Source organism: Tachyglossus aculeatus (assembly GCF_015852505.1).
Source record: "Tachyglossus aculeatus isolate mTacAcu1 chromosome 12 unlocalized genomic scaffold, mTacAcu1.pri SUPER_6_unloc_3, whole genome shotgun sequence".
Taxonomy (NCBI): domain Eukaryota; kingdom Metazoa; phylum Chordata; class Mammalia; order Monotremata; family Tachyglossidae; genus Tachyglossus; species Tachyglossus aculeatus.
The window spans coordinates 3,286,653-3,358,741 of NW_024044830.1; the positions used below are offsets into that span (position 1 = coordinate 3,286,653).

Consider the following 72,089-nt stretch of genomic DNA (forward strand, 5'->3'; position numbering starts at 1 on the left):
ATTATCCTGTAGCTACACCCAGCATTTAGCCACATGTTAGCTAGGTGACCTTGGTTAAATCACTTTACTTCTCCTATGCCTCAGTCTCCTTACTTTTAAAATGGGTATTAAATCTTATGCTCTCCTTACTTAGACTGTGAACCCCATGTGGACAAGGACTATACCCAACCTGATTATTCCTCCATTCATGCATTAGATCGTATTTATTGAACGCTTACTATGTGAAGAACACTGTACTAAGCACTTGGAAAGTAGAATTCAGCCACAAAGAGAGATAATCTCTGAACACAGCGTACTCACAATCTAGAATATGGGAGACAGGCATTAAAACAGGTAAACAGACATCAGTAGCATCAATATAAATTAATCGAATTATAGATATATTCACATCATTAATATAAATGAATAGAATTATAATTAGGTACAAATATACACAAGTGCTTCAGCGGGGGAGAAGGGAGTAGAACAAAGGGAGGTGAGTCGGGGGGATGAAGAGGGGAGGGGGAGCAGAGGAAATAGGGGACTTAGTCTGGAATTAGCGTGTATCCACCACAGCACAAAGCTCAGTAGTTGGCGCAAAATAAGTGCATTACCAATACCGTAAAAAAAAGTCTTCACTGGCCTCTGGAAGGATTCAGGCCCCTCCTAGCTGGGTCTATAAAAGCATGTATAACCGCAGAGGTGGTGAAAAAGTGCTGGGAGAGGTAATTTAATAAATCATTCAATCTGTAGCATTTATTGAACTCCTAAGGGGTGCAGTGTCCTATGCTAAGATCTTAAAGAGGCTATTGTAGACTATCAGAACATAAACCCTCGCCTAAATCTAGAGGGGGTAAACAGACATTTCCTTTGACTCTTTCCTATCCCGCTGCTGCCCAGCACAGGTAAATCAACTGTGTCTGATGCTTCTGAGAGCATCTCTCAATCGCATAGCTATAAGCTTCATTGGCATACGCAAACTCTCCTGCCATGATAAGGCATTGATTCGTAGGAGAACTTCAATTTAGAAGAATTTATGGTGGTGTCGGGGTTTTTCCCAGAATCAGTCATGTTCCCTCATCCCCGACAATCACGTTCCTGCTGAAAACGTTTTTGACATACAGGAACAATTGACAGCCAAAGTGACTGTAGCATCGTACCGATGTTCGGTTGTAGCTTCGGAGCCTGATGGCGATTGCCATGGTAGCCAAGGTGGGGATGCTGGAGGGAGGAGAGTTGTGTCGGTGATGGGGCCACTGGTGGATCGACCACGGGCCTGGGAGTCGGAAGGATGTGGATTCTAATCCCTGCTCCCTCACAAGTCTATTGTGTGATCTTGGGCAAGTCACTTCACTTTTCTGTACCTCGGTTACCACATCTGTAAAATGGGGATAAGAGAGTGAGCCCCACGATGGGCAAGGACTGTGTCCAACCTGATTAATCAATCAATCAATCAATCGCATTTATTGAGCGTTTACTATGTGCAGAGCACTCTACTAAGCGCTTGGGAAGTACAAATTGGCAACACATAGAGACAGTCCCTACCCAACAGTGGGCTTACAGTCTAAAAGGGGGAGGCAGAGAACAAAACCAAACACACCAACAAAATAAAATAAATAGGATAGAAATGCAAAGTAAAATAAATAAATAAATAAATAAATAGAGTAATAAATATGTACAAACATATATACATATATACAGGTGCTGTGGGGAAGGGAAGGAGGTAAGATGGGGGGATGGAGAGGGGGACGAGGGGGAGAGGAAGGAAGGGGCTCAGTCTGGGAAGGCCTCCTGGAGGAGGTGAGCTCTCAGCAGGGCCTTGAAGGGAGGAAGAGAGCTAGCTTGGCGGAGGGGCAGAGGGAGGGCATTCCAGGCCCGGGGGATGACGTGGGCCGGGGGTCGATGGCGGGACAGGCGAGAACGAGGTACAGTGAGGAGATTAGCGGTGGAGGAGCGGAGGTTGCGGGCTGGGCAGTAGAAGGAGAGAAGGGAGCTGAGGTAGGAGGGGGTGAAGTGATGGACAGCCTTGAAGCCCAGGGTGAGGAGTTTCTGCCTGATGCGCAGATTGATTGGTAGCCATTGGAGGTTTTTGAGGAGGAGAGTAATATGCCCAGAGCGTTTCTGGACAAAGATAATCCGGGCAGCAGCATGAAGTATGGATTGAAGTGGAGAGAGACACGAGGATGGGAGATCAGAGAGAAGGCTGGTGCAGTAGTCCAGACGGGATAGGATGAGAGCTTGAATGAGCAGGGTAGCGGTTTGGATGGAGAGGAAAGGGCGGATCTTGGCAATGTTGCGGAGCTGAGACCGGCAGGTTTTGGTGACGGCTTGGATGTGAGGGGTGAATGAGAGAGCGGAGTCGAGGATGACACCAAGGTTGTGGGCTTGTGAGACGGGAAGGATTGTAGTGCCGTCAACAGAGATGGGAAAGTCAGGGAGAGGACAAGATTTGGGAGGGAAGACAAGGAGCTCAGTCTTCGACATGTTGAGCTTTAGGTGGTGGGCAGACATCCAGATGGAGATGTCCTGAAGGCAGGAGGAGATGCGAGCCTGGAGGGAGGGGGAGAGAGCAGGGGCAGAGATGTAGATCTGGGTGTCATCAGCGTAGAGATGATAGTTGAAGCCGTGGGAGCGAATGAGGTCACCAAGGGAGTGAGTGTAGATTGTAGATTAACTTGTATCTAATCCAGCGCTAAGAACAGTGCTTGGCACACAGTAAGAGCTTAACATGTACCAAAATCATTTATGATTTATTGTTGCTGCCATGTCATTCCCCTCCTACAAGCCTGCCCATTTTGGGGTACGGTCTTGACCTGAACTGCTCTCTCCTACTCTTGTAGACTGTGAGCCCGCTGTGGGCAGGGATTGTCTCTGTTGCTGAATTGTACTTTCCAAGCACTTAGTACAGTTCTCGGCACACTGTAGGCGCTCAATAAACACGATTGAGTGAATTAATGAACTCTAACCTGTTCCCCGAGTGCAAGAGTCTCCCCAGAATGGCCCCATCTCTGGCTTCATCCTTCTGGTTCCAACCTGCCTGCCTCTTTCCACCTCCGCTCACTCTCACCAGGGCAGATGGGGCTGGCGGGGGGCACTGACCTCCTTTAGACTCCTCTTGCTCCTCGGATTCCTGGTTTCAGTCAGCCATAAAGGGACGGCCATGGGGCACTCAGCCACTCTCCATTCTCCCATGGATGTTGACGTACTCTCCAGGTGGGCCCCATCCCAGTAGATAAGCAGTCGCTATTCCGAGGGGGATCCTTGGAGGACCGGCTTGGGCCGCTGTGGAGGGACCTCGTGGGCCAGGCGACGCGAGACCTCTTTGGAGATAAGAACCTGGCACTCACAAGTGCAACAACTGTCCTGGTCCGTGATGTACCCATGGCAACATGAGCATCTTCTTCTACATATGAATACGCGTATGCAGAGAGACAGAGAGACAGGGAGAGACTGATATGCTTTTGACTAGGAGAAGCAGCATGATTTAGTTGAAAGAACCTGGGCATGAGAATCCCAGCTCTCCCGAATCTTGCTGGGTCACCTTGTGTAAGTCCCTTCACTTTTTCTCATTTTCCTCAGCTGTAAAATGAAGATGCAGTATCAGTACTCCCTCCTTCATAAACAGTTCATATGGGACAAGGATTGTGTGCAGCCTAAATGATTTGTATCTATCCCAGGACTTAGAACAGTGCTTGACACGAAGTAAGTGCTTAACAAATACCATATCAGAAATAGAATAGATCCTTATACGTCACTGTGGGAGTATGATTAGTATAGTAACCAATGGAGAATCAGAGCCCTCAACACAGAGGTAGCGAGTGACAGATTGCCAAGCTAGTTAGTGTCCGGAGACTAGAAAGAAGCAGCTTGGCCTAATGGAAAGAACCCAGGCCTAGACGTCAAAGAACGTGGTTCTAAACCTGACTTCACTGCTCATCTGCTGTGTAACGTTGGACAAGTCACTTCATTTCCCAGTGCCTCAGTTACCCATTCTGAGGGACTGACAGTCCCATGTAGGATAGGGACTGTATCCAACGTGATTATCCTGTAGCTACCCCAGCACTTAGCCACATGTTAACTAGTTGACCTTGGACAAGTCATTTTACTTCTCCTATGCATCAATCTCCTTAGCTATAAAATGGGTATTTAATCTTTTTCCATCCTTATTTAGACAGTGAGCCCCATGTGGACAAGGGCTATTCCCAACCGTATTATTCCTTCCTTCATTCATTCAAACGTATTTATTGAAAGCTTATTATGTGCAGAGCACTGTCCTAAACACTTTGAATGTCCACTTCAGCAACAGAAACAGACAATCCCTTCCCACAACTAGCTCAGAGTCTAGAAGCAGGGCAGTAGGTATCAAAACAAGTAAACAGGCATCAATAGCATCAATATAAATAAATTGTTTTATAGATACATACACATCATTAATGTAAATAAATAGAATGATAAATATGTACAAATATACACATGTGCTGTAGCAGGGGGGCGGGTAGAGCAAAGGGAGTGAGTCGAGTGATGGGAAGGAGAGGAGGAACAGAGGAAAAGACGGGCTTAGTCTGGGATTAGCTTGTATCCACCCCATCATGCAGCTCAGTAGCTGGCACAAAGTAAGTGCGTAACCAATACATTTTTAAAAAGTCCTCATTGGTCTCTGGAAAGATTCAACCTCCTCCTAGCTGCGTCTGCAAAAACATGCTTAACCACAGAGGTAGTCCAAAAGTGCTGAAGAGGTAATTCAATGAATCATTCAATCTGTAGCATTTACTGTTCTCCTGTGAACAATCCTATGGTAAGATCGTGAAGAGAGTATGATAGACTATCAAGACATAAACCCACTCCTCAATCTAGAGGGGGGGAGACAGACACTAATGTTATAGACAGAAGGAAGAAGGAAAAGTAAGTGCTTAAGTACAAGGGCATGGAAAAAACCAATGAGTAGTATGAATTGATTGCTTATTATTTACAGAGTAGTGTACTAAGGGCTTGAGTAGGAAGTACAGTAAAACGGAATTAGCAGACACATTCCCTGATAATGACAAGCTTAAGAAATCTTTACGAAAGCAAAGGGAGTTAGTGGGTGTGATCTGGAGAGAAGAGAAATGAATGGGGAAACGTTCTGGATGATGATGATGATTATGGCATTTGTTAAGTGCCTACTATATGCCAAGCACTGTTCTAGGCACTGGGGTAGATACAAGATCATCAGGTTGTCCCACGTGGGACTCACAGTCTTAATCTTAGAGAATCACAGTTTTAGAGAAGCAGCGTGGCTCAGTGGAAAGAGCACGGGCTTTGGAGTCAGAGGTCTTGGGTTCAAATATCGACTCCGCCAATTCTCAGCTGTATGGCTTTGGGCAAGTCACTTAACTTCTCTGTGCCTCAGTTGCCTTATCTGTAAAATGGGGATTAAGATCGTGAACCCCCGGGGGACATCCTGATCACCTTGTCATAATGCTACTACTACTAATAATGGCATTTATTAAGTGCTTACTATGTGCAAAGCACTGTTCTAAGCGCTGAGGAGGCTACAGAGTGATGAGGTTGTCCCACGGAGGGACACAGTCTTAATCCCTATTTTACAGATGAGGTAACTGAGGCACAGAGAAGTTAAGTGACTTGCCCAAAGTCACACAGCTGGCAATTGGGGGAGGCGGGATTTGAACACTTGACCAATGACTCCAAAGCTCCTGCTCTTTCCACTGAGCCACGCCGCTTCTGATAGCATTTATCAAGCGCTTACTGTATGCAAAGCACCGTTCTAAGCGCTGGGGAGGTTACAAGGTGATCAGGTTGTCCCACGGGCGGCTCCCAGTCTTCATCCCCATTTGACAGATGAGGAACTGGGTGACGCTCAGAGAAGTGACGTGACTTGCCCAAAGTCACACAGCTGGCAATTGGCAGAACCGGAATTTGAACACCTGACCTCGGACTCCAAAGCCCGTGTTCTTTCCACTGAAGCACGCCCTTCTTGTAACCTGCCCAACGCTTAGAACAATGCTTTGCACATACTAAGTGCTTAATAAATGCCATCATTATTATTACTGTTTTTAATCCCCATTTTACAGACGAGGTAACTGAGGCAGAGTGAAGTTAACTGCTTGCCCAAGGTCATACAGCAGATAGGTGGCAGAGGCGGGATTAGAATTTACGTCCTCTGACTGCCAGGCCCGTGCTCTTTCCCTTAAGCCATGCCACTTCTCAGGGTGGGATGGCATGAGATTTCAGAAAGATTTTGAAGATGGGAAGATCAGAGGCTTGGTGGGGTTGTCAATCAATCATTCAATAAATCGCATTTATTGAGTGTTTACTGAGTTCAGAACACTGAAGTACGCACTTGGAAGAGTAAATATAACAGAGTTGGTAGTCCTGATCTCTGCCCATGATGACCTTACAGTCTCTAGTGGAGGCAGACATGAATATAAATAAATAAATGACAGATAAAGACGTAAGCGCTGTGGGACCGATAAAGGGTGAATAAAAAGAGCAAATTCAAGCGCAAGGGTGAGACAGAAGGGAATGGATTGAACGAGGAGAAAGTTCCTCACAGGACCAATGGCAAGAGCTGGATGGCTGATCAATCTCTGTGATCTCTGTGATCCGGGGTTCAGTTACCTCCTGGGCCTCAATTACCTCCTCTGTAAAATGGGGATTAAGACTGTAAGCGCCACGTGGGACAACATGATTACCTTATATTTATCCCATTGCTTGAAATAGTGCTTGACGCATAGTAAGCATTTAACAAATATCATTATTATTGTTATTATTATGATTATTGTTATCATTATTAATTTCACCATCTCCACTTGTCTGCTGTATGAGTGTGACCTTGGGCAGTTCACGTCACTTTTCTGTACCTCTGTTCTACGACTATACCCCAGCTCACACTCTTTAGTCCCTTGTAATAATAATAATAATTTTAGCATTTCTTAAGCACTTATTATGTACCAGGCACTGTATCAAGTGCTGGGGTGGATACAAGCAAATTGGGTTATACACAGTTCCTATCCCACATGGGGTTTATATTCTTAATCCTTATTTTACAGATGAGGTAACTGAGGCACAGAGAAGTGAAGTCACTTGCCCAAGGTCTCGCAGAAGACAAGCAGCAGAGCAAGGATTAGAAACCAGGTCCTTCTTACTTCCAAGATCGTGCTTTATCCATTAGGCAGTGCTGCCCTTCAAGCCAACCTGCTTAATCTCCTTTGCCTTCCTATTTTCCTCTGCTGGTGTCTTGCTCACAGTTTCTAATCCCGGCTCTACCATGTGTCTGCTGTGTGACCTTGGACAAGTCACTTAACTTCTCAGTGCACCAGTTCCCTCTGAAAAATGGGTATTTGATTCCTGCTCTCGCTCCTACTGTGAGCCATATGTGGGATCTGTTTATCTTTCATCCATCCCAGTGCTTATTACAATGCTTAGCACATAGTAAGGAGTTAACAAATACCACAATTATTATTACAAGCCCCCATTTTCCGCCCATACTAAGCCCCCCTTTTCCCCAGCTTCCCCTCCTCTCTGCATCATCCCATCTTTCTCCCTTTGCTTTTCTCCCCGGCCCAACAGCACTTATGCATATATGTACATACCTATAATTATATTTATTTATATTAATACCTGCTCACTTGTTTTGTCCTGTATATATCTATAATTCTACTTATTTCTATTAATGCCTGTTTACTAGGTTGTATGTCGGTCTTCCCTCTTCTAGACTATGAGCCCATTGTGGACAGGGATTGTCTCTATTGCTGAATTGTACTTTCCAGCCACTTACTACGGTACTCTGCACACAGTAAGCGCTCAATAAATATGATTGAATGAATGAATGTATTTCCTGTTCAGATCTTGTGCCACCTATGAACTTGAGTACTCACAAACCCTCTTAACATTTGTGTAGATACTGTGTATACCTTATTATTCACAGAGTAAAATATCCCCTTTTCTTTCTTCCTCTTGTGTGCAGTTTAGTCTTGTGGCTTTTTCCCCTGTTAAATTGTAAGTTTGTTGAAGGCAGGGCTTGTGTCTTCTAACTCTTTGTATTTTCCCAAGTGCTTAGAAAAGTGCTCTGAACGTAGTCAGAATCTACCAGATACCATTGATTGACTGAATGATCATGCCTAAGACTTCCATTGTTCTCTTCAAAGCATCTACTATAGTGCTCAGGCATAGATGATTCACAATAAGTGCTCCTGTACAGTAAATGGTAGGCAACGAAGGTGTCTATCACCTCTGTTATACTGTTCTCTCCCAAGCACTTAGTACAGTGCTCTGCACATAGGAAGCACTCAGTGAATATGATTAATTGATGGATGAATTGATTCCTTTGGGAAAATTTGGGTAACTTCCGCTTGGGTACAAGGATCAGGTCCCTGACCAATACTGGGATCATTCAAGTCAGAGGATGATGATTTCCTCCCCCAAATGAAAGTAATTCCCTCCAAGGATCCTCCCCAGGGCGGTCATCATGTCCCGGTTCCTCAGGCTGTAGATGAGGGGGTTGAGGGTGGGGAGCACCACGGTGTAGAACAAAGACACCAGAAGGTCCAGGGTCGGGGAGGCATCTGATGGTGGCTTGAGGTGATCGAAGGCAGACGTCATGAGAAATATGGTGACCACCAGAAAGTGAGGAAGGCAGATGTCGAAGGCTTTTGATCGACTATCAGCTGATGGGATCCTCAGCACAGTGGAGAAGATGGAGGCATACGATGATATGATGGAGACCAAGCACAAAAAACCCAAACAGGAACCAATAGCAACACTCACATTGAAGGCGACGCGGTTCTTGGATCAGTTGATCTTCAGCAGGGAGGGGATGTCGCAGAACTGGGGTTCGACGTGGGACCCGCAGAAGAACAGGGAGAAGGTCGAAGCTGAAAACAAGACTTCAAACAGATACCCGTTGAGCCAGGAAGCGGCCGCCATCTTCCCACAGGCCCCTTGGTTCATGACGACCTCATAGCGAAGGTGACATCGTATCGCAACGTAGCCGTTGTAGGACATCGCGGTGAGAATGAACATCTCTGAACCACCAAACAGAACCACCGAGAAGACATGGATAGCACGGCCCAGGAAGGAAATGGATCTGCAGTCAGTCAAGGAGTTGTGGATGGACTAAGGGCGGTGACTGACATGAGGCAGAGGTCGATGACAGACAGTTGCCTAAGGAAGACGTACATGGGGGTGTGGAGGCACCAGTCAAGGGCGGTGATGGCAATAATGAGAAGATTCCCCAACAGGGTCGCCATGTAGAGCAGGGGGAACAGTGCGGCCTGACCAGCTACAGCTCCCGTACCTCTGAGAATCCCAGCAGGAGGAATTCTGTCTTCACGGTGACATTGGTCATTTTCCGGGAATTGATGTTGCCTTCCTAAGGACATTTAGGAAAGATAGGGATGAGAATAATATTGCAGAGAAAAGTGAAGAGGAGAGGAGAAAATATTTGGGGTGGAGGGAATCTCGGGGTTTTTTATGATACTTTTTCATGCTCACTATGTGCCAGACACTGTACTGAGCACTAGAGTAGATAGAAGCTTATCAGGTTGTACATCTCCTCCAATCAACCTTCCTTGGCTCAGGACAGCACTGAAACCATTCCTGACTCCTAGAAGTCCATTCCACTTGCAAACATCTGCAAGGATTGTGGTCACATAATTCTACATAATTGGAGAAGCAGCACCACCTAGTGGAACAAGGGTCGTCCTGGAAGTCTAGGGACCTTGGTCTTAATCGCAGCTCTGACACGTACCTGTTGGGTGACCTAGGGGAAGTCACTTAACTTTTCTGTTCCTCTGCTTCCTCATCTGTAAAATGGGATTTAAAACGATGAGCCCCATGTGGGACAAAGACAGTGTCCAATCTGATTATATCATATATACTCCAGCACCGAGTATGGTGCTTGGCACATGGTAAGCACTAAACAAATACCACAATTATTATAATTAAGAAAGAACAGGAAAATTCCTGTTATATCTTGGGTTTACATTGTAATCTCCCTTCCCTGCCCATCACCTTTTCCCCGCTCCTCTCCGCAGTCACTAGGCCTGTCCTATGCTGGGAGTATTTCTTGGGTAATTCCCCGTGGGAGGATGGGCCCGGGGCTCTGCTGGGACAGCAGACCATCCGGTAATCTCGGAAGGCCGGGATCGTGGATGCCTGTAGTCCTGTCCCTCACAATCTAAATAACTGTCCAGTCCAACGTGGTCTCTGGGGTTCCTTCCTAGAACAACGTCAATGGGCTAATCATCATTCCATTTCCAGAACTAATAAAAACCCTCGAGTTATGAACCTCATTTCCTGCCAGGTATTAGGACTATCTGAATATCTCAGCTGAAGCAACATGGCTTAATGGAAAGAGTCCGCAGCTGGGTTGTAATTCCAGCTCCACCGCTGGTCTGCTGTGGGCAAGTCACTTCACTTCCCTGTTTCTCAGTTCTCTCCTCTTAAAAATGGGAATTCAATACATGTTCACCCTTTTACTGTGTGTCCCAAGTGGGATCTGATTATTTTGTATTTACACCAGCGCTTAATAAAGAGCTTGGCACATAGTAATCACTTGACAAATATCATTTCTTAAAATGGGAGGAGGGTAGAGGAGAGAAGCAGAGAATTGTTGGAGGAATGAAATCTAAGTGGGCCACACTGCTCATGGGCCTTGTTCTTATGAACAGCAGTAGGGCAGGGGATGGGCACTGTATGACCTCCCAGAACTTTATTGCAGACTCTAGTGGCGAGAAGGACCAGAAGCCATTTCAGAAAGATCTGGTACAGGACCCATTTTAGGATGCGACAAGGAGTGGCCATTTTGGGAATGGTATCAATCAATCATATTTATTAAGCACTTACTATATGCACGGCAATGTACTAAGCATTTTGGAGACTACAATATAACAGAGTTGGTGACATGTTCCCTGTCCACAGCGAGCTTACAGTGTAAAGAGAAAAACATACATTAATATCAATAAATAAAGGACAGATATGGACACAGGTGGTGTGGGGCAGAGGGTGAAGTGAATGAAGGGTGAACATCCAACTGCAAGGGTGACGCAGAAGGGAATGGGAGAAGAGGGCATAATCAGGGAAGGCCTCTTCGAGGAGATGCGCTTCAATATGGCTTTGAAGGTGGGGAGAGTAATTGTCTGTTGGACGCGAAGAGGGAAGATATTCCAGACCAGAGACAGAATGTAGACGAGGGGTCAGGTACAGTGAGTAGCATTATAAGAGCAGCGTGAGAGGGCTATGTTTTCTTAGGAAAACAAGGGCAAGGTAATTTGGAAAGGATATGTTGACTCTTGAGAAATGGGTCTTAGTTCAAACCCATCTACAGAGAGACCTTCATGTCCCTGTTTCTCAGGACCATCCTCTCACACCCAGCAGCCTCCCCAAGGCAGCCTGCATGTTCCTGTTCCTTACACTGTAGAACAGTGGGTTCAGGGCGGGGGGCTCGCCAGAGAAAAACGCGGATATCAGCAGGTCCAGGGTCGAGGGAGAGTCTGATACGGGCTTGAAGTAAGCAAAGGCTCCTGTCGAGAGAACAACGGTGACGACGACGAGGTGGGGCAGGCAGGTGGAGAAGGCTTTGGCCCGAATCTTGGTTGAGATGAACCTCAGCACGGCCGAGAAGATGCGGACGTAGGAGACGACGATGGAGATGAAGGAGACGAAACCAAAGCCGATACCCATAGCCACATTGTATGCGACAACGTGCATTTCTGAACAGGAGATTTTCAGTAAGTAGGTGACGTCGCAGTAGAACTGCTGGATCACGTTGGACTCACAGTATGCTAAGGTGAACATCCGGCTGAGTACATCGTCCCGAAAAGCCCTTCTTCGAGCCAGTAGATGGCGGCCATCTTTCCGACGGTCCCCCAGTCCAGGATGATGTAGTGGCACAGGGGGCTACAGTTGGCGGCGTAGCAGATGTAGTACATCGTCAGGAGGACAGACAGCTCTGAGGCAGCAAACAGAACCACCAAAAAGATCTGGGCCACACAACTTCTGAAATAGATGGATCTGTTGCTGATCAGAAAGTTGTGGATGGATTTGGGGGTGGTGACGGAGATGTAGGAGATGCAGCAAATGTAGAGGATTAAGAGGTTCCTGAAGAAGAAGTACATGGAGCTGTGGAGGGGCCGGCGTCTATGAGTTGATTCCCCAACAGGGCCGCCAGGTAGACCAGGAGGAACAGCACAGCATGGACCAGCTGCAGCTTCCGGGCTGACTGAGCTCCTTGTCTTCCCTCCCAAACCTTGCCCTCTCCCTGACTTTCCCATCTCTGTTGACGGCACTACCATCTTTCCCGTCTCACAAGCCCGCAACCTTGGTGTCATCCTCGACTCCGCTCTCTCATTCACCCCTCACATCCAAGCCGTCACCAAAACCTGCCGGTCTCAGCTCCGCAACATTGCCAAGATCCGCCCTTTCCTCTCCATCCAAACCGCTACCCTGCTCATTCAAGCTCTCATCCTATCCCGTCTGGACTACTGCACCAGCCTTCTCTCTGATCTCCCATCCTCGTGTCTCTCTCCACTTCAATCCATACTTCATGCTGCTGCCCGGATTATCTTTGTCCAGAAACGCTCTGGGCATATTACTCTCCTCCTCAAAAACCTCCAATGGCTACCGATCAATCTGCGCATCAGGCAGAAACTCCTCACCCTGGGCTTCAAGGCTGTCCATCACCTCGCCCCCTCCTACCTCACCTCCCTTCTCTCCTTCTACTGCCCAGCCCGCACCCTCCGCTCCTCCACCGCTAATCTCCTCACTGTACCTCGCTCTCGCCTGTCCCGCCATCGACCCCCGGCCCACATCATCCCCCGGGCCTGGAATGCCCTCCCTCTGCCCATCCGCCAAGCTAGCTCTCTTCCTCTCTTCAAGGCCCTGCTGAGAGCTCACCTCCTCCAGGAGGCCTTCCCAGACTGAGCCCCTTCTTTCCTCTCCCCCTCGTCCCCCTCTCCATCCCCCCATCTTACCTCCTTCCCTTCCCCACAGCACCTGTATATATGTATATATGTTTGTACATATTTATTACTCTATTTATTTATTTATTTATTTATTTATTTTACTTGTACATTTCTATCCTACTTATTTTATTTTGTTGGTATGTTTGGTTCTGTTCTCTGTCTCCCCCTTTTAGACTGTGAGCCCACTGTTGGGTAGGGACTGTCTCTATGTGATGCCAATTTGTACTTCCCAAGCGCTTAGTACAGTACTCTGCACATAGTAAGCGCTCAATAAATACGATTGATTGATTGATTGATTGATTCCGGGCCTCCGAGTATCCCATCCGGAGGAAGTCCCTCACTGCCGTGTCGTTGGCCATGTGGTCTGAGGACTGCCTGAGGGTACCAAGAAAGCAATTGATTATCACTCCTAGAAAAACATAAACAAGTGAAATTGTTAGTTTACCTCGTACCTCTCAGATTTCTCTTTCTCCTGCCTCTGGCCTGGAATGAAAAAAAGCACTCAAACCTATTTATTCTTCCCAGAACTTTTCCTGTTCTTAAATGTTTGTGAGGAGTGAGATATTGCAACTCCTCTTTTTTATCTATTCACACTATAATATCTACCTGGAATGCCCTTTCCCTCATGTCTGGCAGACCACCACTCTCAGAAGAGAAGTCACTTAGCTTCTTTTTTAAAAAACAAATGTACTCGTTAAGCGCTTACTATATGCCAAGCACTGTTCTAAGCACTGGGGTAGATGCAGTCATTCATTCAATCGTATTTATTGAATGCTTACTGTGTGCAGAGCGCTGTTCTAAGCGCTTGGGAAGTACAAGTCGGCAACGTCTAGAGACGGTCCCTACCCATCGGCAACATATAGAGACAGTCCCTACCCAAAAACTGGCTCATAGTCTAGAAGGGGGAGAAAGACAACACAACATGGAGATAGGTGTCAAAATCGTCAGAACAAGTAGAATTAAAGCTATGTGCACATCATTACCAAAATGAATAGGATAGTAAATATGTACTAGTAAAATTAGTAGAGTAATAAATCTGTACAAATATATATACAAGTGCTATAGGGAGGGGAAAGAGGTAGGGCGGGAGGATGGGAAGGAGGAGGGGAAAAAGGGATCTCAATCTAGGAAGGCCTCCTGAAGGAGGTGAGCTCTCAGTAGGGCTTTGAAGGGAGGTAGAGAGCTAGCTTGGCTGATGTGTGGAGGGAGGACATTCCAGTCCAGGGGAAGGACGTGGGCTGGGGGCCGACGGGGGGACAGGCGAGAACGAGCTACATTGAGGAGGTTCGCAGCAGAGGAGCGGAGGGTGCAGGCTGTAGAAGGAGAGAAGAGAGGTAAGGTATCAGGGGGCAAGGTGATGGACAGCCTTGAAGCCGAGAGTGAGAAGTTTTTGCTTGATTCGTAGGTTGACAGGCAGCCACTGGAGCCACTGGAGATGTTTGAGGAAGGGGGTTACATGCCCAGAGTGTTTATAAAGGTAATCAGGGCAGCAGAGTGAAGCTCACCTCCTCCAGGAGGCCTTCCCAGACTGAGCCCTCTCCTTCCTCTCTCTCTCCTCCCCCTCCCCATCCCCCCGCCTTACCTCCTTCCTCTCCCCACAGCACCTGTATATATGTATATATGTTTGTACATATTTATTACTCTATCTATTTATTTTACTTGTACATATTTATTCTATTTATTTTATTTTGTTAATATGTTTTGTTTTGTTGTCTGTCTCCTCCTTTTAGACTGTGATCCCGCTGTTGGGTAGGGACCTTCTCTATATGTTACCAACCTGTACTTCCCAAGCGCTTAGTACAGTGCTCTTCACACAGTAAGCGCTCAATAAATACGAGTCGAGGATGACACCAGTGTTCCGATCTTGTGAGACGGGAAGGATGGTAGTGCTGTCTACAGTTATGGGAAAGCCACGGAGAGGGCAAAGTTTAGGAGGGAAGATAAGGAGTTCAGTTTTGAACATATTGAGTTTTAGATGGTGGGCAGACATCCAGATGGAGGTCTCCTGAAGGCACGAGGAGATACGAGCCTGGAGGGAGGGAGAGGGAGCAGGGGCAACGATGTAGATTTGGGTGTCATCAGCGTAGATATGATAGTTGAAGTCGTGGGAACGAATGAATTCGCCAAGGGAGTGAGTGCAGATAGAGAACAGAAGGGGACCGAGAACCGACCCTTGAGGAACCCCTACAGTAACGGTATGGGAGGGGGAGGAGGAGCCCACAAAGGAGACTGAGAAAAATAAACCTTATACGCAGGAAGTGGCAGATCAGCTCCTTTCGGTACCCAGGCCTGTGCTACCCATTAGACCATGCATCTTCTCTTATCCCATCACTTTGTACTATACTTGAAACATAGTAAACACCTAAGTACCATAAAAAATTAAGGTTATAGTCTTTCCCTCTAGGAGGAGGGACGTAGGAGTTGATGATGGAGACGAAAGAGAAGAAACCAAAGCCGATATCCACAGCCACGCTGACATCAACGACAATGTGCGTTTCTAAACAGGAGATCTTCAGTAAGGAGCGGACATCGCACAAGAACTACTGAATCACGTTGGATTCACAGAAGCTAAATGTGAACATCCCGGCTGTGTACATCGCCCCGAACAGCCCCGCTCTGATCCAGAAGACGGCAGCCCTCTTTCACAGGCCTCTCTATTCAAGACTACATCATAACGCAGAGGGGGGCAGATGGCAGCATAGCGGTCGTATGACATCGCCGTGAGGAAGTACAGCTCTGAACCACCAAACAGAACCATCAGAAAGACCTAGACCATACATCTTTTGAAATAGATGGATCTGTTGATGATCAGGGAGGTAAGGATCGATTTTTGAACAGTGACAGAGATGTAGCAGATGTCGAAGACCGACAGGTTCCTGAGGAAGAAGTACATGGAGATGTGGAGGCGCCGGTCAAAGGCGGTGCCTGTGACGATGAGGAGATTCCCCGGCAGAGCCACCAGGTAGAACACGAGGAACAGCGCTGCATGGACCAGCTGCAGCTCTCAGACCTCCGCGAAACCCAACAAGAGGAATTCTGTCACAACTGTGTGATTGGCCATCATACAGTTGGAGTGGATACAAGCAAATTGGGTTGGACGCAGTCACTGTCTCACGTGGGACTTACAGTCTCGACCCCCATTTTACAGAGAAGGTAACTGAGGCATAGAGAAGTGAAGTGACCTGTCCAAGGTTACACAGCAGACAGGTGACACAGTTGGGATTAGAACCCATGACCCCAGGCCTATGCTCTATCCACTATTCTATGCTGCTTCTCTGGCATACTGTACTCTCTGAAGGGCTTAGTACACAGTAAGCATTCAATAAACACCATTGATGGTGATGATTGATGATTTGGGGCTTTAAGTGGAGAAGGCTGGTATGATTTCTTTTTACGATCCCTAGCCCCTAACCCCCCCCCCCCCCCGCGAAGAAAGGAACAGAGAAACCCCCCAAATGACCCCTCATAACCAATCTCCGGCAAGAAAAGTAATAATAATAATAATAATGATGGTATTTATTACGGTATGTGCAAAGCACTGTTCTAAGCGCTGGGGAGGTTACAAGGTGATCGGGTTGTCCCATGGGGGGCTCACAATATTAGTCCCCATTTTACAGATGAGGTAACTGAGGCCCAGAGAAGTTAAGTGACTTGCCCAAAGTCACACAGCTGACGATCGGTGGAGCCAGGATTTGAACCCATGACCTCTGGCTCCAAAGCCCGGGCTCTTTCCACTGAGCCACTCTGCTTCTCTAAAGTAGCCATTCAAGGTTGGTTGGGTTTTTTTGAGAGCCTGGTACACTTGTATTTTTTTTATGAGGAGAACTAGATACATGAAAAGGGACAGGAAGCACCAGAAAAAAAAATTGTGTGTAATTACTCATCTGCAGAACTTGTTGAGGAACAGCCACGTCTCCAAAGGCTCTCAGTCAGTGATGACTCTGAAAAGAAAGACTGAAAATAATTCAGCCGGAACTAATGCAGCCATGCCTTACGTGAGCCAGGTGGGTCATACTGTTTTCACGGCCCAAACCCGAGACAGCCCCCTCCCCACAAAGGCACTACACCTACAAGCATCTGCCTACGACCCGTGTCAGGCTCAATACCACAAACTCCGACAGAGCCCAAGACCCTACCCCAATAGAGTGGTGAAAGAGTCAACATAAGCCCCCTACCCTCATTCACCGTGCGCGGGAACCCAGAAAAAAGGGTAGCCACTGGGAAGATACTGAAGAGGAAGCGGCAGAAACAAGGCCCACCCTTATGGAGACTTATATATAGTAAGGAGGGGGCGGGACAACCGTCTGGCCATCTCTTGCTTGGGAGTGGCTGAGCGGTGCCTGGAAGATGGTTTTAAGCCCCGAGGTGTAAACGAGCAAATGAGTTTAGATACAGTCCCTGCCCCTCACGGAGTTCACAATCTCCATCGCCGTTTTATAGATAAGATCCTTGAGGACCACAGAACGGAAGTAACTTACCCAAGGTCAAACAGAAGACCGACAGTCAACATGATATTAAAACCCGGGTCCTTCTGACTTTCAGGCCTAGGTTCTATCGCCTACACCGTGCTGCTTCCTTAACGGACAGTTGTTCTCGGTACAGATATGAGAGGGAATTAGAGGTGTGGGGAAGCTAATTGCAGGAGTGAGCTTCAGGAGAGGAGAGGGCAAAAAAATCCTTACCATGATCGATATGGGATGCAGAAAGACGAAAAAGTAAGAAAGAGGAAACACAGTATTTAATTTACTCATGTGTGGGAGTGGGTTAGAAACGGCCAAGTCACCGCCAGGCCCCGAATCAGAGAGACGTCTGAAAATTAATGCAAAAAGTCAACCAGAATGAATTAGTGCTGCCATAGAGTGGAAGGGGAAAATAGATGTGTCATAGAGCGAGGTCAGCTCAACATAGTGCCGGCATATTTGTTTTTAACTGCTCTCCAGGCACCTGGACCAAAAAGACCCTAAAGGGGAATCTAATCTGAGGTTCTTGGCTTGAGACCGTCACCCATTTGGCAGTACCCATATTTTGATTCTTCATTCTGGTGCCTGGGCAATATGGATCACAAAATAATAATTACGGTATTTGTGAAGAGCTTACTAGGTGCCAGCCACGGTATTAAGCGCTGAAGTGGAACGAGCAGATTGGGTTGGACACAGGCCCTGTCCCACGTGGGGCTCACAGTCTCAATCCCCCATTTACCAATGAGGGACTGAGGCCTAAAGAAGTGAAGCTTCACAGGCCTATGCTCGATCCGCTACACCGTACTGCTTCCCGGAGGGAAGCTGGTCTCAGTACTGATATGCGAGGGAATGAGTGGTGTGGGGGAGCTAATTGCAGGAGTGAGCTTCAGGAGAGGAGAGGGCAGAAAAGTCCTTACCGTGATCAATATTAGATGAAGAAAGTAGAAAAAGAAAGCCCCTACCCCTAGAGAGCACTGAAAAAGTCAAAATAACTCCCCTACACTCACTCACCGTGACCCGGAAGAACATGCAGAACGAAGAAAATGTAAGAAAGAGGAAACACAGTGTTCAAGTGACTCATCTGTTGGGGTAAGTTAGAAACGACCAAGTCACTCCCGGACCCTGGGTCAACGAGTCATCTGAACATGAATGCAGAAAGTCCATCAGAATGAATTAGTGCAGCCATACGACGGAAGGGGAAATAGATGGATCAGATGGATCTCCCCACTTCAATCCATACTTCATGCTGCTGCCCGGATTGTCTTTGTCCAGAAACGCTCTGGCATGTTACTCCCCTCCTCAAAAATCTCCAGTGGCTACCAATCAATCTGCGCATCAGGCAGAAACTCCTCACCCTCGACTTCAAGGCTCTCCATCACCTCGCCCCCTCCTACCTCACCTCCCTTCTCTCCTTCTACAGCCCGCCCAGCACCCTCCGCTCCTCTGCCGCTAATCTCCTTACCGTGCCTCGTTCTCGCCTGTCCTACCATCGACCCCCGGCCCACGTCATCCCCCGGGCCTGGAATGCCCTCCCTCTGCCCATCCGCCAAGCTAGCTCTGTTCCTCCCTTCAAGGCCCTACTGAGAGCTCACCTCCTCCAGAAAGCCTTCCCAGATTGAGCCCCTTCCTTTCTCTCCCCCTCGTCCCCCTCTCCAACCCCCATCTTACCTCTTTCCCTTCCCCACAGCACCTGTATATATGTATATATGTTTGTACATATTTAGTACTCTATTTATTTATTTTACTTGTACATATCTATTCTATTTATTTTATTTTGTTGGTATGTTTGGTTTTGCTCTCTGTCTCTCCCTTTTAGACTGTGAGCCCACTGTTGGGTAGGGACTGTCTCTATATGTTGCCAACTTGAACTTCCCAGGCGCTTAGTACAGTGCTCTGCACACAGGTAAGCGCTCAATAAATACGATTGATTGAATGATTGATTGACTGACGCTACTGGATGCCCAGAGGAGGTATCGGAGAAGATGGCAGGATCACAATGTCAGCAGCCCGGTAGTGGTACCGACAGAAAGTGGCATGGTGGATAATGCCAGTGACCCAGAGGCGGTGTCAGTGAGGGTGGCACCGTGATGGTCCCGTGGCCCGGAGTTGGTGTCGAGAAGGATGACATGATGACGGTGCCAGAGACCCAAAGGAGGTGGCAGGGAGGAGTCACGAAGATGGGGCTGGCAGCCTGGAAGTGGTATCAAGAAGGGTGGCACTATCACGGTGTCGGCTGGTCAGAGGAGGAGTCAGGAGGGTGGTATGAGGACGTTGCCGGCTGCCCAGAGAAGGTGTAGGGGAGGGTGGCACGGTGATGGTGCCACCGGGCCGGTGGTGGTATTGGGCCGGCCAGCGTGGTCTCCCCCCACCAGTCTGCTTTGGGGAATCACTGGGCAATATCGTCGCTGGACCCGGGGGTAAGCTCTCTTTCCTGTCCTGTTTCATTCCAGCGAGATGTATCTGGGTAGGGTCGGTCGTGTCCGTGCGGGGTAGCGTGGCTCTGGGTGGTGCAGATGAGGCAGCCGCCGCTGCCGTGGGCCTCTTCTCCCGCTGCCCTCACCTTACCAGTGGCAGGACCCTCCATGTCACTGCTTCTCCATTTTTTGATGGTGACCTATCGTCCTCCCTCTTCTCAGGAGCCACCGAGGAATGGGGCCGCTTTCTGGACCGGGGAGGGACCAGTGGCACGGGCACTGGCACACACACTCGCATGGCCACAGGCTGGGGGCGCCCGACCAAATCTGAGGACCTGTAACACCAGAACCCCCTTACTAACCATGTTACGAAGGAGGCCCAGTGCCCCAGCTTGGTCATCCTCATCAGCTCCAGATGTCGCCTTCCAGGCCTCTTGACCATTTTTCTAGGCGGCCCATCTTCCCGTGTCTCCCCTCTGGTCACCAAGTCGTAGGGCCGCTTCTTGGGCCGGGAGGAGTGGGAGGCGCTGGAACTAGCGCTAAGATGTGCACTGCTACGACCTGGAGGCACCAGACCACCTCTGAGGCCTTATAGCAGTGGATGACTCGGAATACCCTGGCAATCAAAGAAGCCCTGCGGCATAACACTATCATCCTGGTTGGCTCCTGCCGCTGCTTTGTGGGCCTCTTAACCTTTTATAGATGGGGCCCATCCTCGTCCCCCTTCTCCACTTTCAACTGGCTTTGGGAACGGTAGGAGCGGGTGGCAATGCCTTAACCTGAGTGGATTGTGCCAGTGGAGGGTCCCGAAAGCAACGTTACCATCCAATTTGGGTGCAGAACTCCCCGAGCCACTGCAGGCCCCGCTCCACTCCTCGCTGGGCCACAGCTGGTATCACCTGCTATGGAGAGCTTGAAGCCCTGCAAAGAGAAACAAACGTCCATCCCCAGGTCAGCTTGGCACTGAGTCATCTGAACTCTCCCCATCCATTCCCAAACCTAGCTACAACTGGATTGGAAGCATATCAGCGAGGGTGTTCTGACTGTGTATGTGTGTGCGTGTGTTCGTAGCTCCAAAGCGCCCCGGATGGATTCGAGCTGAGCAGTGGTTGAGGGCCCAGGACTAGGTGGAAATGTTAGCAGACCCCCTTCCCCCAGTCGGCCCTCAGACTCCTCAGCGATAGGAACATTTCCTCCTTCATCAGGGGATAAGGGACCCACGGGAGCGTCACCTTCTGACAGGAAATTATAACCACCCAGGTGTGGACCAGCTATCTAGAGAAACAAATTCCAAAAGCCTCTAGAGAGACCCTACCTGCAAGGTGGCCAAGGGAGAAACTCGGAGATTCCTTTAGAACAAATCTTAACAGCGAATTTGCCATGGTCGCTGTCCTCTCAGATTCCTCACAGAGAAAGGAGAGGTAGCTCTGGGGGTTGCCCATTTTCTAGGGTTTTATACGGTGAGGTTGTCAGCGTTCTATGAGGTCAGGTGATGAAAGTGAGGTCGTGGGGTAAGGTGGAGGGCAGGGACCCTTGATCACAGGGTAGGCACAGGACCTGTCCATGGAGCCCAGCACATGATGATTGATCTCCACAACTACTACTACTAATGATGGCATTTGTTAAGCACTTACCATGTGCCAAGCACTGTTCAAAGCACTGGAGTACATACAAGGTAGTTGGTTGTCCCACCTGGAGCTCACAGTCTTAATTCCCATTTTACAGATGAGGTAATAAAGGCACAAAGAATTCAAGTGCCTTGCCCAAAGTCACACAGCTGATCAATGGCAGATCCGGGATTAGAACCCACGAATTCTGGCTCACAAGCACATGCTCCTTCCACTATGCCATGCTGCTTCAACTACAATTACTGTCACTCAATCAGTCACATTTATGCAACACTTAGATGTGCAGGGCCCCATTCTAAGAGCTTGGAAGAGTACAAAACAACATAGTAGGTACACATGTTCTCTGACAAACGATGTATCACAGTGTAGATTGGGGCCTATAATGACTGGCCGTGACCAACCAAAGAGGGGTGTGCGGTTCCACTCTCCAGCCCGGATATCTCGATAGCATTATACTCAACGTATGGATGGTTCTATGCAGGAGGCTGACTGCGCCTGATGGAGCTTAAAGCTGGAATTACTCTGTAAATGTAAACTGGGGTTTGTAATTGGGTATAGTTGATAGCCTAGAAGTTATATCAGTGCCTCATCATTTTAACAACATCAGGGCATGAAGCCCTACTGTCAAAGAAAGCACCCGGCTATTGGAGTAATAAGACAGAGAATGCTTACAAAACATCAATAATAGTAGTAGTAATAGTATTCATTTACTCATTCATTTAATCATATTTACTGAGCTCTTACCGTGTGCAAGGCACTGAACTAGGCACTTGGGAGAGTACAATGTAACAATCAAGATACACATTCCCTGCCCACAACAAGTTCATTAAGCACTTAATAAACTTAAGTGCTGGAAAGAGATACAGAGGTTGGAATTGGACATTGCCATAGGCATAGTAGAATCCATAAAAGACAACTCAAAAGAAGCATACAAGATGAGAACAAATGGACCAAACATAAACAGAATTCATTAAAGTACTGCGTCGAGAGGAGCAGGATTTCAGGTTACACGTAGCTAAGAGTAGAATGCCCATCGGTAGCCACAGCATCTGATACGGCAGCCCCCTCCCCACAACCCATGTCAGTCTTCCTGGGATTTTGCGGAGTCCTCATGGGGCATTTGCTTTCGTCTTTGCCCCCGGGAGGTGGAAAACAGGATGGAATGAAGGCTCTTCGATGCCACGGAAAATAGCCGGGGCTGGTACCCGATGAGGTATTCTGGTGTCCCAGTTTGAAATACAATAGTGGGAAACAGTGACTTCTGAAAAGGAAGAAAACAGATGGTATAATAATAATAGTTACAATATTTGTTAAGCACTTACTACATGCCAGGCACTCTACTAAGCTCTGGGATGCATACAAACAAATTGGGTTAGACACAACCCTATCCCAAGTGGGGCTCACAATTTCGATCCCCATTTTACAGATAAGGTTACTGAGGCACAGAGAAGTGATGTGACTTGCCCAAGATCACACAGCAGATAGGTGTCGAGCTGGGATAAGAACCCATGACCTTCTGACTCCCAGTTCTGCGCTTTGTCCACTATGCTATCCATAGCATGCCATAGGAAATCTGAAAACCCTAAAGACGGGAAAAAGTTTGCAGATTTTTCTGTTTTTCAGCATATAAGAAGGATCAACTGAAATAAGGGAACAAGTGTGATTCCATGGATCACCAATCATTGATCACTTGCTACCAAAAAAAAAAACTAATAAAGGAATACTTATTGGGGTGTAATGATGGAGTTGTCTAAATCTTCACCACCCACTAGATTTTTTGAACAATTACAACGAATAAACCACTGCACTAGACACTTGGAAAAATACAGTAGCAATACAAGTCATGGCCCCTGTCCTTGAGCAGATTACAATCTAATGACTAAAGCTTTCAGAGTGGAAGCCTGCAAGACAGGGATTTAGCGTAATGAACTCAGAAGTTTAGACGTAATTTTCCGTTAAGAGAAACCATCATGCATATTGGATTACAGTTTCAAAGATGACACCGGCTTTAGGTTCACCCATTGGAGCGAAAGAATGCAGTATTTTGCCTTATTTTCGACTAGGAATATACCTTTGAAACTGAAGAACTATGAAATACGACAATTATGGATATAATATATATGTACCTATAGAGAGTAATAAGTTTTACCTTTTCTCACTTGTTTCCCACTGTCTTCTCAAGCGGTTGGTTTAATTGTGCCAGAGGAATATCTGTACAACTTGGTGTAAGAGTCATTCTGGATGGAGAGACAAATTCATAAATGAATTTAACAAATATCATAAGATTTTAAAAAATACCTTCTTTCAAGGAGTTTCCCACCTAGCAGGGATTTGTTACAGGCAGAGAGTTTCAAAGCTTGGAGTTTCATAACATACTTCTAAGTCAATTGGGTTGTCAAAAGAATAGGGAAACTGAATATCATTTTCCTATCAGTGGATCTCCTGCATTTAGAATGTACAAGGTTTCTCTTCCAGGAGGAATTGTTGATAGGAATCTCGGTTATTTCTTGAATTTACAGTTCCAGAAAGGATTAGTGGATCCCGGGCTTCAGGAAATCATAGAGGCCAACCCCTACCACTGCATAGTACCATGCACCATAGTACCATGTGAGTGTGACAAAGCATCCTTTTTATTTTCCTTATGTCAAAATGGATGGAGGATCCCCAAAATGACGTAAATACGTTTTGTTAAACCTCTTTCTTTAAGGACGAAAATGAATTCCAGTGACACTGGTATCATTTTTCAGGATCCCTTCTATAGGTCGTTGATATACCGAAACTGCTTTGGATAACTTGAGAATGGGGATTCTTGGTGAAGCTGGTTCACGTTTTCAGTTTCAGGAGCTACTCTAAACACTGTTTCTGACCCTTGTGATGTATCAGGTCCGCACCAAGAGTGTGTTTTCATGATCAGGAGCTAGGATCAGGCTGATTATCTGCTGAGAGTAGGATCTCACTCTCTCAATGGAGAGAAAGGCCTATGGAGTTGCACGGTTATACGATGCTCCCAGGAAATTCTAGCTATGACCAACGATCAGTGACTTCATGTATATGCTGATTTGTCACATCTGAAATTGTTTCAGTTTCAAAGTCAAGTAGAGTGTTACAGCCTGCTCTGAGAATAATGACTGAGAAAAGTCTCTCTCTCTCTCTTTATGATACATATACACCCACCCCCAGATAGCAACTCCTGCCCCCCATCCCCCACCCCCATCACCACCACCACTAGATCTGCCATACTTCCCTCTAGAAGCAGGGGAAAAGATCCACAGATCAAATCCAGCCTAGGTAAGTAATTAAACCTCCCTATATATTTTAGGGAAGCAAAATGTGAACAATTGATCAGGAAACTCTGTCCCGGGAAATCTTCCCACGAAGGACGTATTTAATGCAAGGAGCAGCAAATTGAGAAATCCTCTATCCCTCACCACCCCAGTGGAAGTATTAGCACAAAGTTGCAGCATACATTGTCAGTTTTCTATGGTCAATGGCTAACACACTAGACAGCCCACATAGACAGATCCTTCTCAGAGGTGAGATAATGCTCATGCTTCTGCTGAGACCCACATCATTACAAATGGCACAACGTCTCCTACCTCTGTCCTAACTTCAACCAGTAATGACTTGGGTTGGTTGTAATGGATTTCTAACCTACTCCTAGAGACAGACTGTAAATCCCCTCCTCCTCCTTCTCCTCCTCACACTGCACCGAACATAGAGTGGACCAAGGACTCAGAGAATTCTTTGACAATACAGGCTGTGAAAAATGCAGAGGAAATGAAGGGAAAATACAAGAAACAAGGATTTGGGGTTGAAATCCTGACCTTATATGGGAACTGTGGGCCCCGTGCTGAAAGCAGACATTGATTTGAAGCTGTCTTCTAAATTTATCCAATCCTGGAATTTGACCACAAACTGTTCTATTAAACTATTTGAGAAACAAGTCTTGGTTTTTGTGAGGTTGTAGTGAACTTTCATCCAATAAAAATGTCAATCAACAGTATCAAGTTTTCCCAAAGAGAATTCGTTCCCAACTGACAGTTTGTCGATCAGAAATTATACTTCTTGTCATCCTGGGCTTGTCTGGTGAATGTACCTCGAGACTCTTGCTTTTAAATAAGAAGTTGAGGACAGGGCATCCTTGAACCGGTACAGGTTTCTCATTCGAATGAAGGGCAGAAGAAGATGGATTAAAGTAAGTGACTGTATTTTTTTTGACACTGGGCTTGATTCTCTTTCGAAACTGTGATGTTGTCAGTGATGCTGTTTGAATTTATCTTTGAGGTCATGAAAGAAAGGAGATCAGAAATACCACAAGGAAGACTCAGGCATTTTATTGTCTTTAAATGCTGAAGGAAGATGATAAGAAGTTGACTTTCATATATACGTGCCTCAACCTCTATCTTAGGTGCACAGGTTGTCGAACGCCTTTTCCTCTTTAGTACTGTGGGGGAGTCCTTTACGAAGCCTCAGCCGGGGCGTCCCCGGGTAAGCCAAGCACAGTCTGGGTTGTCCTAGCTCCCCGGCCAGTTTACAAGGGGCAGGGGTTAGATCAGGTGCACATGGCTTTAATGGGGGTGGGCATGGAAGTGGCTGCTGGGCGTTAGTATTCCCCTGACCAACCTAATCAGCAACTCAATATCACCGTCATGTTTGGAAAAGATGATCTGCCTGAACACTTAACATGGGGATTCTTCTGTATGGACCCTACACTACATAGAAATGTGTTTTCGTGGATATGGCAGGCGGGGAAGTTATCGGGGAATTGGGGTGAGATGTTTAGTCCATGTGAAGAGCAATCTTGGGCCATATCTGCATGGTGTGGCCTCTAGCTATAAGTCGTTGTTACCCATACATAAACAACGCAGAACACGTAACAATTACCAGATAACAGAGGAGAATGCAGGTCTTTCCAAAATGGAGTCGGTTGGGCTGGCTCTGGTCAGGCGACTCTGAACGCAGCTCGGACCGGTCTCACACTCCAGCCTGTAGCCAAGGTTGTCTGACCGACCAGGTCCAGTCTTACTGTAGGCGGAGCGGTTTCATGGAATCTTCGGGGAGCAGCAGCGGGAAATCAGGTATAGAGAAAGCTGGAGACCAAGAGAGCACAAGACCATTTAAGCCATGACATGAGCGAGGAATGTCAAAATATTCCAGGGCCAATGTAGGAGCCCACACTGAGGAAATGTGAGGAAAGGAAAGCCCAAATAACTTCCAGCCTCTCGGAGTCTATTCGGGCTTTCCCGAGTCCCATAGACACGTGGGACCAGGTCTCCCCTACTTTGGCCATCTGGTTTTGTAGGGTAAATCTAGTGCCAGCTGCACAGACGACATGATAAGTGAACTTGGCAAAATCCTCCTCATATAATTTCTTGCGCGAAGCCGATTCCTGACATCCCATCCCGTGGCCCAGTGGGGCTCTTGAGTACCCTACGACTAATGCCATATATGCCAAATTTGGACTGGCAGGAGGGGCATCCCATTTCCTCCCTTCCATGCTATTCTTCCGTGGCTTCCCCCCCTACACTCCATCCACAGCACTTTGCCAAAGATTAGGCTCAAAGAGCAAGGATTTTCTCTTCCTGGTCTCAGAACTAGATATCACAACAGCACCAAAGAACAAATAGGACAAAACAAAACAGAATTACAAGGCAAGTAAGGAAAATTCAAGCACCGAGGTTCCCGAAAAGGGAAGACATCCATTCCCAAGGATGCCATGCATTTTACTGCATGTGGATATAAACTGCCCTACAGTGGAGGGTTACGTGAAGGATTGGGAATAAACAATGTCCGCATGGCCACCATTTCTGTTCCACATCGATGGGAACCGGGACGATCGCATATCCAAGCCCACAACCGTAGCCTAATCCAGGTGCTCTCTCTCCTTCTGAACCTTCCCTGAATCTGCACCGGCTGTGCCAGTGCCCAGAAAGGGCCGCTCTCCCTGAGCTCGTGGCATTGGCTGCCCTTCTCTATAATGTAATCCCCACAAAGAGCCACGGGGTTTCTCCCCATCCCGGCGCAGCTTCCCCTCTGCTGGCGCTGCCCTTGCTCCCTACTCTTACCCCACAGACCCCTCTCTCCCGGTTGTCCCTGCCTGGGGTCCCCAGGACCCGCCACGGTGCCAGAAGACCCCCTCCCATCTCCTCCTCCTCCCACACACTCCAGCGTAGGCCCCCAAGTGCGGGTCGCAGCCCTGGAATTCCTAGCAGCCGTGGCACGCAGCTGGGTGACTGAGGAAGAGGCCTACCTGTAGTAGGACCTGGTCCGCTGCCTCCTCCGGGTCTTGCTCAACTATAGGACGCACATCCGACAGTGCACAAAGTGAGTCTCCCCACCATCCACAGTCGCCCCGACTCTCCACAGTCCCCATCCTCCACCTGGCTTTGGTTCTTCTACTATGCCTGGTCCCGGCTCTCATCCTCCGTCCGGTCTAGGCCCTCCTCTGGCGCCTGGTTTTGACCTTTCTCCTCTGCCTAATATGGCCCTCCTCCCCTGCCTGCTCCTGGCCCTCCTTCTTGGCCTGGTCCTTGCCTTTCTTCCCCTCCACCTGGTCTTGGTCCTCCTACTTCTTATTCTGATCGATTTTGACCCTCCTCCTCTCCCTGTTCCTGACCCTGCTCCCCCGCCCTATCTCTGCCCTCCTCCTTTACCCAGACCTGACCCTACTCCCAGGCCTTGTCCATTGTCCACCTCCTCCCCTTGTTCCTGGTCCTCCTTCTTGTCCTGGTCCAAAACCTCATCCTCCACCGCATCTTGGCCCTTCTCCTCTGCCTGACCCTGGCCCTCCTCCTCTGCTTGACCCTGGCCCTCCTCATCTGCCTGGTCTATTAATACCTCTTCTGGCTGTTCCTGGTCCCCCTCTTCCGTCTGTTCCTGGCCCTGATCCTGGTCCTTTTCCTGCACCTGACCTTGATCTTCTTTCCAACGCCCCGTTCTCTGACCAGGCCCTGGGCCTCCACCTCTGCCTGGCCTTATCCCTCCTCCTCCTCCTCCTCCTGGTCCTGGTCCTCCTGCTGTGCCTGATTATAGCCATCCTCCTCCTCCTGGTCCTGACTCTCTTCCTCCACTTGGTCCTGGCCCACCTACACCCCCTGGTTCAATTATTCCTACTTCACTTGGTCCTCGTCCTCCTTCTGCACCTGATCCTGGCCTTCCCCAAATCCCTGGTCCGAGACCTCCTTCTCCACCTGGTCCTGACCCTCCTCATCTGTCTGTCTGTGGCTCCCCTCCTCCACCTACTCCTGGCCCTCCTCCTCCTCCTCCTCGAACCTGGTCGTTGCCCCCTCTGTCCCAAGGTTCTGGCCCACATCATCCACCTGCTCTGTTCCTCTTCCGCTGGCTTATCCTTGATCTCTGCTTGGTCCTGGACCTCCTCCTCCACCAGTATTGGCCATCTTCTCCACCTGATCCTGGCCTTCCTCCTCCTCCGATGGCATCACACAGAGAGCATGGAATCCAGTTCTGACCTGTGGCCTTGCGACCTGAAGAACAGTGTCCCAGAAGCCTGGGGGCTGAGCCGTCTAGGGCCGACGGGTCACCCCCTCTCCGCCGCACCCCTAGACTCTAGTGGCACTCCAATCTAAACCCCGCGCCAACTCCCTACCATCCCGCTGGCTGAAGGAAAGTCAGGCCCCACCGCTCGGGAAAGAAGTGGGATTCTGACATCGGCTTGGTCCTGAACCCACCGTTCCAGAGTCCTGGAGTTAGAGTCCACACCCAGGTTGGCCCCCATGCTCCCGGGGGCGGACAAGGCAAAATTGGGGGATCTCGGAGGAGGCCGAGTCCCCTGAGCGACCTAACCTCACATGGCTGTCTCGGGACGGGATTCTGTCCATTCTTCTGGGACCGGAACCCATGGCACGTCCCAAGGCAGCCCCCGCTGCTCCAGACCCGGTGCCCCAGGACCGTCCTGATGCCACCTCGTCCTCCTAGGTTTCTTTTCTCCCTCGGGGTGGGGGCCTTCAGAAGAACGGTTCATCGTTCTCTTTCAGTCTCCGTTCGTAGGTGTTCAGGAATCTGCGGATCTGGGACGAGGAGTCGTTTTTCAGAGCGTCAATTTCTGGAAAGGGGTGGTAAAGAACACGTGAGATGCAAAGCAGTCCTCCACTAGAAGCTGTTTCCCTCCCCCACTTTGATCATGCCTCGGTGACCTGGGAAGAGTCCTCCACTCCCCATCCAACTCCAATCTCCTCAGCCCATAAATTCCCCTCGCCTCGTTCTGTCCTTCTACCACCACACACCCAGGGTTGTGGAGATGGGAAAGCCTGAAAGGCGAGACAGAGGAAAGAAGACGGCAGAGGAATCAATCCGTCAGTCGATGATATTTCCAGAGCGCTTACCATGTGTACAGCACTGCATTAAGCGCTAGGGAGAATATAGTCACCTAGAATGAGCAGACAGATCTCCCAGCCCATAAGGAGCTAGCAGTCTAGCGGGAAATAGCTGCTAGAGGCTCAGAGGGCCAGCATTCAGAAAGTCGAGTGAAAGAGAAAAGGAAGACAGAGGAGGAAACACAGAGCATGGCGAGACAGTAGAAGGAAAGAGAGAGAGAGAGAGAGAGAGAGAGAGAGAGAGACAGAGACAGAGACAGAGACAGAGAGAGAGACAGAGAGAGAGAGAGAGAGAGCCAGAGAGAGAGATTAGGGGATAGATGGAAAGTATGCGTGTCTTTGTTTTGGACTCACTCTGGAATAGCAATCAATCAATCAATCAATCAATCGTATTTATTGAGCGCTTACTGTGTGCAGAGCACTGTACTAAGCGCTTGGGAAGTACAAATTGGCAACAGATAGAGACAGTCCCTACCCAACAGTGGGGTCACAGTCTAAAAGGGGGAGACAGAGAACAGAACCAAACATACCAACAAAATAAAATAAACAGGATAGAAATGTGCAAGTAAAATAAATAAATAAATAAATAAATAAATAAATAGAGTAATAAATATGTACAACCATATATACATATATACAGGTGCTGTGGGGAAGGGAAGGAGGTCAGATGGGGGGGATGGAGAGGGGGACGAGGGGGAGAGGAAGGAAGGGGTTCAGTCTGGGAAGGCCTCCTGGAGGAGGTGAGCTCTCAGCAGGGCCTTGAAGGGAGGAAGAGAGCTAGCTTGGCGGAGGGGCAGAGGGAGGGCATTCCAGGCCCGGGGGATGACGTGGGCCGGGGGTCGACGGCGGGACAGGTGAGAACGAGGTACAGTGAGGAGATTAGCGGTGGAGGAGTGGAGGTTGCGGGCTGGGCAGTAGAAGGAGAGAAGGGAGGTGAGGTAGGAGGGGGCGAGGTGATGGACAGCCTTGAAGCCCAGGGTGAGGAGTTTCTGCCTGATGCGCAGATTGATTGGTAGCCACTGGAGATTTTTGAGGAGGGGAGTAATATGCCCAGAGCGTTTCTGGACAAAGATAATGATTTTGAACGCCTTGTAGGAGAGTAGCGGGCTTGTGGTATAGAGAGTGATGGTGTGTACTGTGGGGAAATGAAAGAAACCATTATTTTCCTCGTTTGTTTGCCCATCCATCCGTCCAACCGCTTCCCGGAAGGACTACTGGAAGGACTTGGCTTCCATATCCAGCTCCGGAGTCAGAGAGGAGGAGCCAAGAGAGGCCTCCTCTGGGATCTGGCCAAGAAAAGGGGTCGGGCCAGATAGTGTGGCGTTATTTTGTTGCTTTTTGGTTTGTTTGTTTCCTTGCTTTCCCCAGTGCCCTCCACTCCCCACTCAACGAGGAAGACAACGGCCACATATTTGACGTCTGATTGGATGCAGTTGGTATAGGCCAGACCTTGGGACAAGAAAATAGGATGGAAGTCCCCAAAGCTCTTCATTTTGGGAGGAGTAGAAGGAAAGTGAGAGACCCCAACCCATCCCCAGCCTCCTTGACTATGCGCTCCAACTCTCCAACTTCCACTTCCACTACAAGGCACGGGACTCTCAACCTCCTCCTGGTCCCTTTCGCAAATCAACCCCTCTAGACTGTAAGGTCATTGCGGGCCGAGAACGTGTCCACCAACCATTCAACTGTGCTCTCCGAGGAGCTCGGTACAGTGCTGTGTACAGAGTAATTACCCAACACGTCCCACCGATGTGCCCCACAGGAGGGATCCGCGCCCACAGTTCCCACCCCAGACTCAAGGACACCCCCTCACAGCCCCCACCCATCCCTGATGTACACACCAAGGCCATCTAGATGGTACCGTAGCCCGTGCTCTCCCTCTCTTCCCACCTCAATATCCACCCGACGACACTGGAGTGCCTCCAGCCGATATTCTGGGCCAGCCAGAAGAATGTATATCTGGCTTTCTGGAAACGGAGAACCCGAGTGGTGGGTGTCAGGGGGCGGCAGAGCCCCGGGCTAGGGGCCCAGAGAGGATGGGTACTGTGGAGGGTGGGGGAGACTCACTCTGGCCACTTTCGGGTGCTCATCCTTCAGGTGGAAGAGGACGGGGAGGAGGCAGCGGATCAGCTTCTGATGGAGACGGGATTTGGGATCCGTCACACAGCCGCCGGCCACGGCTGCCTGCAGCTCCAGGGCTGCCACCCGCACTTGTGGTCTCTCCTGAGGAGAAATCCCCGCTGGAGGGGGGGGGGCAGGAGATGGGGGGGCGGCAGGAACAGGAGAAGGGGCTGGGGACCCCAGGGCAGGGACAACCAGGGGACTGAGGTCTTTGGGGGAAGAGTAAGGAGGGAGGACATCGCTAGCATAGGGGGGGACGCAGTGCCGGGCGGGGGGGCGGGGGAGAGCCGTGGCTCGTCGAGGGTGTGACGAGCTGCGGAAGGGCAGCCGATGCCCCGAGCCCTGTGGGAGCTGTGGAAGCGGCCGCCTCTGGGCTTTGGCACAGCCGGGGTCGGGGCGGGAGTTCCCGGGCTCCGGCCCTGCGGCGGCTGCTCCCCTGTCCCCTCGAGCCCCTCAGACTCACGTCGTCAAAGAACGGGTTCAGCATGAGGACGATGCCCTTACGGAGGTGGCCGAGTCCCCCACTGCCCAGGCGGCGGGCGCTGAGAGTCGCCGCGTCCATGGCCGCTAGGAGCCCCTCCTGGTCCTTCCGGGTGGTGCCCTCCAGAAGGAAGGGGAGCTGAGCAAGGAGCACTGGGCGCTGAGGAGACGAGGGCAAAGAGGGCGACGGTGAGACGGTCCGCCCCGAGACGGCAGCCCCTGACCCCTCGATCCTGGGCCCCAACCAGGACTGCCCACCCCGGGGCCGCCCCCTACCGCTCCCGGGAGTCCTTTGTCGTCCCGCTTCTCCTGCCACATCTGGGCCCTACCCGGGGACGGGGGGCTCTCAAAGACAGTCCGGGTCCCGGGCTGGGGTTACCTAGCCTAGGCCTGGGGGCCCTAGGCCTGGGTTTCTGACCTTGTCTTGGTTGAGGGGAAGGCTGGTGAGGGCCTGCAGGCTGATGACCCGCACCACGGGGTCGGGGTCCTTTAGGACCTCCCAGAGGATGAACCGCACGACCTTGGGATCCAGGACAGTCTTCAGGCTGGGGGTCCAGATCAACTGCCAAGGAAAACCGTGCCTGCGTCTGGACCTCGTAGGCGAGCGGGGCGGGAGCTTGATGCTCGGGAAGGCGGAGCCGGGACCCGCGGCGAGGGGGCAACGGGTGCCAAGCTGTTTGGGACAGGGGCAGGGACCAGAACCTCCCCGCTCCCCTCCAACCTCTGCCCACCCTGAGACCCGGGGTTCAGGGTCCGGGAGTCCCTGCCTGAAGGTGACAGTGCCCACTGCGAATCTGAGCCTTCTCTCCGGGGCCCTAGACCCCGGTTCTTACCTCGGCCAGCAGCCCCATGGCCACACTCCGGCCCTGAGAGCCTTTCTCCTTCAAAGAGCAGGCCACCATTTGCAGGAGTTCGGCCACCATCGGGCACCTGCTCTAGACCAGGGTCCTGGGGGAAACAGCCCCGCAGGGCTGATCTCAGATAGGAGTCCGGGAAACCCTGGGGCCAGGGAATAGGAGTTCGGGGAAGGCCAAGGGTAGGGCAGTTAACTGCGGAGGCTACTTCCCACCCGCTCGTCCAGACCAATTTCTTGGGGGATCCTGCCCACCCCGTCACACACACACACACACACACACACACACACACACACACACACACACACACACACACACATCTGGCCAGAAGGGCCACGGCCTCCTGGAAGGTGTTGAGGGATGAGAAGAGGTGCCAGTCATCGTGCAACTCCATGGATATGAAGCTCTGCCAACATCCTCTGGTGGACAGAAGCCCTCTCGTGGCCTCCAGAGCCGTCCAGAAAGCAACGGGGTTTGGAGGGTTCGGCGCGGCGTGGGTGGTGCGAGAGGACCAGAGGGTGTGTGTCAGTCCTGCCAATTCTGGGCACGTCCCAAAAAAGCCTTGTTCTGTCACAGGCAACCCCTACCCCCAGGGGTAGGACACACGAGACCTGGCCTCCAAACCGACCATCCCTGCCATGTTTGGTCCCCAGACCAGCAGGAACAACCTGGACCAGGAGCTTCCTGGCATTCCTGCTCGGGCCTCCCAGACGCCCGGATCACTGGCTCGGCGGCCATGGGAGCCCCCAGCCATGACGCAGAGTCCCCGAGGGATCTGTCCGGTGATCAGGGGATGAGCCATCCGCACTTGGAGTACCTCCTTCACGGGTCTCTCTCCCACAACTCCGCATCCCTCAAGTCGCTCACCTCCAGGGACTGAGGGCGGAGGGGACGGTGGGCTCCACGGCCCAGCTCCAGCACATATTGGATCTGGATGATGAAGGCCCGGAAGACCTGGGGGAGGAGTTGAACAACAGCCTCCGAGTACTCCACAGCAAAGAGAAGCTCATATAGCGTGTTCACAGCATGGTGAAATGGTAGAAGGGCTCAGCCAGAAGTCTCCCCCAACCCAACCTGTCCCCTGGCCTCTGTCCACTGCTCCCTTCGACCCCACTCCCAGGGCCCTCTTTGGGCCGAAGCCCCGGACAGGGATATTCAGCACCCAGCTAGATGGCCCCTTTCGGAGCATGGCCCTCTGTGCCCTCGAGGACCGCCCCCGACTCCAACACTTGGCACCCTGGGCAACCTCCCCAGGCAGCAGGGGATGGGTCGTAGGGAGTGGGAAGAAGTGGAGGAGGTGTGAGGCTGCGGCTGAGGGCTGCGGGCGCCAGTCCAGGCCTGCCCTTCGATCCGTCCATCTGGGGCTCACCGCGATGGAGCCTCGGGTGTGCCTGTCCCACTCCGTCCTGTTGCTCTCCTCAGGTAAAGGTCGTACCAACACCCTATGGAGCAGTTCCTGCAGCATGCGGGAGCCGATGCAAGCATCTGCCCAGACAGATTTTCAAACCTCAAGGACCTGCCTGTGTAGCCACAACCCGGACTCAACTTTTCCCACCTCTCCCCCAGCACCGGCCCAGGGGCCAGCCCCAGAGGGGACCAAGGCATTGCAGGGGCCCTGGATTGCAGGCTTGGGACCTGGGAATCTCCCCACCACCCACCTGCCAGCACCTCCCACCCAGGACAGGCCCCTCAGGCGGAGGCCAAGGAGAGCCGAGACCCCCAGACTCCAAACAACTGCCGAAGCCCGCACTAGGCCCCCCGCCCCGGAGGGATCCGGTGTCGCTCTTCCCGGGTCTGTCCCAGCTGGGGCCTTTCCGTCCCGGGGAGCTGGGGGGAGATGGTGGCCGTACCCGTTCAGAGGTATTGAGTACTCGAGGAAGACCTGCACTGTTTCCCAAATGTGGTGACAGGCCAGCAGGGCCAGAGCTTCCTTGAAGAGGGTCTTCCCAGCCTTGAGGCCGGAGGGGATGTGGTGCTCAAACATGCTCCTTGCCAAGTCGGCCGCCTGGAGGTCATCGGGGAGGCAGACGGTCAAAGTCGAATTCGACAACCCCGCCTGACATCCCTTCCCTTCGTGTCCGCCCCTCCCACCGACCCCCTTCCATCTCCACCCCACTAACCCTGCCCGGCCCGGCAGTCTGGGCCCCAAGCAGCAAAGCGGTGAAGGCCCCACCACCTCACAGGCCCGGGCCTGCTAGTCTGGCTCCAGTCCACAGAGCAGGGGACCGGAAGTGTTGGCGAACTGAGCGGGGAGAAGCTGCAGAAGGGAGAGCAAGAGACTCCCGCTTCTCAAGAACCTCCAGTGGTTGCCCATCCACTTCCGCATCAGGCGGAAACTCCTCACCAGTGGGTAAGCACACCACCACCTTGCCCCCTATTTCCTACTGATTTTCTACTACAAACCAGCCCGCGCACTTCACACTTCTAATGCCAACTTCCTCACTGTACTTACTGTATTCAAGGTACTCACTGTACCTCCATCTCATCCAGACTGCCGCTAACCTATCACCCATGACACACCTCTGGCCTGGAGCACCCTCTCTCCTCAGATCCGACAGGATATGACTTACTGAAGGCACATCTCCTCCACGAAATCTTCTCTGACTAAGCCCCCTCTTTTCCATCTTCTCCCACTCCCTTCTGCGTCACCATGACCTTCTCTATTTATTCATTCCCCCAGCCAGCCAGTCAGCCAGCCAGCCCCACGGCACTCATGTCCATAGCTCTCGTCTTTTGTTTTCTCCTACTATCTGTCTCCCCCCTCTAGACTGTCAGCACATGGTGGACAGGGAATGGTTTCGTTTGCTGTTATATCGGACTCACCCATTCGCTTAGTACAGTGCTCTGAACACCGGAAGTGCTTAAAAAATATGATTGACTGACTGATTTTTCCTGTTCTTTGATGTTCAGTATTGCTCACTGCCCTTATAGAACTCCCATTTTTTAAAATTTGAGAGACTCATAAATAGAGATTCCAATGAGTCCTGTCCCGTGGAACAATTTTGAGTATCGCCCCATTGAGCTACTGCACGTTCAGCAGGGCGTAACCGAAAATAAGTCTGGATTGTGTATTTGGAAGACTATTTTGTGTGCACACCGCCACGATTCCCAGGGCCACATTTCACCTACAATGGTACCCTAACAAGTTGTGTTGTGCACCAGGGACATCATTAAATACTACAGACACACGAGAAGATATAAAATCAGGAAAATGTAGGTCTCAGAATGCCTAATTCTTTGGTTTCCATATCTGGAAACATTGCCATTGTAGATAAAATGTGCCATTTTGTGGAGACGACAGATGGGGAGAAATGATATGTTCACTTTAGTTACTGATTCCTATTCGTTCATCCATTCACTCAGACATTCAACCGCAGTCATTGAGCGCTCATTGTGTGTCAGGCACTGTACTAAGAGCTTGGGAGAGTAAACTAGAACAACCAACAAACACATTCCTGCTCACGACGTGCTTACAGTCTTGAGGGGGCGACAGGCATTCATATAAATCAGTAAATGATAAATAGATTAAAAAAATAAATTACAGTTCTAAGCAGATACATACCGATATGCTGTGGGGATCAGAGTGAAGATGAATGAAGGAGCAAGTGAGAGCGGCACAGAAGGGAGTGGGAGAAGAGGAGAGGTGGGCCTAGCCAGGGTAAGCTTTTTGGAGGAGAAGTGCCTTTGCTATGGTTTCGAAGTGGGGGACAGAAAGTATCTGAAGCAGAGAAGCAGCGTGGCTCAGTGGAAAAAGCCCGGGATTTGGAGTCAGAGGTCGGGGGTTCGAATCCCGGCACCACCACTTGACAGCTGTGGTACTTTGGGCAAATTACTTAACTTATCTGTGCCTCGGTTACCTCTTCTGTAAAATGGGAATTAAGACTGTGAGCCCCAAGTAGGACAACCTGATAACCTTCTATTCCAGGGCTTAGAACAGTGCTTGGCACATTGTAAGCACTGAAGAAATGCCATTATAATTACTATTGTTACCTGTCTGATATGAAAGATGGCGGACACTCTGGACTAGAGGGAGGATGTGGGCGGGAGATCGACGGCGAGATAGAAGAGATCGCAGTAAAGTGAGAAGATTAGCGTTAGAGGAACGAATCATGCCGCCTGGGTTGAATTAGGAAAGAAGCGAGGTGAGGTAGGAGGGGCAAAGTGACGAAGTGTTTCAAAGGCCAGGGTGAGGAGTGTTTGTTTGAAGTAGAGGTGTATAATAATGCAATAATAATGATGATGGAATTTGTTAGGCGCTTACTATGCGCAAAGCACTGTTCTAAGCGCTGGGGGGATACAAGGTGATCACGTTGTCCCACGTGGGGCTCACAGTCTTAATCCCCATTTTACAGATGAGGTAATTGAGCTTAGAGATGTTAAGTGACTTGCCCAAGGTCACACAGCAGAAATGTAGGGAAGCCGGGATTAGAACCCATGACCTCCAACTCCCAGGCCCGTGCTCTTTCCACTGATAAGCAACCGCTGGAATTTCTTGAGGAGTGGGGATACATGGTCTGAACGTTTTTGCAGGAAAACGTTTCGGGAGGCAGAATGGAATATGGACTAGAGTGTGGAGACAGAGGAGGCAGGGAGGTCAGCAAGGAGGCTGTTACAATAATCAAGGAGGGATAGAATAAGTGCTTGCATCAGTGTGATAGCCGATTGGATGGAGAGGAAGGGGGGATGGGGGCGATATTGTGAAGGTAGAACTGAGGGGATTTAGTGCTGCCCGGACTGTGTGGTTGGAAGGAGAGAGTGGAGTCAAGGCTCATGGCAGGATTATGGGCTTCCTGTGCCCATCTTCCAGGAATTTTTGTGATATTTAGCATTCCATTTTCTTTTGGGTTTTTTTTTTTTTTGTGAGAATGGGGCCCTGTATATATGGGTATATATAGGTACACGGTGGGTCTCCAAGTTAGACATGGTTAATGAGAGAATACCTTACTGTCTGGGAAATCCTCAGCCTAATCTTTGAGCAGGCAAAAAGGCACAATGGACTCAGGAAAGGATTTGGAGAAGGCAAATGTCCAGGAGCTTTCTTGTCTGATACAATTACCTCCTAGAGCCCCACCTTTAGGGAAATGGGGAAGTAGCCAGAGGAGTATTTCCCTGAGGGAGCAGGGGGATGTGACCACCACCTTATCGTGACTTGAGAAGAGTGAGGGAGGTCTCAGGTGGCAGAAAGCCCCAAGAGCAGGAAACAATAGAGCATCCCTAAATCATTTATTGGTCATCATATCTGTCTCCCCCTTCAAGACTGTAAGCTTGTTGGGGACAGAGAATGTGTCCACAAACTCTACTGTGTGTTACTCTCCCAAGCGCTTAGTCCAGTGATCACTCGATCAATGCCATCGATCAATGGTGCTGGCTTACATCACAGGGACTGGCTACAATCAGGGGTTTATTGTATTGGTTAAGCACTTGGCATGTGGCAGTCACTGCACTTAATGCTGGTGTAGGTGCACGATTATCGGGATGGATACAGTAGCTATACCACATAGGGCTCAGTGTCTTGATCCCCATTTTTCACATGAGGGAGCTGAGGCCCAGAGATGTGGAGTGACTTGCTAAGATCACACAGCAACCAAATATCAGAGCCAGGATTGGAATGCAGGCCCTTCTGTCTCCCAGGCCCTGGGTCTAGGAGACAAAGGGCAACTCTGCCTCTCTATGTGACTTGCGACACACCACTGTGCCTTGTGTCTCTCAGTTGGTCTACAATCCCGACCCCCCCACCCCAACACGCCACTTATTGCCTGACATCAAAGGTCAATCCCACTCCCAACCCTTCCCTCCTCAAACCCCTCCCTCCCCCCAACCCCTGGTTCCTACCTGATTTTCTAAGGCTGTGTTCACTGAAGCAGGATGGAGAGTATCCGCATTGCCTGCCCCACCCTGGTCAGGTTGGGGCTCCTCAAACAATACAGGACTTGCAGGGAGAGGTTACTTTTCTGGGGCGAGGTCAGGTTCCTGGTCCAGGACTGGTGGGAGGAGAAACGGGGGTCAAGGAGCGATGGCACATTCTGAACATTTAATAGTAAGAACAATGGTAGCAATAATAATAATAACAGTTCTTGTGATATTTATTGAGTTTACAGTGGGCCAGGCACTGTATCAAGCTCTGGGGTGAGTCCAAGCAAATCGGGTTAGACATAGTCCGTGTAGCACCTGGGGCATGCTTTGTCAATCCCCATTTTCCAGTTGAGGGAACTGAGGCCCCGAGAAGTGAAATGACTTACCTAAGGTTCCAAGGCAGATAGATGGCAGAGCAGGGATTAGAATTTGTGGCCCCTCCCCACTACCGCCTTACATACCAAGGAGACCTTCCCCTACCCGCCCTTCTCCCAACCTCGCACCCCCGGTCCCGGAGAGGCCCAGGCCCAGAGGAATGACCAAGCCCAGGGAGTGTTGGCTCTTACCACCAGATCGCCGTGGGACTAGGGTTCGTAGAGCTCACTGAGGACGAGATCAAAACACCGCCCTGGGAAGGATGGAGAAACCCCGCGGTGAGAACTCGCTCAGTGATGATGATGATGGTATTTGTTAAGCGCTTACTATGGGCCAAGCATTGTGTCTGGGTCTCTTTGCCTCCTGCCCCCAATTCCCTCCCCCAAACACCCCGCCAGCTCCAGAACATTCTGAGGACAGGGCTGCACCCGGCCCCTCGCCACCCCCCACCAAAAAAAACCAGGCCTCTGCCCCCCCACCTCCATCTACTCTTTCTATTAATTTCGTTTGCCGTACTTCCTATGCACTTACTCTGTGCCAAACAATCTATTAAGCGCTAAGGTAAACAGAAGTTAATAGGGCTGAACACAGTCCATGTCTCACATGTGGGTTCACAATCGTTCTCCATTTTCCTGACGAGGTAACTGAGGCATGGGGAAGTGACCTGACTTGCCTAAGGTCACCCAGCAGACAGGGGCAGAGCTGGGATCAGAACCCAGGTCCTTCGTCTGATAGGCCCGCACTCTGTCCACTACCGTCTCACAGGCTCCTCACCGTTGCTCATCGCTTCCGCAAAAAGCCTTCTGGAATGAGCCTTTCGGGCCCATTCCAGGAAGCGCCGCATCCTGGAGGTCTCACTTGCAGAAAAAAATTATCCTGGAGCCGTAGGAAGAGTTGAAAGAGAGGGAGACGTAAAGGGGGTTGAACGAGGCTCCTGGAATGGGGCACCTACCTCTCCCAGTCCCCGGCCTCGGCTTTCCCTCGCAGATTAGGAATGGGGGAGGCACCTCCAGCACCTCCCACAATAATAATAATAGTAATAATAATAATAATAATGATAGCATTTATTAAGCGCTTACTATGTGCAAAGCACTGTTCTAAGCGCTGGGGAGATTATAAAGTGATCGGGTTGTCCCACGGGGGGCTCACTGTCTTCATCCCCATTTTACAGATGAGGTAACTGAGGCCCAGAGAAGTTAAGTGACTTGCCCAAAGTCACACAGCTGACAATTGGCGGAGCCGGGATTTGAACCCATGACCTCTGACTCCAAAGCCCGGGCTCTTTCCAATGAGCCACGCTGCTTCTCTGGCCACGCTGCTTCTCTGCCATAACTGCCGCTGTCCTCCCCTCCTCCCCTCCCCTTCGCCTCCTTCCTTCTCCTGCTCCTCAGCCCCTGATTCCCTTCGGCCCCCAACCCCTGGCCCCAGCCTGGACCCCCGCCCGTTCCCCCTCTCTTGCCCTTCCAGCTGACCACATCTCGGGCCCGCGGACACAAGAGTGGACTGACCGGATGAATCGAGACATTCCGCTGATCGTTATCACTCGACGCTTTTCTACTCTGCTCTACTCTACTCTTCTCTACTCTAAAGTCCCCCTCCCTAGCCCATAACAAGTCTCCCCCGCTTCTTCCTACCCCTCCGCAAACACCTTCCCTCAACAAATAAACGAAATCCTTCTCTCTCCTCTCTACGTTCCAATCTGCTCTCATACTCCGAACCACCAAACTACCACCGAAAGCACCACGAACTCTACAACGACTACCAAAACCTCGGCCAACGTTCCAATAAACACTTCCTGTCCCCAACGGGCAGACCCCTCGCGCCCGGGCTCTGACATCAGTAGTACATCACAATCGATGGCCAGGCAGGGCTTGAGCCCTTCCCCTTTTCGCTCCCCCACCCCTCCTTTCCTCCACACGATCCCTCGCCCCCCGCCCCCCCGCCACCCAACCTATGGTCTCTGATCTGCAGTCTTCGTCCATGTGCCCTGAGGATCTTCCTTTTCCCGGCTTTCTTTGTGGACTGTGCCCCAAGCCCCACCACTCCCCTTCCATAAGGGCACGAGTCAGAACTTGGCCAGTCTCTGCTGCTCAGTTTGGGATCGGGGTAGTGCCATTTGGCTCTATGAAATGAGGAGCCTTCCCAGAGCATGGCCGGTCCTCTAATCAGAATCAGAATCATGGAATTTGTTAAGCACTTCCTATGTGCCAAACATTTTCCTAAGCGTTGGGGTGGATACAAAGTAATCAGGTTTAATAACGTCCATGTCCCACATGGGGTTCACACTCTGAATCCCCATTTCAGAGGTGAGGGAACTGAGGCTCAGAGAAGTTAGGTGACTTTACCCAAGGTTACAGCAGCCGAGTGGCAGAGCCGGGATTAGGAACAACTTCCTCTGACTCCCAAACCTGTGCTTTTAGGGCTGCTCAAGTTCTCCAGTCTGGAAGCTCATTACGGGCAGGGAACCAGTCTGCTAATTCTGTTGTATTAGACTTTTCCAAGGGCTCAGTACAGTGCTCTGCACATAGCAATAATACTAATAATAACAGTAATTGTGGCATTTGTTAAGCGCTGACAATGTGCAGACCGCTGTACTATGTGCTGGGGTGGATACAGGCAAATTGGGTTGAACACAGGCCCTGTCCCACGTGGGGCTCACCGTCTCATCCCCATTTTACAGATGAAGTAACTGAGACACAGAGAGCTAAACTGACTTGTAGTAAGCGCTCATAGCTCATAGCTCTTGTAAGTGCACATACAGGCAGCACGGCCTAGGAGTCAGAAAGACCTGGTTTGTAATCCCTGGTCTGTAATGTCTCTCCTGTGTGACCTGGGGCAAGTCACTTCTCTTCTCTGGGTCTTAGTCCCTGCATCTGTAAAATGGGGATTAAGAGTGCAAGATCTTTATGGACAAGGAATCAATCATTCAATCAATCAATCAATTGCATTTATTGATCGCTTACTGTGTGCAAAGCACTGTACTAAGCGCTTGGGAAATACAAGTTGGCAACATGTAGAGACGGTCCCTACCTAACAGTGTTCTCACAGTCTACACAGAGTACACACTTAATAAATATGTTTGATAGATTAAGCCTATGAATCACCAAAGGGACAGGGGCTATTTTCACCTCAGTTTGGCTGTATACACCCTAGTGATTAGTACAGTGCTTGGCAACTAGTAAGTTCTTAACAAATACCACGCTTATTATGATTATTGTTGCATTATCATTACTATAATTACTGTCAATGAATACCATTGATTGATTGGTAAAAAGAGTAGAGAAGACTCTCTAGCTCTCCCCGTCTAGGAGTCCCCTCTTTCTATCCCATAGTTGGAGAAGTTAGACTAAGCTAAAGCAGGGGGGCAGAAATTACTGCTCTTCCCTATGATGGGGGTCCCGCATGGAGGTCAAGATCAAGGGACCGGGGGACCTATCCACCCTTCGAGCTCCCTGTGCCTTGACTCTAGGGAAAGAAAAGGGAACTTCTCAAAAAAAATCCATGACCGATAAGGGTGTTATGAAAGAGGAGGTACCAGGATTAGAAGTGTAGGAAACAAGAAAATCTTTCAATCTGGATCGAGTATGCTCACCCGTGGGATTCCTGGTGGAGAGACTCCTTCTGGGGTTCACTCAAAGTAAGCTGGGTTCATAGCTAGAAAGGTTATTCTCGTTCTCACCTGGGGGCTCGAGTTCTTTCTATGGAGGGGAATACAATACCACCACCAATAATCATGACATTTGTTCAGCATTTATGGCAGGGACTCTACTAAACTCTGGGGAAGATACAAGGTAACCAGTTTGGACACAGACCCTTTCACCCTTTCCCATATGACACTCACGATCTTAATTCCCAGTTTACTGTTGAGGTAACTGATGCCCAGAAAAGTGAAGTGACTTGCCCAAGGGCACACAGGAGATGCAAGGTGGAGCCGGGATTGCCCTTTGGGGAGAGATTTTCCCTTAACAGCTCCTACTAATGGTAATCTTATTTATTTAGTGCTGTTTATGCGTCGAGTAACAATCATAACTATGGTATCTGTTCACTGCTTAATATGTGCCAAGCACTGTTCTAAGTATTGGAGTAGATATAAGGCAATCCGATCAGACATGGTCTCGATCCCATTCGCAGCTAACAGCCTAAGAAGTAGAGGTTACTATACTCTCTCCCCATTTCACATGGTCTAGTGGATAGCGCACGGGTCTGGGCGCCAGAAAGACCTGGGTTGTAATCCTTGTTCTGCCACCTGTCAGCTTTATGGCCCTGGGCAAGCCACTTCACTTTTCTGGACCTTGTCTTTAACAGGAGAATTAAGACGGTAAATCCCATGTGGGACATGTGTGTCCAATCTAATTATCTTCTATCTTCCCCAGGGTTTAGTCCAGTTCCTGGCCCATAGTAGGCGCTTAATGATTGCCACAATTCTTATGATTATCGTTATTATTTCACAGATGAGGAAACTGAGGCACAGAGAGATTTAGTAACTTGCCGAAGGTCACACAGCAGGAACCTCGTTGCACTGGATTATTTGTATTAAGGTCTGTGTCCACCTCTAGCTGATGAAGCTTGGAGCTATGCCATCTAGGGTTACCCATAATGGAAAGGACTAAACCGAAGCATCAGACAGAGTCGAATCGCCTGTGCTGGGCAGCCACAGCGTGGGGAAGAGTCAAAGACTGATGATCGATTTGTTAAGCAAAGACAACAGCAGAGATTTAAGTTTTTACTGTTTGGAAGATGGCAATGGTAAACCACTTCAGTATCTTTACCAAGAAAACTGTATGGTTATGCATAACGGGATGACTTGATGACAGAAGATGGGACACTGTGGAAAGGGTGTCTCCATGAAGTTGCGCTGGATTCCAAACAGCTCGATGGCATTTGAAGAAGATCCCCTCTACATTCTGAACCCATTGTGGGCAGGGAATGAGTCTACCGACTCTGTTGTATTGGACTCTCCCAAACGCTTAGAACAGTGCTCCTCACATAGTGAGCGCTCAATAAATTTGATTGATTAACTGAGTGATAAATTGTAGTCTTCTGAGTAGCAGAGCCATGCTCTTGCCAGCAGGCCGCACTGCCTCCCACGAAGCCCCTGAAAAGGAGACGATGCAGTTCCTTTCGATGTTGACATGCCCTAGGGGTCTTGGTGGGGATGAAATTTCCAGTCAGGATCAGGTTTTCAGTGCCTTGCTCTCAGGCCCCTAAATGTTGCAAAACACTCGGGGTGAGGCTGGATTTTTAAGAGGGGAACTTGGTCTTCTCACACTGCCATCCCCCATATAACCGGATCAAGGACAGGCAGGCCACGGAGGCTTCTCTGGTCATCAGGGTGTCTTAAGGTACCCCCGAGCTCTGGTCACCTGGTGTCAGTGGAGGGCTACTTAGCAACAATCAAGAGAAACACTTGGATCATTTAGTAGCTATTCTGTACCAATGAAAATATTTAGTGTCACCTTCTTAAGTAATGGTTTGGGAGGCAGCATGCCCACTGGAAAGAACCCGGGCCTGGAAGTCAGAAGGACGCAGCTTCCTCCCTTGTCTGCTGCGTGACCTGGGGCAAGTGGCTTCATTTCTCTGTGCCTCAGGGCCCTCATCTGTAAAATGAGGAATAATCAATCGATCAATAAGAATGTGAGCTTTATGTGAGACATGCACTGTGTCCAACTTGATTTGCTTGTGTCTCCCCCAAAACTTGTTACATGCCTAGCACATAGGGCAGGGATTGTCACCGTTTATTGTTGCACTGTACTTTCCCAAGTGCTTAGTGCAGTGCTCTGCACATGGTAAACACTTAATAAATACAATTGAATGAATGAATGAATGAATGGACTAGCCAGTACCCTAAAAATATAGATTTGAAACACCGTTTCTCCTTTTACATGGAAAGAGACAAACTGTACTTTGATGGCATTTCTTAAACACTTACCATGTGTGAAGCACTGGGGTTTCTACAGGTTAATCCAGCCAATTACAGCCGTGTCCAATATGAATCCCCAGTTTGCAGTTGAGCAAACCGAGTCCTAGGAAACAGACCTGACTAATGTAAGAGCACCCCGTGGGTAAGTGGTGGAGCTGGGATTAGAATCCAGGCCCTCTGACTCCCAACCTGTGCTTTATCCACTAGGCCGTGCTGCTTATGTGTAACCTGTTGAGAGCCTGGGCTTTAGCCATTAAGCCAAGCTGCTTTATCTCTATCTTATCCTTTCTGCTGATTGTGTTTTGTGCACAGAGAAATGTGTCTACAAGCTCTGCCATATTGTGTCCGGCACGGTACTGGGAGTCAGATGGATTTGAGTTCTAATCCCAGCTCTGCCACTTGTGTGTCATATGACCACTAGGTGGGACAGGCACTTTGTCTAATCTGCTTAGTTTGTAATCTATCCCAAGCGCTTAGTACAGTGTCTGGCACTTAGTAAGCTCTTAATAGGTATTGTTAACAACAAGAAGAACAAGCACCATGGCCTGGCGGATAGCGGCCAGGGCTGGGAGTCAGAAGGTCTTGGATTCTAATCCCACTTCCACCATTTATCTGCTGTGCAGCCTTGGGAAAATCACTTCACTTTTCTGGGCCTCAGTTTCCTGATCCGTGAAATGGGTATGAAGACACTGAGCCCCATGTGGGTCAGGCACTATGTCCAAACCGATGATCTTGCATCATCCTCAGGCCACAACATATTGTGCCTAGTACAGTGTTCTGCACACAGTAAGCGCTCGTTAAATACCATTGATTGATTGACTGTTATTTCTTCCATCGACATATTTAAAAGCATCTGTAACAGAAGCCTCTTTCCTTGGTAATGTCCTAGGGGGTGTGCGGGATCCAAGCCATAAAGTAATGGGTTACTTCCCATATGGGGACCAGATCAGTCAACCACTCAATCAGAAACATTTAAGCAACGCTTGGACGGGTATAGCACCGTGGTAAGTGTTGGAAGAAAACACAGACGTTGATGCATCAACAGCCTCCAGTCTCCTACAGGGTCCCCATCCTCGCACCCCAGATTACTCTTTTGCACTCTTGTTCCACCGTAGGGATCTTGTAATAATAATGATGGTACTTGTTGAACCCTTTTCGACGTGACCAAGCACTGTTCTGAGGGCCGTAATTGATGCAAGTCAACCAGGTTGGATGGACCCAGACCCTGTCCCTCATGGGGCACATGCCCTTAATTCCCTTATTTGCGGACGAGGTAAGTGAGTCTTAGAGAAGAAAAGCGACTTTCCCAAGGTTACAGAAAAGACATGTGGTGGAGCCGGGATTTTCATTCATTCAGTCAGTCATATTTATTGAGCGCTTACTATGTGCAGAGCACTATACTAACCGCTTGGGAAGTACAACTTGGCAATATATAGAGACGGTCCCTGCCCAACAGCGGGCTCACAGTCTAGAAGGGGGAGACAGACAACAAAACAAAACATATTAACAAAATAAAATAAATAAAATAAATATGTACAAGTAAAATAAATAACTAGAGTAATTTATCAATCAATCGTATTTATTGAGCTCTTACTGTGTGCAGAGCACTGTACTAGGTGCTTGAGAATTACAAGTTGGCAACAGAGACGGTCCCTACCCAACAGTGGGCTTACAGTCTAGAAGGGGGAGACAGAGAACAAAACAAGACATATTATCAAAATAAAATAAATAGAATAGATATGTACAAGTAAAATACATGGATAGAGTAATAAATACGTACAAACATAAATACATATATACAGGCAATGTTGGGAAGGGAAGGAGGTAAGGCGGGGGGGGGATGGAAAAGTGGAGGAGGGGAAAAAGGAATGAGGGGGCTCAGTCTGGGAAGGCCTCCTGGAGGAGGTGAGCTCTCAGTAGGGCCTTGAAGGGAGGAAGAGAGCTAGCTTGGCGTATGTGGGGAGGGAGGGCATTCCAGGCCAGGGGGATGACGTGGGCCAGGGGTCGACGGCGGGATAGGTGAGAACGAGTCACGGTGAGGAGATTAGTGATAGAGGAGCGGAGGGTGCGTGCTGGCTTGTAGAAGGAGAGAAGGGAGGTGAGGTATGAGGGGGTGAGGTAATGGAGAGACTTGAAGCCGAGGGTGAGGAGTTTCTGCCTGATGCGTAGGCTGATTGGTAGCCACTGGAGATTTTTGAGGAAGGGAGTAACATGCCCAGGGAGTTTCTGGGCAAAGACAATCCGGGCAGCAGCGTGAAGTACGGATTGAAGTGGGGAGAGACAAGAGGACGGGAAATCGGAGAGGAGGCTGATACAGTAGTCCAGACGGGATAGAATGAGAGCTTCAACGAGCAGGGTAGTGGTTTGGATGGAGAGGAAAAGGCGGATCTTGGCAATGTTGCGGAGCTGAGACTGGCTGTTTTTGGTGACGGCTTGGATATGAGGGGTGAACGAGAGAGCAGAGTCGAGGATGACACCAAGGTTGCGGGCTTGTGAGACGGGAAGGATGGTAGTGCTGCCAAAAGTGATGGGAAAGTCAGGGAAAGGGCAGCGTTTGGGAGGGAAGACAAGGAGTTCAGTATTGGGCATGTTGAGTTTTAGGTGGTGGGCAGATATCCAGATGGAGATGTCCTGAAGGCAGGAGGAGATGCGAGCCTGGAGGAAGGGGGAGAGAGCAGGGGCAGAGATGTAGATATGGGTGTCATCAGCGTAGAGATGATAGTTGAAGCCATGGGAGCGAATGAGGTCATCAAGGGAGTAAGTGTAGATCGAGAACAGAAGGGGACCAAGAACTGAACCTTGAGGAACCCCTACAGTAAGGGCATGGGAGGGGGAGGAGGAGCCTGCAAAAGAGCCTGAGAATGAACGACAGGAGAGATAAGAGGAGAACCAGGAGAGGACGGAGTCTGTGAAGCAAAGGTTGGATAGCGTGTTGAGAAGGGGGTGGTCCACAGTGTCGAAGGCAGCTGAGAGGTCGAGGAGGATTAGAATAGAATAATAATAAATATGTACAAACATATATACATTTATACAGGTGCTGTGGGGAGGGGCTGGAAGTAAAGCGGGAGGGAGGGGGAGAGAGAGGCGGGGGAGAGGAAGGAGGGGGCTCAGTCTAGGAAGGCCTCCTGGAGGAGGTGAGCTCTCGGTAGGGCTTTGAAGGGAGGAAGAGAGCTAGCTTGGCGGATGTGCAGAGGGAGGACATTCCAGGCCAGGGGGAGGAAGTGGGCCGGGGGTCGATGACGGAACCGGCAAGAACGAGGACCAGTGAGGAGATTAGCAACAGAGGAGCAGAGGGTGCGGTCTGGGCATAGGGGTATTTTGTGTCCAGTCGGCTGTCCACGACCCTCCTCCAGGGCAGCAGGTCGCCACTGCAGCCGTTGGACATCCCGTTGTAGTCAATCCCGACGACCTTGTTTTCCATGTTCACGATGCAGTTGCCCACCTGGGAGTTAGGGTACTTGCTCCGAATCCAACCCAACTGACTTGTATCTACCACAGCGCTTGGTCCAGCGCTTGACCCATACTCCATCAATCGATCATTCAACCAATCATTCGTATGTACTGAGGTCTAACTATGGGCCAAGCACTGTACTAAGCGCTTGGGTGAGTACAATAGAATAGAATTAGCAGATACGTTCCCTGCCTATAACTAGCTTATCATCTAGAGGACGCACTTGGTAAATGCCATCATTAATTACTTATCCGACATGAGATTTCAGACACCGTTAAGCCCTCACCCAAGAGGAATAGGATTAAGCCCTCACCCCAGGGCCATTGAGATTTCTCCTACCGCGAGGTGATTGGTCCGAGTACCGACTAAGTCCAGCAAGAGCAACCCAGGTTCAAAGGTCTCCACCAGCCCTTCCTTTAGTTGGGCCCGCCGGCTCACCTTTCTACCTACCCTGCTCTTTGGCGGGTGGAGCTGTTGGTCTGCTTCTCCCAACCCGGGTCAGCAGCCTCAGGAGATCACTGTACTACCGACGTATCCCGAAGGAGGGAGTTCATTGGTCGACACTTAGATTCAGGCGCGGAAGAAGAAAGCAAAGAGACCCAGTGAGTTTGGTAATGAAAACTATGGCTTTACTACGAAAACCTATGTGAAGGCTAAGGCTTTGATTCATGTGTCTATGGAAAAGCTATGGCTTTACTGCATAAACCTACAAGAGCTGTGCATCCGTTTACAAAACATGCTACAAAACAAGGTATTCCATCCTTTAGGGACACAATGTCTCGCCCCACCACGGGGCAGTTTGCGCTCATACCTCAACCTCAATCTCAGATAGACAGGTCCTCGAACCACTTTTCCTCTCTAGAACTTGTCGGGGCCTTTACAGAGCCTTGGGCCGGGAGTACAAAGCCAAAAACACTCTGGACTCTCCAAGCCTCCCCTCCAGGTTGCAAAGAGCAAGAGTTAGTTAGCCCAGGTGCACATTGTTTTGATGGGGGTGGGCGTGGAAGTGGCAGCTGGGTGTTCATATTCCCCGAACAACCAGGGGAGCAATCCAATATGACCCCCATGTTTGGAAAAGATTATCTGCCTGTAAAGCGTAACATCGAGCTTCTTCCGCATGGACCCTACCCTACATAGAAACATGTTTTTTTGGACGTGGCAGACGGGGAAGATATAGGGGAATTTGGGTGAGATGTTTCGGCCCTGTTAAGTGTAACCTTGAGCCATATCTGCAACGTGTGGCCTCTAACTACAAGTCTTTGTTACCCATACATAAACCACTCAGAGCATGTAACAATTCCCTGATAAGAGAGGAGAAGGAGGGCCTTTCCAAAATGGGGTAGGTTTGGCTAGCTCTGGTTGAGAGACTCCAAAAGCATCCCGACCTGTCAGCTCCAGTGTTGCTCTAGGCGGAGCGCGTGCAGGTGGATCTTCGTGGAGAAGCAGCGGGGAAAAAAGCTATAAGCTGGAGAACAACAGAGCACGAGACCATCTAAGCCATGTCTTGAGCGAGGAAAGTCAAAATGTGCCAGGACCAATGGGGGAGGCAACGGTGGGGAAATACGAGGAAAGGAATGCCCAAATAACTTCCAGTTTCTCGGAGTCTATTCGGTCCTACCTGAGTCCCATACTTTGGCCTTCTGGTTTTGGAGGGCAAATCCAGTGTGAGCTGCATGGACGATATGCTCAACGAGCTTGGCCAAGTCCTCCTCGTACATTTTCTTGTGTGAAGCCGGAGCCTACATTCCTAGTGTGACATCCTTCCTTCATTCATTCATTCAGTCATATTCACTGCGCGCTTACTGTCTGCAGAGCACTGTCCTACGCAATTGGAAAGTATAATATGGCAACAAATAGAGACAATCCTTCCCTAACGGGCTTGGAATCTAGAAGGGGGGAGATAGACAACAAAACCAAGCAAAACAAATGGACAGGCATCAATAGCATCAATATAAATAAATAGAATTATAGATGTATACACATGATCAATGAAATCAGTAGAATTATAAATATGAACATGTATACACAAGTGCTGTGTGGTGGGGAGCGGTTGTAGAGTAGAAGGAGTGAGTAGAGGCAATGGGGAGGGGAGGAGGAGCAGAGGAAAAAGGAGGCTTAGTCTTGGATAGTCTCCTGGAGGAGGTGAGCTTGTGAGGGTCGCGTACCTATGGGGATGAAGAGAAGGAGCCCCATGTGGGACAGGGACTAGGTCCAACCCGATCTGGTCTTATCCACCACAGTGCTTTGTACAGTGCCTGGCACATAGCAAGCGACTAAAAAATACCACAGTTATTATTATTAGACTGGGTGCCCCATGTGGGACAGGGACTGTATTTTGACCTGATGATCTTGTATCTAGCCCAGTGCTTAGAACAGTGCTTGGCACCTAGTCAGCGCTTTACAAATGCCATCATTATAATTTTTCAGACCCTCAATCACCTTCCTAAAAATGAAGCGGAACCTGAGCCGATTTTTGAATCCTACTCAACCTAGCACTCGGTAAAGTGCTCTGCCCCCAGTAGGTACTCAATAAATCCCATCGATTGGCCAAAGAAGCAGATTCCCCCGAGTCACCTGGAGGTCTTGATGGCAGGCATCAAACAATTCAGGACTGAGGGCTAGACCAACAGTAGTTATTTATATTATAAACATATCTTATAGTAATGTAAATACTATGTACTCTAGACTGTGAGCTCTTTGTGGACAGGCAATGTATCCCCCAACTCTGTGGTATTGTAGTCTTTCAAACACTCAGCAAGGTACTCGGCATACAGTAAGCTCTCATGAAATCTGATGGATCTACAGATTACTTCTGCAATTCGGATACTAAATTTAGCTAATTGTTGCAAATAAAGGCAGAGCTTAATCTCTACCCATCGGGACGTATCCCCCTTTCTTCTATCCCACGCTTTGGCACTGGTCCACCCGTGGCCCAGTGGGGCTCTTGACGGCCCTACAGCCAATGCCCTATCTGGACAGGCATGAGGGGGATCCCATTTCCTCGCTTCCATGCTATTCTTCTGCGGTTTCCAACAGCAGCGTACATCAAATAGGACAAAGAGAAATAGAATAGGAAAATTCACGCACCGAGGTTCCAGGGAAGGGAGGACATGCACTCCCAAGGATGCCAAGCCGTGTACTGCGTGTGGACCGGAATCAACCTACCGTGGAGTGTTGGGAATAACCACTGTATGCATGACCACCATTGCTGCTCCACTCCGGTGGGAACAGGGCCGATTGCATCTCCCAGGCCACAGCCGTGGCTTGATCCAGGCACTGGGCTAAAGTGCAGGAACGGTAATAGAGTAAACTATCACGACAAGTGCTGAGAACTCGGCCCTGTTCCCGAGAGGCCCGCCCGCCCGCCATCACGCCGCGCAGCCTTGCTGCTCCCGGAAGGATCCTCTCTTCAGAGCGCCACCATAGACGCCCGGGACTCCGTTCCCGAGAGGCCCGCCCGCCCGCCCGCCATCACACCGCGCGGCCTTGCTGCTCCCGGCAGGATCCTCTCATCAGAGTGTCGTCATAGACGCCCGGGACTCCGTTCCCTAGAGGCCCGCCCGCCCGCCCGCCATCAAATCGCGTGGCCCCCGCTGCTCCAGGAAGGCTCGCCTCCTCAGAGCGCCCCCATAGACGCCCCCTTCTTCCACCCCCCCGCCCACTTAAGCGACCTTCCTTACAGTGCCCCCCATCCCACCCTTCCCGGCCCGGTCCTGACTGAATCTCTCCACCCGCCCCCCAACCCGGGAAAAAGGCCCTTGTTAGCACCATGTTACATTAACGACAACCTCATTCGCACCTACTCAGCCCTCCCATGCTAGTTGACTGTTCGCTCCTCTCCCCAGGTATCTCTGCTAAATGACCCCCCTTAACAGGCCCACCCTACTCCAGCACTTAATAGTTTATATCTGCTCTCTGTGACATCATTATCTGCCAATTTTATTATTGCCATAGCATATTGATTGTTTAACTACACCCTGTGATGCCATCGCCTACTTATGTCATTGCTACTGTTTTATTGCTTCTGCATCTCAATTGTTAACCTCCCGCTGTACTGTCACTCGCCCTGCTGACCTCACCATGAACTTTCAATTCCCTTACTCCCAACTGCCATTCCCATTCCTCACCTTCCCCTTCCCCTCTCCCACCCAGCTTTTTCCCTCCCTCTCACCCACCAAGACCACTCCCCCTCACACCCTACCAAGGATCCCTCTGTACCAGCGCCAGTCCTCCACTCTTCCCTCCCGGCCCCCTCCCTCCCCTTCTCCCCGCCCCCACCCCATCCGAGTTCTACTTTCCCATCGCCACCCCGCTTCTCACTCTCCCTGCCCAGGCCCCCGCCAACTCATCCCAATCCAAACCCTCCCCACCCCTCGCACCCTTCCCCCTCCCTCCCCTCCCTCGACAGCTGCTGCCAACTGTGGCCTCTGAAACCCCCGCTCCGTTTTAAGTAAGATCCCTTTCATCCTGGACCTATTCCTTTCCAGCTCTCTACGCCTCCTCGCCCTAACTGAAACATGGCTGTCTCCAGACGACACGGTCTCTTTGGTGCTCTCTCCAGTGCAGGCCTCTTCTTCTCCCACTCCCCCAGACTCACCGGAAAAGGAGGAGGTGTCGGTTTCCTTCTCGCCCCCAATGTCGCTTTCTCACTATCCCTCCTCCCCCTTCCCTTTCCTTCCCTTCCTTTGAAGCCCACATTATTCGCCTCTACCACTCCCTCCAGATTCTTGTAGCCATCATCTACCGCCCTCCCGGCCCCACTTCCAACTCCTTTAACGACTTTGACCCCTTCCTCACCTTCCTTCACTCCTTCTCCATGCCCACTCTGATCCTTGGAGACTTCCATATCCACATGGATATCTCTGACGACTCCTCTGCCTCCCGCCTTCTATCTCTCCTTGACGCTCCCAACCTCTTCCTCCACCTCACCTCACCCACTCACCAACTTGGTCATACCCTCGAACTCATCATCTCCTATTGCTGCACTGTGTCCATTATCACCAACTCTGAAATCCCTGTCCCTGATCATAATCTTCACACCTGCCTCCTCACTCACACTCCTTTCCCCTATAAATCCATATTACTCCCTCACAGAGATCTCCGCTCTTTTGAACCCACCCAACTTTCGGAGCGCCTCACACCCCACCTCGCCGCCCTCTCCTCTCTACCCAGTCTTGATGATCAGATTACTGTTCTCAACTCTACCCTTTCTACTCAACTAGACTCACTCGCTCCCCTTTCCCTTCGCCGCTCTCGTACCACTAACCCACAGCCCTGGATAACTGCCACTGTCCGCCTCCTTCGCTCTTATGCTCGAGCTGCGGAACGCTGCTGGTGAAAGTCGAAAAACCATGCCAACCTCGTTCACTTCAAGTTTATCCTTTCCTGCCTTAACTCAGCAGTCTCTTCAGCCAGACAAAACTATTTCTCCTCCCTTATTGACACCCATGCCCATCATCCCCGCCAGCTCTTCCGTACATTCGACTCCCTTCTCAGGCCCCCGGTTCCTCCCCCTCTTCCTTCCCTCACCCCCAACGATCTGGCCTTCTACTTCATTAACAAAAATTAATCCATCAGTTCCGACCTCCCCAAAGTCACTTCCCCCCCTTCTCCAACCCTACGGCTCTCAACACTCTCTGCTACTCTCCCATCCTTCCCAGCAGTATCCTCAGAGGAGCTCTCCTCCTTCCTCTCAAGTGCTACTCCGGCCACCTGTGCTTCTGACTCCATTCCCTCTCATTTCATGAAATCTCTTGCTCCATCCCTTCTCCCCTCCTAAACTTCCATCTTCAACTGCTCACTCTCCACTGGTTCCTTCCCCTCTGCCTTCAATCATGCCCATGTCTCTCCCATCCTAAAAAACGCCTCTCTTGACCCCACCTCACCTTCTAGTTATCGCCCCATATTCCTCCTACCATTCCTTTCCAAACTCCTTGAATGAGTTGTCTACACGCGCTGCCCAGAATTCCTCAACAACAACTCTCTCCTCGACCCCCTCCAGTCTGGCTTCCGTCCCCTACATTCCATGGAAACTGCCCTCTCAAAGGTTACCAATGACCTCCTGCTTGCCAAATCCAACGTCCCATACTCTGTCCTAATCCTCCTCGACCTCTCAGCTGCCTTCGACACTGTGGACCACCCCCTTCTCCTCAACACGCTATCTGACATTGGCATCACAGACTCCGTCCTCTCCTGGTTCTCCTCTTATCTCTCCAGTCGTTCATTCTCGGTCTCTTTTGCAGGCTCCTCCTCCCCCTCCCATCCCCTTACTGTGGGGGTTCCCCAAGGTTCAGTGCTTGGTCCCCTTCTATTCTCGATCTACACTCACTCCCTTGGTGACCTTATTCGCTCCCACGGCTTCAACTATCATCTCTACGCTGATGACACCCAGAACTACATCTCTGCCCCTGCTCTCTCCCCCTCTCTTCAGGCTCGCACCTCCTCCTGCCTTCAGGACATCTCCATCTGGATATCTGCCCGCCACCTAAAACTCAACATGTCGAAGACTGAACTCCTTGTCTTCCCTCCCAAACCCTGCCCTCTCCATGATTTTCCCATCTCTGTTGACCGCACTACCATCCTTCCCGTCTCACAAGCCCGCAACCTTGGTGTCATCCTCGACTCCGCTCTCTCATTCACTCCTCACATCCAAGCCGTCACCAAAACCTGCCGGTCTCAGCTCCGCAACATTGCCAAGATCCGCCCTTTCTTCTCCATCCATACCACTACCCTGCTCATTCAAGCTCTCATCCTATCCCGTCTAGACTACTGCATCAGCCTTCTCTCTGATCTCCCATCCTCGTGTCTCTCCCCACTTCAATCCATACTTCTTGCTGTTGCCCGGATTATCTTTGTCCAGAAACGCCCTGGGCATATTACTCCCCTCCTCAAAAATCTCCAGTGGCTACCAATCAATCTGCGCATCAGGCAGAAACTCCTCACACTGGACTTCAAGGCTCTCCATCACCTCGCCCCCTCCTACCTCACCTCCCTTCTCTCCTTCTACAGCCCACCCCGCACCCTACGCTCTTCTGATGCTAATCTCCTCACCGTACCTCGTTTTCGCCTGTCCCGTCATCGACCCCCGGCCCACGTCATCCCCCGGGCCTGGAATGCCCACCCTCTGCCCATCTGCCAACCTAGCTCTTTTCCTCCCTTCAAGGCCCTACTGAGAGCTCACCTCCTCCAGGAGGCCTTCCCAGACTGAGCCCCTTCCTTCCTCTCCCCCTCGTCCCCCTCTCCATCCACCCATCTTACCTCCTTCCCTTCCCCACAGCACTTGTATATATGTATATATGTTTGTACGTATATATTACTCTATTTATTTATTGATTTTACTTGTACATATCTATTCTATTTATTTTATTTTGTTAGTATGTTTGGTTTTGTTCTCTGTCTCCCCCTTTTAGACTGTGAGCCCACTGTTGGGTAGGGACTGTCTTTATATGTTGCCAACTTGTTCTTCCCAAGCGCTTAGTACAGTGCTCTGCACACAGTAAGCGCTCAATAAATACGACTGATGGTGATGATAATGAACTCGATCTGCGCATTTCTCAACTCCCACATGCAGAGGCAGAATAAGAATTATGGCCTGAGGTTATTCTTAGTGCTCCCAGGCAGGGGGAGAATAGGAAGGCTGTGAGTACGACGGCCAAAGCCAAGTGTGAGTCCCGAAAGGCCACAAACCGGTGCGGACAATAAACGACGGCCAGGGTCAGAGACCTCCACGAAGATGCCGAGATGTCCCCACGGACGGGCGACAAACCGGCAGGACCATCAAACACCGCCAGGGTCAAGGACCTGCCCTCTTCCCATCTCCTTTCCCTCCTACAGACTCCACCACGGGTTTCCCCCTAGGAGCTAACCCAAATGCGGGTGGCAGCTCTGGAGCTGCTGGCAGCTGTGGCCGGCAGCTGGGTGATGGAGGAGGAAACCTGCCTCCAGCAGGAGCTGATCCGCTGCCTCCTCCCTGTCCTTTTCCACTTGAAGGACGAGCACTCGACAGTGGGCAAAGTGAGTCTCCCCGACCCTGCATAGTCCCCTTCATCTCGGTCCCTGGTCCTGGCCTCTTCTGCCCTCTAAAACTCACCCTCGGATTCTCCTTTTCCAAAAAGCCAGATGCATATTCTTCTGGCTGGCCCAGAGCATCGACTGGGGGTACACCCAAGTAGTTGGATGGACACTAAGCGGAGAGGAGAGGGAGACCACGGCCTATGGTACCATCTGGGAAGACTTGGTGAGTACGACTGGGATGGGTGGGGGGTTGGAGGGGCGTCCTTGAGTCTAAGGGGGAATTTTGGGCCCGGATCTCTCCAGGGGGGCACATCGATGGGATATCGGGCGTAATTAGCGTGTGCAGAGCACTGTACCCAGTGCTTCGGAGAGTTCAGCTGAACAGCTAGTGGACACGGTCCCGCTCTGCAATGACCTCTCAGGCTAGAGAGGTTGATTTTGGAAAGCGCCCAGGAGGAGGTTAAGAGCCCAGTGCCCTGTGGTGGAACTAGGTTTTGGGGACTTGGGGGTGGGCATCTACAAGCATGTTGGGGATGGGCAAGGGTCTTTCACTCTCCTTCTCCTCCTGCTCAGATCGAGAGCTTTGAGGACAACCATCCCACTTTCTTGTCCCAAGCTCTTGCGTATACCAACTGCCCACATCCAGATGTAAAATTTACGGCCGTGCTCTTCTTCAGTGAGTGGAGAGTGGAAGGCACTGGGGAAAGAAAAGAAAACAAGCAAAAAACCAACAAAAAAGCGTCATGTTCTGTCCCAGCCCCTTTTCTTTGCCGGGTACCAAAGGAGGCCCCTCTTGATTCCTCCTCCATGCCTCTGGGGACTGGATATGGAAGCCGAGCGGCGATAGTCCTTCTGGGAAACGGGTGAATGGATGGATAGGCAAAGAAATTAGAAAATAAAAATACAAACCGGCGGGACCATCAACCACCGCCCGGGACAAGAACCTGCCCCGTTCCCATCTCCTGCCCTTCCTACACACTCTAACGGGGTTTTCTTCTCAGGGGAGACCCCAAATACAGGCTGTTCCCGTGGAGCTGCTGGGAACCGTGGCTGGTGGATGGTCGATGGAGGAGGAAGCCAGCCAACTGCAACACTGATGTTCCACTGCCTCCTCTCTGTCCTCTTCCACGTAATGGACCAGCACCCTACAGTGAGTAAAATGTGTCTTCCCCACCTTCTGCAGTTCCTGCCCATTTTGGGCGTCTCATATTCACCTCCCTCTCCCTCTGACACCTCCCCTCCCCCCGCAACCCCCATTCTTTTTCTCCATTTCCAGAAGGTCTTCTGGAAGGCCTACATATCTTCTTCAGTATACAACATCAACATCAGTCTGGATAATCTGTGGCTCTTCGGCGAAGACTTGGAATTCCCTTCCCAGGGTGAGTCCCAATCGTAGTCTGTCTGTCTGTCTTTCTGTCTGTTTGTCTGTCTGTATCTCTCTCTCTCTCTCTCTCTCTCTCTCTCTCTCTCTCTCTCTCTCTTTCTCGCTTTGTTTTGTGCTTCCTCCTCCGTCTTCCTTTCCTTCGTTCCTTCCTATACTTCTCAAGCTTCCCGGCCCCTGACCCGGCTGTGCCATAACCCAGAGGGGGCCGCTGCCCCTGGGTTCGTGACATCGGCTGCTCTTCCCAATAACGTCACCCCCGCAACGAGCCACAGGGCTTCCCCCGTACCTGGGCGCAGCTTTCCTTCTGCCGGCGCTGCCTTCGCTCCCTATACTCCCCCGGCAGACGTCTCTCCCCAGGTTGTCCCTGCCCTGGGGTCCCCAGCCCCCGCCCTGGTGCCAGAAGCTCCCCAGCCATCTCTTTCCCCTCTCACACGCTCCACCGGGTGTCTCTCCTCCGGAGAGAACCCAAGTGCGGGCGGCGGCTTCCACAGCTCCCATAGAACTTGGGAATCTGCTGCGCTTCCTCATCTCGTCACCCGAGCGGCGACCCACGGCGCTCCCCCACCCTCCGCCCCGTACTGCATCTCCCCATATGACAGCACTGCCTTTGCCCCGGAGATCTCAGTACCCCTGTTGTCTCTGCCCTAGGGTCCCCAGCCCCCGCCAGGGTTCCAGCAGCCCCCCACCCATCTCCTGCCCCTCCTACACACTGCACTGGGGATTTCTCCTCTGGAGAGACCCCAGGCGCGGATGGCAGTCCTGGAGCTGCTGGCAGCAGTAGCCAGCGGCTGTGTGATGGAGAGAAAAGCCGGCCTCCGTCAGAAGCTGATCTGCTGTCTCCTCCGAGTCCTCTTCTACCTGAAGGACGAGCACCCAACAGTGGTCAAAGTGAGTCTCCCCCACCATCCACAGTGCCCATCCTCTCTGGGGACCCCGTCCTGGGCTCTGCCGCCCTCTGACACCCAGCACTCGGGCTCTCCGTTCCCGGAAAGCCAGATATACATTCTTCTAGGTGGCCCAGAATGTCGGCTGGAGGCACTCCAAAGTAGTCGGATGGATATTGAGCTGGGAAGAGAGGGAGAGCACGGCCTACGGTAAAACCTGTGAGGCCTTGGTGAGTACGTCTGGGATGGGTGGGGGGCTGGGAGGGGGCGTCCTTGGGTCTGGGGTGGGAATTGTGGGTGCAGAACCCTCCTGGGGGACACATGGGTGGGATACATTGGGTAATTACTGTGTGCAGAGCACTGTACCGATTGCCTCAGAGAGTACAGTTGAACAGTTGGTGGACACGTTCCCGGCCTGCAATGACTTTAGAGTCTAGAGGGGGTGATTTGCGAAAGGGACCGGGAGGAGGTTAAGAGCCCAGTGCCCTGGGGTGGAACTACGAGTTGGAGAGTTGGGGTGCATCCGCAAGGAGGTTGGGGGTGGGCTGGCGTCTCTCACTCTCCTTCTCTTCCTTCCCAGATGGAGAGCTTTGTGTATAGCCAACCCATTTTCTCGTCCCGAGCTATAGCGTATACCAACTGCCCCCAGCCAGATGTGAAATTTGTGGCCATTGTCTTCCTTGGTGAGTGGGGAGAGGACGGCGCTCGGAAAAGAAAAAAGAAGCAAAGAAAAAACTGCAAAATATGCCTCATCATCAGGCCCGGCCCCTTTTCTTAGACAGATCCCAAAAGAGTCCTCTCTTGGCTCCTCCTCCCTGCCTCCGTGGGATGGACATGGAAACCGAGCGTCTGTAGTCCTTCCGGGAAGCGGTTGGACGGATGGATGGGCAAAAAACAAGAAAATTATGGCTTGTTTCCTTTACCCTCAGTACACACCATCTCTCTCTCTCTCTCTCTCTCTCTCTCTCTCTCTCTCTCTCTTTCTCTGCCCTACATCTCACGTGCTCTTTACCACGACCTTTTCAGAAATTCAAACTCTAGAAAACGACTGCTCCACCATGATTCTCAGATTCCTGAGATCCTACAAGAGGAGACTGGAGGAGAACTATGGCCAGTTCTTCTTCTGAGGGCTCCCATTCCGTGAGAGAAGAAGAAGCCTAGGAGGGCGAGGTGGCAACAGAACTGTCCTGAGGCTCCAGGTCTGAGGCAATGGGGGCTGCCTTGGAACGTGCCATAGGTTCAGGTCTCAGAGGAATTGAGAGGATTCTGGCCCCAGACAGCCATGTGAGAGAAGCAGGTTCATGGGGCCCGGCCCACTCCGTGATCCCCCATTTTTGGTCTGGCCGCCAGCAGGAGGAAGGAGGCCAGGCGGGGGGTGGACTCTAACCCCAGGACTCGGGGACGGGGGGAACTGGATCGCGCCAGTGTCAGAACCCTACCTCCTTTCCAGGTTGCGACCGCCTTTCCTTCAACCAGCGGGGGCGGTAGGGAGTGGGGGCGCTGACAGAGGAGCGCTGTCCCGAGGTGACACTTGCGTACCGGCCATCTCAAGGTCAAAGGCTATCTCGTGACCACCTGAGCAAGCAGGCGGAACTCGGAAGTGAGGGTGGGATACCGCCCCCACGACCAAGTCTGCTAGATTGACAGCCCAAGCTGGGAATACAGAAGGTGTCCCTCGCCCCCCTACCAATCAAATTAGGTATGGAGGAGGGGGCAGGGCAGAGATTGGATAGACTGAGGCCAGAGGCTGGAATGGCCTAGGGGCACAGGCAATAAATACCTGTCGCCTCTGACCTTCGGGGTCAGAACACCAGGACACGCAGCAGCAGGAGCAGCCGCAGCAGCAGCCGCAGCAGCAGCAGCAGCAGCCCACGTGTCTCTTCCTGCCCAGAAGGCCAGATGCCCGCTCTATAAGCAGAACCAACACACTGAGGCAAGGGCCGCGGGATGAGTGAGTGTCTCTTGGGTGGGACCCAGGTACCCCGCTGCTGATGGGAATCATGAGTGGATTCCTCCCATGTAGGGAGAGCACATTGTGAGAGCTAGCCGCCCACCACGTGCGCGGGTAATGTAATGAATTCTTCCCATGTGGGAAAGTAAGTGGATTCTTCCCGAGTGGGACGTGCACATGGGTGAGAGTTAGCCAACTCACCCACGCGCGATTAACGGATGATTGTGTTCCTCCCGTGTAGGTAAGCTCTAACATTGCTAATTGATTATATTCCTCCCGAAAGTGAAGCTCAATCCATTGCGCCTAAACAATTGCATATTTTCAATTCACCTCGCGGAATAAATTTTATATAAAACTCAGGCTTTCCGTCCCCGGCCTCTCTCTCTCTCTCGCCTCGCCGATCACTGAACGAACCTGTCACCGGACTACGGGTGACAAGCGCCATTCGAGTCTGGGGGTGGGCCGGGGAGGGGGCGACCCTCCTACCAGGGTAGAGCCCTAATAGTTTTAAGTGCTGGGCTTGGGCACAATTCTGGTGAGGCATGGTTGCCCCAGGAGGGGGTAGGAATGGCATTCATCCATCCAATCGTATTTACTGAGTACATACTGTGTGCAGAGCACTGTAATAAGCACTTGGGAATGGCACTTGGATTGGGGCCAGAACTGGGTTCCAGCCTGTCCATTTGATGCCATTGGAGGAGGAGGAGGACCAGGATCAGGTAGACGAGGACGGCTAATGACTGGTGGAGGAGGAGGGCCAGGACCAGGCAGAGGAGGCCAAAGACGAGCCGGAGGAGGAGGACCAGAACAGGCGGAAGGTTTGGGCCAGGACTGTGGGAGGAGGAGGGCAAGGAACAGACGGAGTAGCAGGAGGACCAGGACAATGAGGAAGAGGTTTGCCAGGACAAGGCAGTTGACGAGGGTCAGGACCAGGTGGAGAACGAGACCTAGGACCAGGGATTGGAGGAAGTCCAGGATCAGGTGCAGGACGAAGACCAGTACCAGGTGGAAGACGAGGGCCGGGACCAGGAGGAGGAGGCAGGTCATAGTCAGGCACAGCAGGAGGACCAAGACCAGGGCGCGGAGGTGGTGCAGTACCAGGAGGAGTAGGTGGGCCAAGACCAGAGAGAAGTGGAGGATCAGGACTAGATGGAGGAGTAGGGCCATGACCGCGTAGAGTACAAGGGTCAGGACCAGATGGAGGAGGGGGACCAGGCCCCGACAAAGGAGGAGGAGGAGGGCCAGGAACAGGAGGAGGAGGAGGGCCCAGGATCAGGTAGAGACAGGGGGTCCAAAAAGGCAGAAGAGCTGGGTCATGACCCGTTAGAGGAGGAGGACCAGGGCCAGTCAGAGGAGATAGATCAGTACCATGGGACGGAGATGGACTAGCACCAGGTGGAGGAGGAGGGCCAAAACCAGACAGAGTAGTAGGAAATCGAGCGGCAGTAGTTCATCCAGAAAGCGAGTGGACAGATGAATGGACAAACAAAGGAGAAATTAATGGTTCTGTTCCTTCCCCCGCAGTATACACCATCACCATCAATCCAGAAACTGAGCAGGGAAAAGAGGGAGAGTCCCTTCATTTGACTGGTCCCGAGGGGAGGCCACTCTTAGTGCTCCTCCTCCAGAGTAATCCCTCCGGGAAGAGCATAGATGGATGGATGATGAAAATAGAAAATACCGGCATGCTTCCTGTCCCCTCGCCATTACCATCAGTCTGGAAGATCTGTGGTTCTACGAGCAAGACTTGAAATTCCTTTCACAGCGTGAATCCCAACCATAGGCTCTCTCTCTCTCTCTCTCTCTCTCTCTCTCTCTCTCTCTCTCTCTCTCTCTCTCTCTCTCTCTCTCTCCCCTCCCCCCCCCCCGTCTCTCTGCCTTCTCGGTTCTATGCTTCCTCCTCCATATTCCTTTGCTCCATTACTCACCTCTCTGAATGCTTGCCCGCTGGGCCTCTAGCCGCTATTTCCCCCTAGACTGTCAGCTCGTTATGGGCAGGGAAACGTGTCTGCTCATTCTGATGGATTTTGCTCTTAATACAGTATGCTACACATAGTAACACCATCGATTGACTGATTGATTCGACAAATACTATCGATTGATTTCTCTGACTTTTTCCTCTTTTCCTTCTTTCAGACTCTTTCTCTGAGCCCCTTACCGTCTCTGCAGCCCTGTGAGGGGAAGCTGGAGGGTGGGGCAGGGGGAGGGCAGGATTCCTCCCAGGTACCCGGAGTGTGGTAGAACAGGAGGGCTGCTGACAGGGTAGGGCTGCTCCGGGTCTCATGTGGCTTTTGCCACCCGCTTTTCAGAAACTGAAATTCTAAAGAACGACCCCTCGACCACGATCTGCACATTTCTCAGCTTCCACATGAGAAGCCTGGACGGGAATGATGGCCTGGGCTTGTTGCTAGTGCTCTCAGGTTGAGAGAATATAGGTAGCCAGTGAGGACGAGGGCCGGAGCCAGGCCGTTGGGAAAAGAAGCCACAAAACGGCGCGGACCATCAACCACCCCGTGGGACAAAGACTTATCTCAGGACGGTGACATCTCTACAGCAAGAGGCTATAGGTGGCGCGGACGATCAATTCTGGCCCGGGACAATGACTTGACCCAGGACGGTGAGCTCTCTTCTTCGAGGGGTCACAAACCGGTGCGGCCTTCAACCGTGGCCCGGAACACCTACCTGCCCGAGAATCACGAGCTCCCTTCGCCGACGGTCCACAAACCGGCACGGAACATCAACCATCGCTCGAGACAGAGACTTTCCAGAGAACGCCGGAACTCTCCCCCGAGCTACCTCAGCCTGGTCAGGTCATCAACCGTTGGAATCCCCGACAACCGTCTGCCTGCCCGCCGGTATTATAGGATCCAGTGTTCTCGATCTGCTACGGACGTGTAGCGGCTTTTTTCTCCATTTCTTCATCTTTCCACTTTCCCTACAGTCAGATCACCTCCCTTCTCTCCTTCTTTTTCCCAGCCCGTACATTCCGCTCCTCTGGTACTAACCTTCTCATTGTGCCTCTTTCTCACCTGTTTCGCCATAGACCCCAGGCCCACATACTACCTCGGGCCTGAAACGCCCTCCCTCCTCATATCCGCCAAAAAACGACAATTCCCTCCTTCAAAGCCCTACTGGAGGCCCACCTCCTCCAGGAGGCCTCACCAGACTAAGCCCCCCTGTTCCTCAGCTCACAAACCTCCCGATCACCCCGACTTACTCCCTTGGCTTCCCCCCTCCCACCCCACAGCACCTGAGTATATATGCATACATACATACATACATATATATATATATATATATATTTGTACATATATATATGTATATATATACATATATATATATTTGTACATATATAAGTACATAGATGTTAATATATATATACACATACTTATAATTCTATGTATGTCTCCCTTTATTGTTGATTTGTACTTTCAAGCGCTTAATACAGTCCTTTGCACACAATAAACGCTCAATAAATACGATTGAAAGAAGAATTAATATTAATGCCTGTTTACCTGTTTTGAAGAGAAATTTTCTATAATTATATTTTTTATATTGAGGCCTGTTTACTTGTTTTGATGTCTGTCTCCCCGCTTCTCCACTTTAAGCCTGGTGTGGGTAGGAATTGTCTCTATTGCTGAATTGGACTCTCCAAGCTCTTAGTACAGTGCTTTGCACACAGTAGGCTCTCAATAAATACGATTGATTGAATGAATGAATGAACAATGGCCCCTTCACTCCCAAGGCCCCAAGGACGATTCAACTATTCATTCATTCATTCAATCTGCGTGCAGAGCACTTGAGCTCTTGAGAGAGAACTACAATAATAAACAGTTACATTCAATGACCACAACGAGTTTACAGACTCCTCGGTGTTCCCCTGAATACTGGACTATTCACTCTATAAGACACCAGGACAATTCAGCCATCTATTCAAGGTTCTTCTAGTCTCTGACCTTCTCCCACCTAGCGACCCAAGGACAATACAACCACCTCCTCTGAGTAACACGGGATTAAGTTGTTATTGTCATTTACCTCACCGACTCCACCATGACCTTCAATCCCCCCACTTCCTGTCAAACCACCCCACTCGTCTCCTCCCACCTCACCTCCCACAAGCTCTGCCGCCAAACTCCTCCCCACCTCTTGCACTGCTCACACCATCCTCCCCGTCGCATCCCTGTAATCCTTTTTCAGCGCCACCCCTCGTCCCCTCCCCCTACATCAGCCCCTGTCTCAGCCAAACCCTCCCCAACTCTAGCGCTGTCACCTCCCCCCTCACCACCACCCAAATACCAACATATCCACAGATTCAGCCAAGGGTGACCTGTGGATCCCCAACTCCATCGTGGGGAGTCTTCCCTTCATCTTTGACCTGTTCCTGTCCCAGTCACTCCTCCTCCTCCCGTTCACTGAAACTTGACTCTCCCGAGACAACACGGACTCTCCTTCTGCTCTCTCCAGAAGGGGCCTCATCTTCTCTCACTCCTCCAGACTCACTGGGAAAGGAGGTCCTAACTTCCTTCTGGTGCCCCAATGCAAATTGCTGACAGTTATTAGGTATAATGCTGTCAATGACCAATAGATATCTTTTAGTTTCAGAAGGAAACCATTCAATATGACAATACTTCAGGTGTATGCCCCAACAACAAATGCAGAGCAAGAAGAAATAGGTTTTACGATGAAGTACAGAGAGAGATTGATAAAAGCTGCAAGATATGTTGATTATCACTGGGGATTGGAATGCAAAAGTTGGTGATGGAATGGAAATGAAGGTTGTTGGAAAATATGGCCTTGGAAATCAGAATCAAGCCAGGGACCGATTTAGGATTTCTGTGACTCAAATGACTGTTTTTATTTCCAGCACCTTCTTTATCCAAACTAAATGACGACTGCAGACATGGACTATATAGAAATCAAATAGTCTATATTATTTGTAGAAAGAGATGGAGAAGTTCTGTTTTGGCAGGAAAAACATGACCTGGAGCTGACTGTGGAACAGACCACTAGCTGTTACTGTGTAAACTCAGGCGAAAACTTAGAAAGATCAATCATGCCTTAGAGTTGCCCAAATATAAACTGATGAACATTCCACCTGTATTTAAGGATCATGTAAAAAATAGATTTGAGGTGCGTAATCTCAGACAAAGAACCAGAGGAAATTTGGATGGAGTTTAAAAATGTCATCAAGGAAGAAAGTGACACAGTATTGCAAAAGGTCAGGAAGAAGAAAAACCCAAAATGGATATCAAACATAACTCTGGAAGTAGCCAAAAAAAGGAAAGAAGCAAACATCAGAGGATAAAAGAACCTGGTTCAAGAACTGAGCTGAGAATTTCAGCCCTCTGACAGGAAGGACAAAAAGAAACATTATAACCGCATATGTAAAGAAATGGACATCAGTAACCAATGTGGGCAGACAAGATCACTGTTTCAGAAGATTAAGGAAATTAAGGGAACATTTCGTCCTTGGATTGGCTTTGTCTAAAGCAAAGATGGACTGACAATACATGATACCAAGTGGAATCAAACAGAGATGGGAAGAATACATACGGGAACTATACCAGAAAGACAGCAATATACAATAAGTATCGGAGGAATCTCCTTTAGGATTAAAGCCACTCACCATGGAAAGTGAAGTTAGGTTAGCTTTACACTGCCTCTCCAAAAACAAGGCAGCTGGCTTTGATAAGTTTCCTATTGAGGTGTTTCAGGCAGCTAAAGAGGAATTGGTTAAAGTCCTTACCAAATTATGTCAACAGGTATGGCTAACCATTCAATGGCCAGCTGATTGGAAGATATCAGTTAATGTTCCAATACTGAAGAAAGGAGATGCAACTAAATGCAACATTTACCGTACACTGTCCTTGATCTCACATGCCAGCAAGGTACAGCTAAAACTTATACAGCATAGAATGGAGGCCTACATGGAACGCGAATTGCCCAAATTTCAAGCAGGATTCCAGAAAGGACAAGGGATGTGAGATATTATTGCTGATGTTTGTTGGATAATTGAAAGGACAAGAGAATAGCAAAAGAAAGTTCCGCCGGTGCTTTATTGATTATAGTAAGGCCTTTGTCTGTGTGGATTGCAAGAAACTCGGGAGCACATTAAGGAAAATGGGCATACCGAATCATTTAATTGCATTAATACAGAATCTGTATGACAAACAGGTGGCTACAATAAGAACAGAATATGGAGAAACAGATTGGTTTCTCATTAGTAAGGTTGTAAGACAAGGATGAATCTTATCAGAGAAACAGCGTGCATCAGTGGAAAGAGCACAGGACTTGGGAGTCAGAGGTGTTAGATTCTAATCCCGGCTCTGCTATTTGTCAGCTGTGTGACTTTGGGCAAGTCACTTAATTTCTCTGAGCCTCTGTTCCCTCATCTGTAAAATGGGGATTAAGACTGTGAGCCCCACGTTGGACAACTTGATTATTCTGTATCCCCCTTGCGATTAGAACAGTGTTCGGCACATAGGAACACTTAACAAACACCATCATCATTATTATTATTATTATTGCCTTATCTGTTCATCCTTTACACCCAATACCTAATGAGAGAAGCCGGATTAAATGAAGATGAACAGGGAGTAAAGATTGGAGGAAGGAATATATACAACCTTCATTATGCTGATGATACAACCCTACTAGCAGAAAGTGAAGAAGATTTGAAGGGCTTATTATTAAAATTAAGGACCTGAGCAAAAAGATGGAACTATATTTGAATATCAAGAAAACAAATATCATGACAACGGGAAGTTTTAGCCCTTTGTAGTGGACAGAGAGAAGTTTGAAATAGTTGAGGATTTTTTTCTCCTGTAATCGATCATCAGTAATAAAGAAACTAGTAGCCAAGAAATACGCCGAAGATTAATATTAGGAAGACTTGCTGTGAAGAACCCGGAAAAAGTCATGAAATGTGCTGATGTAACAATGCTACAAAAAAACCAAATTGTCAACTCTATGGTGTTTCCAGTGACAATGTATTGATCTGAAAGTTGGACAGTGAAAAAACAGTAAAGAAAGAATATCAATTCTTTTGAAATGCGGTGTTTAACTAGGCTTTTGCGAATATGAATGTACTGCCCGAAAAACAGATAAATGTATTTTGGAGCAAATTAAACCCAAGTGGCCTTTGGAAGGCCACATGACTCGACATAGAATATTTTGGATACATAATCAGGAGGACTAATTCTCTGGAGAAGACAGTAATACTAGGAAAGGTCCAGTGAAAGCATGGAAGGGGCAGACCAGCAGCTAGATGGATAGAGACCATAACAACAATAACGGAAGAACCATTAGGAAGGTTCCAGATTATGGCGGAGGACAAGACACTCTGGAGAAAGTATGTCTATGGAGTCGCTATGAATCAGAAACTACTTGATGGCACTTAATAATAAAATGGCAAGGAGGAGATCATTGGTGACCTTTGAGAGGGTAGTTTTTGTACATTGGAGAGGATGGAAGCCCATTTGGAGGAGAATAAAGAGATTTGGAGGAGAAGAACGTGACACAGCCGGCATAGTCAACTGCACAAGGAGTTCGGAGAGGAAAGGTAGGAGTGAGATGGAGCAAGAAGTGGAGGGAGCCACTGGGTCAAGGGAGGATTCTTTTAGGGAAGGGGAGAGTTGGGCATGGTTGAAAACAGCTAACAGTTGAAGATGGCAGTTAGGGAAGGAAGAAAGCAGGGGAAAAGTGTTTGGATGAGGTGCCAAGGAATAGGGTCAGATGTGGAGGTGGAAGGGGTAGGTTTGGAGAGATGGCAGGGGATATCCTATAGGGACAGTGCTGGGGAAGATGGGAGAATTAAAGAAGGGGCAGGAGGGGAGAGGGACCAGGGAGATGCAGGGGAGAATTTATGGAAATTATGCCTGGTAGTGTCAATTTTCTAAATAGAGTAGGTGGTTGGGTCATTAGGAACAAGGGAATGGGATGGTGGGAGGATAGGGGATTTGAGGAGCGAGTTAAACATCTGGAACAACTCTGTCCCCGCGGCTCTCTGTCCTCGCAGCTCTGTCCCCCAATCTCTCCTCCCCTCAGCTCTCGGATCTCTGTCCCTAGCAGTCTGTTCCCCAGTACTCTGCCACCCAGCTCCCTCTCTCAAGCTCTCTGAACCTCAGCTCTCTGCCTCTCTAGCCCTCAGCTTTCTGCTGTCTGCCCCTCAGCTTGCTGCCCCCCAGCTTTCTGTTCTCCACCTTTTAGCTCTCCACTCTGTATCCTCCAGCACAAAGACCTCCCGCAACACCCCCAGCTCTCTATCTCCTCAGCTCTGGCCTCCCAGCTCTTTGTCCCCCCAGCTCCCCATCCGCCCAGTTCCCCTTCCCCTCAGCTCCCCTTTCCCTCAGCTCCCCTTCCCCTCAGCTCCCTGTCCCCTCAGCTCTCTGACACTCACCTCTTTGCCCCTTAGCTCGCTGCCCCTTAGCTTACTGCGCTGTGCCCCTCAGCTCTCGGGCCTCTGACTCTAAGCTCTCACACCTCTGGCCTCAGCTCTCAGATTCCTGACCTCCAGCTCCAGGGCCGCTGCCCCTCCACTCCCAGGTCACTGCACTTCAACTTTCAGGCCTCAGTCCCTCAGCTCTCTGTCCCCCCGGTTCTCTGTCCCCCTGCTCTCTGTCCCCCTGCCTCTCTGTCTCTCTGCCCCTATGTTCTCTGGGCCTCAGGTTGCTCTCTGCCCCTCAGCTTTCTAACCTTCAGCTTTCCGCCCCTCAGCTTTCTTCCCTATGCCCCTCAGCTCTTTGCTCGATGCCCTTCTGCTCTCTATTGTTCTACTCTCTGACTTTTTGTTCTCTGCTCTCTCTCTTCCTTGGCCCGTGGCTCCTGTCCTTCGGCCGCCTACCAATGGCTCTCCACTTCCTGGCCCCGGCCCCCCTTGTCCCTGACCCGCAGGTCCCTGCACCCCAGTTCTGTACCCCCTAGCTCTGGCCCCCTGTCTCTACCACTCGCTCTCTGCCCATAAGCTTTCTGCTCTCTGCTCCTCAGCTTTCTGCCCTCTATTCCTCAAATCTCTGGCCCTCAGCTCTCTCTTCTCAGCTCTCTGTCCCTAAGTTCTCAGATCTCTGCTCCTCTGCGCTCTGCTCTTCCATTCCCTCATTCTTCTCCCTAAACTTCTGTTGTCTGCTCCCTCCACTTAGACTCCCTGACCCTTGGCTCACTGTCCCCATGTTCCTGACCCCCTGGTACCTGTCCCGCAAATCCCTGCCTCCAGCTCTCTGCTCCTCAACTCTCTGACCCTTATTATTTCAACCCTCTGCCCCTCAGCTCTCTGCTGTCTGCCTCTCAGCTCTCTGCCCTCTGCCCCTCAGTTCTCTGTCCCCTGGTTGATGCTCCTTAGTTCTCTGACCCTCAGCTATATGATCTCTGCACCACAGCTCTCTGCTCTCCCTCACCTCACCTACCTTCTCTCCCTCTACAGCCCACCCTTCACCCTCCGCTACTCTGCCACTAACTTCCTCACCGTGCCTCGTTCTCTCCTGTCCCGCCATCGCCCGCTGCCCCATGTCCTTCCCCTGGCCTGGAATGCCCTCTCTCCACACATCCGCAAAAGTATCTCTCTTCCGCCCTTCAAAGCACTACTGAGAGCTCACCTCCTCCAGGAGGACTTCACAGACGGATCCCCCTTTTTCCTTTCCTCCTCCCCATTCCCTCCCTTCTGCCCTTCCCCCTTCCGCTCCCCACAGCACTTGTATATATTTGTACAGATGCATTACTCGATTTATTTTACTTGTACATATTTACTACTCTATTTTGTTAATGTGCATATAGCTGTAATTCTATTTCTTCTGACGGTTTTGACACCTGTCTATATGTTTTGTTGTCTGTCTCCACCTACTAGACTGTGAGCCCGTTGATGGGTAGGGACCGTCTCTATACTTTGCCGACTTGTACTTCCCAAGAGCTTAGTATAGTGCTCTGCACACAGTAAGCGCTCAATAAACACGATTGAATTAATGAATGCATGTCTTCTCCCCCTCAGCTTTCTTCTCTGCCTCTCAGGTCTCTGGTCTCTGGTCTCTTCCTCTCTGCCTGTCAGCTCTGCCCCTCAATTCTCTCTCCGTCAGCTTTCTGCTCTCTAGCCCTCAGATTTCTCTCTCTGCCCCTCAGCTGCGTGGCTTCTGTCTCTCAGCTGCGTGGCTTCTGTCTCTCAGCTGTCTGGCTTCTGCCCCATAGCTGTCTGACTTCTGCTCCTCAGCTCTCTGCTCTCCATCCCCTTAGCTCACTGCTCTCCGCCCCTCAACTCTCTGCTCTCTCTCCTTCAGTTCCCTGTTTTCTCACTCTCAGCTCTCTGCTCTCCATCCCCTTAGCTCACTGCTCTCCTCCCCTCAACTCTCTGCTCTCTTACCCTCAGCTCTCTGCTCTCTGCCCTCTAGCACTCTGTCTCTCAGCACTCTGTCCCCGAGAACTCTGTCCCCCAGCTCTCCATCCCCCAGCTCTCTATCAGTCAACTCTGCCCCCCTGGTCCCTGCCCTGTAATGCTCTGCCTCCCAAGGGTCTGTGCTCTATGACCCCTCCAGCTCTCTGCCTCCCACAGGTCTCCTCTCTCTGATCTGCCCCCACACTCTGCTTTCTGATCCTCTCCAGTTCTTTGTTTTCTGGCCCCTACTTGTTTTTATGACCCAAAGCTCCCTGCTATCTGCCCCCAGCTCTCTTTTCTCTGCCCCTCAGCTCTCTTTCCTCTGCATTCCAGCTCTCTGCCTCCTGCCCCTCAGTCCTACATTGCTCTGCTCTCTGTCCCTCAATCCCTCTGCCACCTGCCCTTCGGCTCTCTATTCCCTACGTCTCAGCTCTCTGCTCCCTTTGCCTCAGCTCTCTGCTCCCTGAACATCAGCGCTCTACTCCCTGCTCGTTATCTCTCTGCCCTCATGCTCTCTGTCACCCCTGCTCCCTACATACCGGCTCTCTGCCACCTTATTCTCTGCCCCCCTGGACTCTGCTCCCGGCTCTCTGCCCTGGGGTCCTTGCCCCTGAGGACCTTGTCCCCAAGATCCCTTCCCTACAAGTCACTGTCCCCTCATTTCTGCTCC

At 50.4% G+C, this 72,089-nt stretch overlaps 1 pseudogene; it reads right to left on the reverse strand.

Annotated features, from left to right (window-relative positions):
• Nucleotides 1-29,407: 29,407 nt before the first annotated feature.
• Nucleotides 29,408-40,984, reverse strand: LOC119921572 (annotated as a pseudogene).
• Between the last annotated feature and the right edge of the window lie 31,105 nt (nucleotides 40,985-72,089).